A 72,089-nucleotide genomic window follows, 5' to 3' on the forward strand; every position below is an offset into this window, starting at 1 on the left:
GTCATAAATATCAATGTAAACTCATATATGTTTTGAGTCAGTGCAAAGTGTAAATGAATACATGTACATGACTGACATTGCCAACATCTTGTCAGACAGGTTCATACATATTTACCCCCCTCTCACTGACAAAAGGGCCTATTACCACACCTGGAGATAGTGAAAACTCAGAAATCACATATACAATGGTTAAACAGCTCTATCCAACCTAAAAACACGGTGTCTATGGGATGACATGGTGTCTCTGGCTGTGTCATATGTGAATTCCAAAACAAACAGACCCTGCACCTGAACAGTCTGTTGAGACACACCCTCTGTACAGGATATGAAACTGTTGAATGGGTTACAGGAATGTTTGGCACACTCCACAAGTGTTGGTGCACAACAGACTATGGGAACTTGTCTTATAAGCCTAATAAGCCTGATCTGCACGGCCATGGAGTCCATCATTATGGAACTCATAAACAGAGCTATTGGGAGCCTACAAACACCCAACCCTACTCATTTTGGTTTGGTCAGGGGCAGATCATGATCCCTAAATCTGCTACATAGTTTTCAAGGCAGTTACCCAGGACATACATCAATGAAATAAGCTCCACATGGCCTACATAGACCTTGAAAAGCCCTTTTCCAACATCCCACACACATGTCGTATCCACAAAATCAACAACCTGTGCATAAACACGTATGTCATCTGATGGATTGCCAACTGGGGCACAGATAGATCCCACAAGGTAAGAATTGCGGTCTCCCTGTTGGACTGTGAGCTGGTAACAACTGCTGTCCCCCATGGCTCAGTCCTGGGACCCCTCCTGTCTGGTGTATACTTTTCAGAAATACAGTCAAACACATGAGGGCTATGGTTAGCAATGTTTGTGGATGACTGCAAAAAGGTTGTCATAATCAATGTTTGGGACAACAGAGACATCCTTAAAAAGGGACTCAGTCAGACAGATGTGGTGTCAAAATTATGGCCTCGAGCTACAGTCATACAAATACCACACAGGGGCCAACACCCTAAATATGGAGGTAATAATAAGGGCTCTATGGACACATGTGGATAGTCATCTCTACTTTCAGAAACACATTCACAAAGTGGTTAGAAAATCATGCTATGTGTTCCCACAAATTGCCAAAGTCTTTGCATGTAGTTCAAAGGAGGTTCCTTCTACTCATCAGTCATCAGACCCATCAGAGAGTACTACGACACACTTGTGATGGTTCTGACTAGGCACCTTCAGCAGCTGGAAAGACCACTGAAGTACCTCAACAAGGGGATTACTGGCCTCAAACAGTTGCCCCATACAACAAGACTGAAGTAACTCAATCTGTACTCTGTTGCATACTGCCTACTCAGGCGATCTCTGCCCAACAGACAGGTCCATGTCCAATGCAGAACTGATGTACATGCTCTATCTGAAGTAAACCCAAGCTCACTGTGCCACATGCTCTAGGGATATAATAATCACAACAATAAATAGAACATGTTGGAGGCATACATTATTAACTCACAGACTTCCCTTGCTTTGGAACAGGCTCCCAACCTACATTAAGCTGAGTCCCTCACTGACACTCTTCCAGAGGAGCCTTGATGAGTGTATGTGATACTGAACTGCCACACCATGGATCACTTCACCAGCTCTACTACACAGAGGCATAGGGAACTAACCCCATGTGTGGTGATAGCTGCACACTCTGGCCATACTAATATATGCCTTCGGGCAGATAGCCTATTACCTACCTATGTACCTATATATGTAGGGGAAACACAGTATAATAAGCCAAAGATGTATGGGCAGAGATGTGTGTAAGAGGGTGACCATGACAGGGAGCCATCCAGGACTGTCCCACCCAGCACACATCCCAATGGCCCAAAAGACGTGAGGTGCACATCTCACCCACTGTACATAATAGCTAGCAGTATCTGTAAGCATTACAGTGTATGTGGTGCATGTGCCTGCTGTACAACATGACTGTACAATGAAGTAAACATCTTCTATCTGTAGACATGTACCTGTCACATAGGTTCATAGGTATGTAGTAGACTATCTTCACGAAGGCATATATTAGCCTAGGCAAGTTGTGCAGCTTTCACCACCCCATTGGTTAGTCTCTTAAGTCCTAGTTCTAATAGTTAGTACCCTAAGCCCCTTTCTAGTGGGGCTGCTGATGTGATGCCTGGCATGAATTGTCTGTTTCCCATCCACTCATCAATGTTTCTATTGAAGAGTGTCAGTGAGGGGCTCTGTCTGATGTACATTGGGACTCTGTTCCACAGTAAGGCAAGTCTCTGGGATGATACTCTATCCCACCAGCATGTTGTATTCATTGTTGTGATGAGGTTTATGTCCCTGAAGTGTGTAGTGTGACTCACTTTTGTTATCCTTTAATGGTGCATGTTTAACAGTTATGTGTTGGACATGGCTCTGTATGTTAGGCAGCGTGTGCCTTTGAGTAGGTGGTATGCAACGGAGAACAGATTTAGTTTTACCAGTTGTGTTGCATAACACAACTGCTTGAAGCCAGTAATCCTCTTGGTGAGGTACCTCTGTGGTCTCTCCAGCTGCTGGATATGCTTAGTTGAGTACATCCAAAATGGTGCATTGTACTCAATGATGGGTCTGATGACTTAAGAGTAGAGCGCCACCACTACCTCTTTTGATCCTGATGCAAACCCTTTGTTGATTAGGTGGGCCACATAGGATTTCCTAATCACTTTGGCAACATGGTTGTCAAAGGAAAGATGACTATCTACTTGTGTCCCCAGATCCCTTATTACCTTGTCAGTTTTTAGGGGGTAACATCTATGTGGTAGTTTGTGGGTACTGTGTTTTCCCCAAAGGGGATTACTATGTATTCTTTCACATTGAGCTTGAGGCTATGATTCTGACACCACACATCTGTCTCATAGAGTCCCTTCTGGAGAATATTTGTGTCATCCGGGGAATCTATTATGGCAAACACTTTACAGTTCCCAGCAAACTTAGTCAATCACAGCCCTCCTCTGTTGGCATGTACATCTGAGAAGTATATACCAAACAGGAGGGTCCCCAGGACTGAACCCTGGGGGACACCAGTTGATACCGGTTTAGAGTCTGGCATGTAGCCAGCAGCTCTTAATTTGTGGGATCTATCTGTGAGCCAGTTTGCAATTCATCTTGTGATGCATGGATTTATGCCCAGGTTGGCGAGTTCATCTATGATACTTGACTGGGGAATGATGTCAAAGGCCTTAGTGAGGTATAGGTAGTCTGTGTGGAGCTCCTTTCAATCATCTGTAGCCTGGGTAACTGTCTCAATCCACCCAGTTCAGGAAGCATGATCTGCAACTGACGAAGCCAAACTGGGTGTGTTCAACTGTGTGAAGGTTCCCAATGTCTTTATTGTTGACTTCCATTATGATTGGCTCCATTGCCTTGCAGATCAGACTCATCAGGCTCATAGAGCGGAAATGCCAAGGGTCTTTTGTGGCCCCACCCCTGTGGAGTGGGAAGAACGTTGCTGTGCAACATTCTATGGGTAAATATCCTGTAGAGAGGATGTAGAGAGAGGTGTAGGTATCCTTGATGAATATGGATACATCCCCACCCTATGTGCTATGATCCCGGTTCTGATGCTGGAAGGTATGGAATGAGTAGTATCCTGGTAGTGCTGGTGTGCTCTCTGGACCCTTGAACTAGGTTTCTGTTACTGCACAGATATCAATATGCTCCATACTGAGAAGTGCCACGAGTGTGTGCATTTGGAGGCTGAGAGTTCTGGCAATGAGTAGCATTTAGCTCACTTTGTGGTTATTTGTGTTGGTTATGGGGTTTGGTTTGTCCTGAGTGACCGGTGTTCCACACCTGAAGTCAATGCCTCATTGGTCCAATCCAACCATAAGCTAATTACCCTACATATCCACATTCTGCCCCCACCACCCATTAAGGAAACCATGTTAAAAAATTTCTCCAAAGCCAACTTCATGCTTCTTAAGACAGAAGTGGTGAACTTCATGACACCCAAGCGGAAGGACAATACAGTTACAACTATTGAATCCTACACAATTGCACTTTATGAGCACTTACATGAGTGCATGGATCATGCTATCCCAAACAGAACCAAGATGCTATCCTCCAAAAAAAAGGAAGCCAATCTTGTGATCCCCTGCCATAAACAAACTGTACAACAGAAGGAAGAAACTGTTGCAAAAGAGAGTAAAATCCCATGAGAAGAGGAGCTCCCTGGTCAGCCTCACATTAAGAAACTGCGATCCCTGATAAAATCCTCCAAAGGTAGTTACGAAAACAAAATCACCACTGATTCAAAAGACAATGACAAAGCAATCTATAGCTATCTCAAGAATCTCAATGGCAACACTCAGATCTGCTCTGAGTTACAGCACAGTGGCACTAAATATACAGACCCAATTGATATTGCCAACATCCTGGCAGATAGGTTCAGTACTAACTTTAACCCCTCTCACCCATTAAAGAGCCCATCTCTATACCAGAAGAATGCAAAGTTCCTGTAATCACGGCTGCACAGGTAAAAAACATACTCTCCAAAGCCAGGAACACAGCATCCATGGGACCAGACAACATCCCAGGCTATGTTCTACACGAACTACAGAATGAACTGGCACCACACCTAAGTACCATGTTCAATCATAGCCTCATCTTAGGCTTTGTGCCTGCTGAATGGTGCACAGTGATGGTTATCCCACTACACAAGGGGGGAACCACCATGGACCCCGGGAACTAGAGCCTCATTAGCCTGGTCTGCAAGGCCATGGAATGTATCATCATGGAACTTATAAATAAATTGGTATTCTCCAAACTCTAGGCCCCAACCAGTTCAGGTTTGTAAAAGGCAGACCATGTCTCCTAAACCTGATAGATTTCTTTGAAGCAGACACCAAAGCCATAGACAAGGGTAAGGTGGTTCACACAGCCTATCTAGATCTTGCCAAGGCTTTCGACACCATCTTCCACTCTGGAATTATAGATAAACTCACTAAACTAGGTATAAATCCCTATGTCACAAGATGGGTTGCCAACTGGCTCACTGACAGAACCCACACTGTGAAAGTAGCAGACTCCAAATCCGACTTCAGACCAGTGACAAGTGGAGTACCACAGGGTTCAGTTATGGATCCTGTCCTGTTTGGTATCTACTTCTTTGAACTACAGGCTAACACAGAAGGTCTTTGGCTAATGAGGTTTGCAGATGACTGCAAACTAGGAGCAATAATCAAAACTACTAACAATGTGGACATCCTACAAAAGGGCCTCACTGAGACAAATGCCTGGTGTCAAAGCCATGGCCTCAAGCTCAATGCCAAAAAGTGCATTGTCATCCCCTTTGGTGAAAACTCTGTACCCATGAATTACAACATAGGCGGTAGTATAATTAACACTGAAAGTGTGATAAGAGACCTTGGGACACAGGTGGACAGTAGTCTCTCCTTTGATAATCACATTGCCACAGTAGTCAGGAAATCCTTCTACATGGCACACCTCATTACAAAAGGTTTCTCATGCAGAAAAAAAAGGTCATTGTCCCCCTCTACTCATCACTCATTAGATCCATTATAGAGTACAACGCCCCTTTTGGTATGTCCTCACAAGACATCTACAACAACTGGAAAGGCCGCAGAAATACCCCACAAAGAGGATTACCAGCCTCAAACACATGCCCTACACAGACCGTCTCAAAAACCTCTAGCTTTACTCTGTCGCATATCGCCTACTCAGAGGTGATCTCTGCCTAACATACAAAGCTATGTCAAACCCAGAGCTGTTGGACATGCTCCACTTAAAGAAATCCCAATCCCTCCAAGCTACACACTCTAGGGACCTAAACCTTGTCACCACAATAAACAGAACATGCCGGAGGGATAGATTCCTGTCCCAGAGACTTCCCATACTCTGGAATAAACTACCTATCCATATCAAACAAAGCTCTTCATTAGCACTCTTCAAGAAAAATCTTGATTGGATGGGAAATAGGAAATTCACCCCGAGGATCACTTCTGTGGCTCTGCCCGACAATGGCACAAGAAAATAAATTTCTTGGGTGGCAAAAGCCAGGGTAGCTTTTTGGCTGGGCTTGTATAGGCCCCAGGGCTGATAGCCTAGTACCTACCTATGAACCTATGAACCTTTGAGCCTTGCCTAAAAAAGGTAATATGGGGACAGCAAGCGCCTTGGCCTGTATTCAGAAGCATAGGGGTGACAGGTGCAAACCATCTCTAGCGAAGCAATGAGGCTTGTCTATCATGTCATCATCATGTCATCACAGGCAGACAGAGACTGGATCCCCTTTGAATGACACCAGAAGCTCATCCAATTGTTGAAGTTTATCATCTTTCTGTTATATTGCAGTATTGTGTAGATGAAGGTAAGATGCTACTCAAGGTCAGGGTCATACCAGCCTGGGCTACATGATCAAAGAGCTACTATATATCTCTTATCATGTTGTCTTGGGAGGTATGTCTCAGATCATTCACACTGACATGTACAAAGAACACGTCATATACGTACCTGTTCTGGAGTGATGTAAGTGCTTGTGTTATGTGGCGGATCATAGCACCTGACAGACAACTGACAGTAACCTTCCCCTTGTCCAGCCGAGTGAGTGGAACATCTGTGTGCCTGACTATGGAGTCATCTATTACTAGTGTGTTGGGTATGTTGTTTTGCCTTAGGGCCTGTTGTGAGGCACACTACTTTGGTATATTATGTGTTTTCTGGCGTGTGCTTGGAGGTGCATGTTGTTTGCTTGTTTGCTTAGGAGAACACTCTTTCTTTTTCAGATTAATATTTGTATTCTCCGAGTATGGTAATGTGTATTTTTATGTGTGTTTTTTGCTGGTGCTTATATTGTAGGTCTATGTGAGACTGTTGGTGTTGTGGTTGTATGACCCTACTCCTCTTGACTGTATTGTCCAGTATTGGGTTGACAGAGCTTAGCCACTGGTTTGACCCTGTGTGTTTTTTTTTTTTTGACAAACCAAAAACCGAAAAAACACAGGAACAAATGACCAGCACTCGATACTGCAAGATACCATCAACCACCACAATGAATTTACCTAGGTTTCATCTTTATTCAGACTTCTTCAGAATTATTACACCCAATTCAATCATCCAAGTTTTATAAAAAAACAAATCATGACATCATTACTCAATTAACTAATTAACATTCGTTATGCTTAAAGTGAACTGAACACACACAATCCATCATTAAAAACATGAAATACAAAATGTAAAAAATATCATACAAAAATACTATTAACTAATAATAATACAGCAATAAATAAATAATTACATCACCCTAAAATATGTTTCAGTTTTAAAACAGGGGCTATACTAATGTGATCATTAATGCCAGGAAACACCATGGCATTTAATCTAAGCTGCCATTTCATTTCACTAATGTCAAGGTTTTGCCTTAGGGCCTGTTGTGAGGCACACTGCTTTGGTGTATTATGTGTTTTCTGGTGTGTGCTTGGAGGTGCATGTTGTTAGCTTGTCTACTTAGGAGAACACTCTCTCTTTTTCAGATTAATATTTGTATTCTCCGAGTATGGTAATCTGTATTTATGTGTGTGTTTTGCTGGTGCTTATATTGTAGGTCTATGTGAGACTTTTGGTGTTGTGGTTGTATGACCCTACTCCTCTTGACTGTATTGTCCAGTATTGGGTTGACAGAGCTTAGCCACTGGTTTAACCCTGTGTGTGCCAGCATGTGGTGCATCATCCCATATATGATATGGTCATGGCCTATGCATACAATACACTCACAATGCACCTAGTATGATAAGCCTGCTGAGGTTAGAAAATGTGAAAAAAAACCTTTGGGCAAACTGTCAGCAAGTAATGTCTGTATTGCACCCTGTAACTCCATATTGCTTGCTGAAGTGTAAAGACATACTTAGTTTGGATTAAGAACCCCTTGTGTGTGTGTGTGTGTGTGTGTGTGTGTGTGTGTGTGTGTGTGTGTGTGTGTGTGTGTGTGTGTCTGTCTCTCCCTGGGGAGAAAGCAACCTTTTTAGAGACTACTCACACCCCTTAAAAGTGGTATACTCATCTTTGTCAAGTCTGATGATGTCACCATCCTACAAATATACCTGTGGAAAGATGAAATCCCAGTAATGTGTATAGCACATCATGTAAATGTGTACTGCTGTAATATCATAATGTAATTAGGTAGGGGTTTAAATCCTCCACTTGCCAACTGTATGTGTGTGTGTCTCCCTGGGGAAGAGCAACCTTTTGGGAGACTACTCACACCCCTTAAAAGTGGTATACTCATCTTTGTCAAGTCTGATGATGTCACCATCCTACAAATATACCTGTGGAAAGGTGAAACCCCAGTAATGTGTATAGCGCATCATGTAAATGCATACTGCTGTAATATCATAATGTAGTTAGGTAGGGGTTTGAATCCTCCACTTGCCAGCTGTGTGAATGTGTGCCTCTTCCTGGGAAGGTGCAACCTTTTTGGAGACTACTCACACCCCTTAAAAGTGGTATACTCATTTTTGTCTAGTCTGATGACGTCACCATCCTATAAATATACCTGTGGAAAAGTGACATCCCAGTCATGTGTATAGTGCATTGTGTAAATGTGTACTGCTGTAGTATCATAATGTAGTTAGGTAGGGGTTTGAATGCTGCACTTGCCAACTGTGAGTGTGTGCGTCTCCCTGGCGAGGAGTAACCTTTTTGGAGACAGCTCACACCCCTTACAAGTGGTATACTCATCTTTGTCAAGTCTGATGATGTCACCATCCTACAAATATACCTGTGGGAAGATGAAATCCCAGTAATGTGTATAGCATGTCATGTAAATGCATACTGCTGTAGTATCATAATGTAGTTAAGATGGAGTTTGGATCTTGCACTTTTTGGCAGTGTGTGTTCCAGGTGTGTGACAGCATTGGTCAATATGGAGTGGGTTTTGATTTTTCTAGTGTATGACATATCACAATGACAACTGTATGTGCATTACATATGTACGGTAGCTGTGGGGCAAAGCCATATACATACATGTGACCTCAATTATTTCATAGGTGGGTACTCTACTTTCTCCATGAAAGCATCAGTTATCTTTGCCAGAGCGTGCTGGCACTTTCCAGACCTTAGGTCACTTCTGTATGCTTGTGACAAGCTTAGCCACTGCAGTGATCCCTGGGCTACATCTTCTGTTTCACATCCACTCATCACGGTTTCTATTGAAGAGTGTGAGTGAGGGTTTATGCTTGAGGTATATTTGAATCCTGTTCCAAAGCAAGCAAAGTCTGGCAAAGATGACTAATCATTATAGGTGTGCAACAACCTCTGTGGATCTGCATGCAAACCCTTTCTTTATTGCTTATGTGCTCCACAGAGGAATTTCCAAAACCCTTTGGTAATGTGATTATCAAAGGAGAGATGACTAAACACATGGCTCTATGTATACATTAGTACCTGTTGCACATTTTGGGGGGCTACTACCTATGTGGTACTCTGGGGATACTTTGTTTTCTAAAAGTGGATAACTATGCTTTCTTTGGCTTATAGCTTTACAGCATGAGTTTGACACCAGGTATCTGTCTTTATGATACCCTTTTGGAGGATGTGTGTGTCATCCGGAGAATAAAGTATAGCCCACAGTATGCATTTTCATCAAACGTGGGCAGACATATCCCTACTGTGTTTGCTTGTACCTAAGAAAGCTATATGCCAAACAGGAGTGGTCCCAGGACTGAGTGCAGGTGAATACCACTTGTTACTGGCATATAATTGTACATAGAGACTGCAAATGTTACTGTATTTCCTACATCTGTGTGTCAGTTGTCAATCCATCATCTAACAATCGTTTACGGTCGGTCTGTTCAGGTTATGTATAATACCAGAATGTGGGATGGGTATGAATTGCTGGTGAGCTATAGCTTGGCTGTGTGGACCTCCCCTCCCTCACCTATAGCCTTGTTAACTGGCTTGAAGTCTAATATGTGTAGGAGCCATCATCTGGCCTTTAGAGAACCTAAGTGGGTATGGTGCAGTGTTTGCAGGTTCATAATGTCTCTGTTAATGAGTTCCATAATGCTGTGCTCCATAGCCTTCCAGATAACATTTGTCTGGCTTATAGGGTGAGGCTTTCCAGGATCTGTTGTAGTTCTACCCTTAATCAATTTATGTTAACATTTGCACTGGGTGTGATGACGGTGGACAGGATTAGGAATAAGTATATTAGAGGATCAGCCAAGGTTTGAAGGTTAGAAGACCAAGCCAGATAGCCAGGATTAAGTTGGTTTGTACATGTGCTGAGGAGGGATGCAGAGTATATTGTGAAATAGATGCTAAAGATGAAGCCGCCAGGTAACAGGAAAAGAGGAATGCCTAAGATGAGGTTTATGGCTGTGGTGAGAGAGGACATGCAGGTGGATGGTGGGACAGTGCAAGATGCAGAGGGCAGGAAGAAATGGAAACAGATAATCTACTGTGGCGACCCCTAATGGGAGCATCCAAAAGGAGAAGAAGAAGAAGAAGACATTGTAGCTCAACCCTTGTGGACTGTGAACACCATTACCATGCATCATTCCACCAGTATGTAACCTGTATAGAGGCTGCATCTGGACAGAGTGTTTAGGTGCGTAGGGACTTCATATGTCAGCTTGTGTATGACACAGCCAGAGGCACTGTTCAGTACCATTGCCACTGTGGTTTGGACTTTAGTAAAGAGATGTTTTAACTAGAGTGTCTGTGAATAGTCAGGTTTTACATTCTTCAGGTCTGGAAATGTGGCCCTTGTGTAATGACAGGGTGGTGAAATCCGCATTCAAACTGGCTGACAAGAAATTGGTAATGTCAGTTAGATAAGTGTACTTTGTGACCATTTACATTAACTGTGACCTGATCTGAGATTTCCTCTGTAGATTATAAACAACACTAAAGAAAGCTTTAGTGCTGTCTTTGGAATCCTTGCCATTTTGTATTTTGAAGCTTGCCTTGTATGTTTAATGAGGGCTTGTATTTTCCCAATGATACTGATCAGAGAGGTTATCCCTTCTTGGTATGTAACTCTTTTTTGATACAACTTCACACCTTCTATTATATACTTAGTTTATGTCAGGGGTCCATGAGACTAATGCACTTTTACTGTATAAGTGAGAATTTCTTGTGTTTGTGATAGCACGGTTCATGCAACCCTATAGGTGAACAGTGTGCATTACTAAAGGATTATGCAGCTGGGACAGTGTTAACCTTAGTAATACAAACCAATGACAGATAGCAACAACAGCATCTCATAAACCACAGTGTTAACCCGTGTCATACACACACACATGCGTACTCAAGTTCCAAAATGTGTGTAGTACAATGCATACTGGCCACCAATAGAAACTATGGAGTGTTAACACTGGCCAATACAGGGCATGTCACCCTGCCCATGTGTCCAATATGCATGTACATGCAGACAGTGCACCTCCACCATGTTCACAAATGGACACATGCAAACGTGTGTTGCACACACCCCACACTTTGTGTCCACTGTATAACACATGCTGACACAATTACACACATCAGCCAAGTGGCACATGGGCAAACAAAACACAATTGGAATAAACACTGGTGAAAACAATACAACATTGCTAATTACAGCTTTAATGCATCATGCCTGCTCAACTACACCTTCAAGGATGTCATTACACTTTACTGCTGACAACATGCTACACATCCAACCATTGCTATACTTAATTAAAGTCATCCTGTGTATCAGCATCATGTTAGCCTGTTCCTGCATCAATGTTACAGATGACAGGAGGCACAGGTTTCATCATATGCACAGGGTGTGTTGTTGGTTTGCCAGAGGCCTACACTGAGTCATACAATCAACATGTGCATGTGAGTGTGTGTGTGAGGGCCATGAGTACTGTTATGGGCCAATGTTGATGTCATGTGTGCGGGTATGTGTTTGCCCTAGGTTTCTGGTTTATGTGTGTGTGTCTGCATGCACACAGTTCCACCATGTGGCTGCCATATACGGGGATTTGTGAGATAGCTACAGACTATACCTGGCAGGCTTTACAGATCACCATCTCTGGCCATGTGCCTGGCAGGGGTGCTACAGACAGTATCAGGTACTAATCCAGATTGGGTACTATCTGAAAATGTTGACAAATGTCCACTGGATCCAGGTCCCAGCTGAGACTGGCCAGAGCCATGTGCACATGGTCTGCTAGGATGGTCTATGGACAGCCACCCAACATTGCTGGGGCTGGTACTGGCACTACAGGAGCGGCTGTGACTTGCTGGACATCCACGGTGACCTCCAGCTGGTGATTTTGCTGGCATACGTCCAAGTCGACGTCTCAACCATCCCGCACTGTCCTGACACATGGACATGACATTGTGGAGGACATCCAATGTCTCACCCCAATGTCTATCAATGACCTCAGTGTAGTTACATATGGCACCTGCTAGGTCACGGATACTGTCATTTACAGAGGTGTAATGAGCACTCTGTGCCCTTAGCCCCTGTCTAGTGTACCATTCCATTCATGTCTGTGTCTCCATGATAGCCTGGAACATATATGTGGTAGAAAGAGGTGTGGCATGTCTGCCAGGGGCATGATGACCAGCAGTGCTCTGACAAAAACTCCTGTGCATCTGCCTATGTGGTACCATTCCAGACATCTGGCTATGGCTACTCTGTCCTGATACATGTGCCATAGATACCACACTGTCCTGGCCAGTGCCAACCGTACGCTGTCCCTCAGCTAAGGGCAATGGTGATGATGGATGTTCAGGCATTATGACTTTGTGCATGGATGGGGTGGAGACTTCTGTACTGTCAATTGGTGGCCCAACAACAGACCCTGACAAACCTGCCTGTGCCTCAACACACCTATCCTCATGATTACTGTCTGTCTTAGTGACATCAGGTTCCCTGCTGTACTGAACCAGCCCCACCATGCCACCTGTGAGAGGAAAACAGGAAACACACTTTAAGACCTGAACATGACTTCAGACCACATGCAGACATGCACATATGTGCACATGCACACATGCGCGCATGCGCACATGCACACATTCACACATGCACACATGCACACATGCACACACACAAAACTACACGCCTCCCAAAAGCAGACACACACAACACCAGCAATCACAGAAAATATACAATAGCAGGTGATGGTAGGGTACAGTATCACAAGCAAAACAGTCATACCACACATGTCAGCATGCAGAACATGTGTTGCTCAACAGCATGCAATGCAAGTGTAGTCAGTCCTTGTTACTAACTTTATACATGGCTTTGATGCATGTGTTTAGTTATTAGGTGATGGCCCTCCCCCTGGAACACAATGCATACATGGACACAACATTGCTGTACAGGTATTCATAACCCTGTGATGTACTGTGCACCATAACTCACAGGTGTACATACCATTGCTGGATGTGTATCTGTGTGTCAGATAGGTATCCAATGCTGATTACAGCCTCTGTGTCTTTAGCAAATAATTGTGGACACATTTTTAGCACATGCATGATGAGTATTCACACAACATCATCAGTGGTGCATGGATAATTGATGAAATACCATTCGGCCACATACCCAATGTACGGCACTTATGGTGAGTGTAGATCATATTGTGGACATGCCAGTCTCATCCATGACATGGCATGCTAAAACACAACTGCATATTTAAACACTACACATACCTAATATGTGTCATATGACCTAGCCACTCAATAGCATCACAAGACATATATGTGTCAGTTGTGCAAATGGTGATTGGTATGCATACTGTTTAGAGGTGCATATGTGTGTACACACGCATCATTATGGAGTGTAGCAATGACAGCTATGTGTAGTACTGTGGTTACAATAACTGGATGGGGTATAGTACCATAGGCCATCAGGTGGACACTCAAGGCTACAAATGTTTCACAAACCAGCACTAATCATGCTGTGCTGGAACTGTATTACCTTGGCTAAATTCACCATTTCACAACCAGTTGTTACATGAGTTTGTAAGGAGGCCAATAAGGAGCATTCCCTGACATGAATGTGTAGTGTGTTGCAGAGTGTTTAAATGCCCCAGGATAGGCTGCTACCCCTCAGGTATATTATGTGTAATGTGTGGATGAGATTTTGGATACTGGAGTGTGTCTTTACAGAGGGTTTGGGAATCCATTATGTGTAGCATGTTAAAATGCTCTGTGTATGACATAGATGTGTATGTTATGTGCATGTTGAGTATCAACTGTGCATATCCAATGGTCGCTATAGTCTAGCCACATTTGTTTGAGATGGTCCGGGTATTGCATGTGTTTGAGGCAGCTAATCACATTAGTGAGATGTGCATGCTCCTACACCAAACACACACAGCATGCATTATGGGTAGGTGTGTTACATGTGTACATGGCCTACACCTTAACTATGACATGCACTTTTTATTTACAATAATAAATGTAGAACACACTCACCAGCATCTGTCCACTGCCTTGATGTCACCCCAGAGGTACCTATATAGAGATGAGACAGTTTGTCAGTGGCCACAACTGTGACATTGCTACTGTGTGTTTGCAATCTTACAGTACAACAACAGTTTACATTCACAGGGCTACAGATTATGTTCCAAATGATCAGTATTGCACAACAGCATCAGAACATATGAATTAATACACCATTTCTGAAGTAAAAGAAGTGCCTAACTCTTAATTATTGTCATTATTCATTAAGTGTAATTTCACCACCTTTCTGCCCAAAGTCAGTAGTTTTAAAAGTGATTCAGAGGGACAGAGCTAATATTTGTGTCAAAATCAGAGACATCCCTGAAAATTAGGGACAGTTGAGAGGTAAGGCCTCTTCCCTAAACAGATATGCTAGTGTTTGTCCTGCTGTGATACTGTGTGGGGTTGTAAAGTAATGGTGTAACATTATTTCCTGCTAGAATGGCTGCTTCTCTTGTCACAGTCATGTAATGTAATCCCACAACAACTGTTGGTCAACATCCACAGAATAAGTTGTGTGGTATGGTATTCCTAATTTCCTTTACATTCACTCATTCTGATGCATGATATAATTATTTAAGCACCAACTTAATGTATATGTACTGTGGCTTAGTGGTACTTCATGTTGTGTAGTGTGTGCAAGGTCTGGGGTTCGAGATTTACAGAGGTGTTTTATTTTGTTCCTGAGCAGAACAAGGGCCCTCACATACAGAGTGACTAAGGCACTTTTAAGCAGTTGTAAGCAGGTTTGCGCAGGTTTGCGCAATGCTGTGCATTGCTTAGCTAAGCGCAAACCAGTGCAAACCTGCTAACTACTGCTTAATAGTGCTTACTCCCACTCACCCCCGCGCTAATTTCTTTGAAGGAAAACAAAAATGGGGAGATAGTAAAGTGGTGAAAAAGGGGCACAAAGAGGGAAAGACAGTATGGAAAATAGCTCGGGATGTGCAAGACGAGTGTAGGGAAGGTCCATAGCTGCCCATTTCTTCAACAGCAACAGCTGTGCATATGCAATAAATTTGGGGGTAGATATGAACCCTTCAACCCCTGAGAGAGGGGTGAGGACAACAAAGTATGTTGTAATGCCAATTAAATAACATTTCATGTGTCTAGTAGACATGTGTGCAAAATAGGCAGCTATGTATGGGGTGTAATTTTTATTTTGGGAGCAGATTGCCCTTTGTTTTTCAGGTGAGAGTGTAATGTGGGGTAGGGGAAGTAGGTATATTTGAAGAGGTAGGTTGGGGAGGTAAACAGACAAGACAAACAAAATGCATACAGGGGCGGTATATGACACATGTGGTGGGTGAACACATTTGACGGGGAGGGATGTTTGGAAATCGCAAGCCCATGAGCCCCCAGATGGAAACAGTGGGACTGAGGTCCCCACCCATGGGCAGTCACCACCTCACCTTCATGGCCCAGAGGGTGGCTGTGCTGGGGGCTGTGTAGGAGAGGCAGGCTGACCCAGAAGTTGTGCCAATTGGGCCTCAAGCTGGCATAGAGGTTCTGCAACAGAATGTTCAATCTCTCTATGCACCACAGCCTGAACTGTTCAAATGGTGATAGGTGCCCCTCTGCCCATGCTTGCACGGGGGGGCGAGCCCCATCCCCTGCAGTGCTTCCACCCAAAGGTGGCACAAGGCCAACAGAGGAGGAAGTTCCAGGCTGGGCACCAGATCTGCTGGTGCCAGGTGCCATGGCCAGCTGAGGTGGGACAGGTGAGTCCGCTGGGACCGGCCTTCTCATACGAACTATGTTTTGGATAGTTTAATAAAGATATGGGTTAGTAACAGTCAACAGCATTCCCAATTAGTTATAACAACATGCAGAAGTATTACCATTAAACCAACTCACCAGATTTTCAACAGTTGAAAAGCAAGCTTAACACATGCATATATAGAACAATAGTGGACATTACAACAGCATGCAGGTTGAATTGATGGCAACAGGCCACCAATATTGCAGTATTTTAACAGGGCACATGCATAGAAATAAATGCAAATATTTATAAACCAATAGGGCATATGTCCCAACAAAAGTTTTGAGATTAGACATATCGATTGAGGTGTGAATTGCATTTTTTATGCACATACAGTAGGGTGGGAAAAGATAGCTCAATTAACTATTTATATATCCTAGTGTTCACTACATTCCTATTAACTGCAGTTATATGTCCCTTACATGTATTATTACACTACCCAATGTCCTTATATTGTGCAATTGGATTTTGCTAGATCATTATATACATGAGCTGTATCTTACATGCAAACTGTCCAAGATGCAGATGTTACTGCAACATATTTTGAGAGTTGGTCACACACACTACTGCTAAGATGGTACACTGACAGATCTACTTTCATATAATTATCTAGATATGTTCAGGTGAAAGTATCGGTTATATGTTAACAGTTCCCTACATTTCTGGCAGCACACTGACATTTCTGGGGAACACAATACCAAGCTACTCATGTGCCAGATTAACCTGTACATGCTGGCCATGAACCAACAGTTGAGGGCTGTACATATGCATACAAGCTACTGGCACTCCCTTCATCCACGTTATATGGGACTACCCAAGTGTGGATTGGCTCTGCTTAATACATCAATACTATTTGTAGAATGCAACAGTACAACAACATATCAAAGAAAATAACACAGACACACTCCATGAATCATGCATTTATTAAAGGATTATTACACCTTTATTTATTGGGTTAAAAGACTTTTTGAAGGTTCTCTCATTTATTTTATATAACAGTACATGCAGAATAATTACTAACCTGCCTCATGGCGTAGCCTTTGAACCTATCTTCATGGGCTTGCAGGTTCATAGCCCAGTCACCTGCAGCTGTGAAGTAAATGCAGTGACATTGAGACATACCTATTCATAATATAGACAAGCATAGCAATTCTTAACTACTTAATACAATGGCTACTTACTCAGTACTGGGGCATTAGGCATTGTACAGGATTCCTGGATCCACTGGTCCAGTTGATCCTCCCTACATTGCTTCAGGTCAGAATAATGGTGCCTGACCTGCTCACCAGTCTGAGGAACACCAGTGGCACTGGTGAGATCATGGGCAAGACTGTTCCAGGCCTTCATTTTATATTGGGTACGCTGATACTGGCGCCACAGGAGTCTTTCCTCATGATTGTGGATGAGGAGCCAAACCATAATTTTGGACTCCTGGATGCCCCAGTGTTGCGCTCTAAATCAATTGCCTTCACCAACACCAGCCATGCTGACTGCAGAAGGAAGCTACAACCAGATATAGCAAGTATTCCCACCTGTGGAGTTTAAATATGCCTCATTTCCTGCACTTATTTGTGATTGGCCAGTTTTGGAAAAACTCATCTGTAGGCATGCCTGCTTTGCTGATGTTGGGAATGTTTAAAATTCCTTTGATAGATATGTGTCTGTTGAAAGTGCATGTTTGTGAAATGCTGTCATGGCTTAGTGGTTAAGTACTGTGAATATAGTGCACAGTATCCTGAGTTCGAGCCCTGGCACTGCTTTTTATTTTCCTGCTGGGCAGACCTGACTGGTTAAGGAACAGTAAAGCAGGTGTGAGCGTGTTTACCTGACTTTGCTCAACTTTGCCCGACTTTGCCCAACGTTGCCTGATGTTGTGCTGGTTAGCACGGTGGGCAGCTATGCACAAATATGTTGAGGTTGCGCTGGTTAGCACGGTGCACAGCTACGTGCAAATACATTGCGGTTGCGCTGGTTAGCACGGTGCACAGCTACGCACAAATACATTGCGGTTGCACTGGTTAGTGCAGTGCGCAGCTACGCGCAATTGTATTTAAATATGCTCAGTAATGGTAAAATGTGCTTAGCAGTGCTTTATATTGCTTAAAATAGGGTACTCATGCCTCAGAATGCATAACCATTTCACCTTCATATATATATATATATATATATATATATATATATATATATATATATATATATAATTAGTTCACTAATACATTTAACATTTCGATGCTTTTCACAAAACTTATACATAAAAAATGTCAGGAAATACTTTTGTCTACAGATTTCCCACAAAAAATGGAACATGCAGTAGTGGGACTCGAACCTGGAATGTTTCCTCTTTGTACGAAAGCTCTAACTACTATGCTATCGCTATGTTGCTTAATTTGCATATATTTTTCTTATTATCCTCTTCTGGTGTCTAAGCTGCTAACTGTAGCTAAGCAATGGGCAAACCCGAGAAACTACGGGCAGCTATATCGGAAGAAAAAAAATTATTTTTATTTTTAATTTTGTAAGTTGTTTAATATATGGAGAAGTGTAGTGTTACATTGTACACATGTGAGCGGACTCACTCATGTAACTGGAAATTGCGGCATTTCTTCATTGCAAGGGCGTGGATTTTTGGACTGCTCAGCAGTCTGACACATCCCCTACACTCGTCCACACTCCGTGTAAGCTTTAGAGTTGAGGCAGCGCGCCCTCATTAATATGCATGGCGCGCTACCATCATACTCTTACACTGGCGCTTCCGTGTAAGACTAATCTAGTCTTACACGGAAGATTAGTAAATTCAGGGGAATGTTTAATTTCCTAATTACTTCATGGTCAAATGCCATCCCACCCTCTCCCATGCAACAGTATTAAATCTACCCTTTATGTCTGTTTTAGCTTAAAATGTGACAAATCAAACAAATAGCCACGATTCTAGCATAGCTTTTCCAAATTCCTTGCATTAGAGAACTGCAACTAAAAGCTTCAAAGCCATTTACAAAATGCATGGAATGGGCAGAAACTGAGGAAGAACATGAGTGTTTAAGCATGTGCAAACACACGCATGCACATACACATGCACACACACAAACACGTACACACACAATGGAGCGAAACAGTGATTTGTGAAAGTAACAACTGAAAAAAAAGTTTCATTGTCTGTGTCAGATCCATAATCCACTGCTTTTAGTTCTTATACCCACCCTGGTGGATTCTCCATGTTTTGTTTGCCTTTTCCCGGGATTTTTGTCGAGATAGTAGCAGTAGTTTTAAGGCCAATGCCTGATGTAAAATATGTAAAATGAATTTCATGACTGCTGCATTCAGTCCAATGTAAATTGCTAAGCCATTCTATAAAATATTTAGAGTCTTTAAAATCTATCTTAAGAAGTTCCTTTTTCTTTAAACTTTCATTTTTTTCCATCATTTCCTGCCTCAAAGTCATAACACTCTTTCTGGAAATCAAAACAATTTATGCAGCAGTAATATTGCAGCTAATCCTCCCAGCAGGGCAAGAAAAGCCTAAAGCAAAGATGCAAATGAAGGACCATCTGTTACTTCTGATATCCAGATTATATTTTTTGTTTATTATCTTCTTTTCTGTTTTCCTGAACTTAAGACTTTCTGCTTCAGAGTATTTGTTTGACATACTGCTGAATAGCCACCAGAAGTGTAACATACACTTTCCACTTCTGACCTCAGCAACAGCAGTGCCACACCTGAAGAAGAAAAGACCACTACCTGTTGCCCCAGCTGCCATATTTCCTGTCACCGACTGATTTCTAGACACCGATATTAACTGCAACAGAAATAAAATCAACAGTCTCCATTTTAAAGCATTACATATCATATCACAGCTGACTATATACATCATAAAAACTTCAGACGAACAAAGGGGAAAAAACACACTAAACAATAGTGCCAAGCTGCCCTTACAGATAAATGTAATAAAATTCCTTACATGTTCTTACCTATTTACTCTTACAAAGGACCAGGAGAGGCCATTTCAACAGAGATAAAGCTTGTCTGTGGCTGGCTCATGCAAACTCAGGACAAGCAGAAACAAAAAGAGACTGCCTGTCTTTACAAGCTGACTACATAGATATAGTACACATAAAACCTGCAGGGGAACATTATTTCAAGACTATGAAATTTCATGTTGCCATATGCAAGCTGGCTATGTTATAACGATAACGCTATTATATGTGTAACAGGATAAGTCACATGATAACTCTGTAGCTCTGTATGAATACACAGTTGTTATTACTGCTAACAAAAAGAATGTGAGTAGCTTATTATCTGGCAAATGACAGTGGTCATCTATATGGGCATCTGTAGGGTTTATCTATTGACCTGAGGTTAGGAAGGTGGGAGGGTGTTTAGGTAAAGAGTCCCGTGTACCTTTGGGACAGCTGTAGGTAAAACAAAACAAAACGGATATCTCACAGGCACATTATTCATAAATGTGTGTGTGTGTGTGTGTGTGTGTGTGTGTGTGTGTGTGTGTGTGTGTGTGTGTGTATGTCTGTGTGCAATGTCCATTTCCATTTGTTTTGATGAAGCGGAGGTATGTACCACATAGTCCCTTTACTGATACAACAAACAAAGTTATGACAAATAAGATAAAAGTTACCTAATTTACAGCAAGCTGTGCTTGTTAGTAAGTTCTGAAGCAGTCAAAGGCAACATTACGACACAATTCAGATTGTACTACCCAGTAATACTTGTATTTCTTGTTTGCCGCGCTTAGTTATGTATATGTATTATACCTTCAAATAAATGACTATCTGTTGTTGAAGATGGCATATATTCTAACTGTTTCTCCAATCCTGGATACATAGAATAATGTGGATCGCATCATGATTGCACCCTTGTTCAAAAGTAATGGTCCTACTGCATGAGGTTATGACTTGAAGCAAGAACAGGTCAATGGCCAGATGAGTGGCCTACAGAAATACATAGATTTTAGTCAGTTCTGTGGCAGAGACGGATGAAGCTATGGCTGCATTCCACATGCCCATGTCTGACTGGCAGGCATTCCACATGACCTATGTCTGATTGGCAGCCTACACACTTGATGATCCAATAACAGCAGAAGGAGGACTGACAAGGCATTGCTTGTCTTCCTTCATCACTGTGAAAGGTGTGGGGCGGTGGTGGGGGTTTCCCAACACACTGGAGAAGATGTAGAGCTCATATTAAAAAAAAGCTTTACCCTGCATGCATCCTCCACTCCATGGCCATGAAGCAGTTGCAGAGCCACAAGGTTTTCTGTACTGAAAGGAGTGGACCCACCTAGTGAATAGTTATGTCAAGGTACCCTCTAATTGTAAAGCAGCAGTGGTGAACAGAGCCATAGGGTTTGCAGGAGCCTGAGGATAGTAACTTTATGAAAGAAAAAAAAAAACAGAAAAGAAAATACAATGCTTACATGACAGAATCTCAGGATTTACTGAGCATCAATCCTTGAATTAGATGTTTATAATAAGAAGGTAGGCACAATCCAGTAAGTAAAAGGCAGCAGGGTTCCATAATAAAAGAAAAATAGCACTGCCTCTTTTTGAGTCTCGATCAGTGTCCTGCGTGATTACTTGCCATAATTCAACTATAACTATGTGAGTTCCCAAAGTAATAAACACCAGATGTGATATCTGTCGAAGATGCAGGGATTATCAAGTTTCTGTTGTGCTGTGTGCATGTGTACCTATATCTAGCTAGCCAGCTGTTTTTTTTTTTCAACTTTTATGAAAAAGTAATTCCCTTTTGAAGTTTCCCAGGTTTGAAAAGCCACTAGTGAAAGAGTAGTAAGGTGTGTCTTGCAATGGGAGAAATGAATAGTCCCCCAAGTGGCATACCATCTAGTTAAATGGGTTTCTGATAGATGTAATGGAATATGACAGAAGGGAAGAATATGACCATATGTGTCATTGCCTAAAACCAGATTTATTCCTAAGCAAAATAGTTCCCAAGTTGAAACTCGCAGAAAAAAACAGCCTTTAAAATCACTATGTGTTTGGTACCCGATGTAGATGATTGTCATTTAGCATCAAAAGTGACATGACTGCTTACCCTGGTCTAGAAACAGACATGCTTCAACCATTTGTATGTAAGGACCCATCCCACAGTGATATATTGGAGAGGAGTTATTTATTGCTGGAATGTGGGTGTCATTTACCCTTACCAGGGGGGAGACTGTTACAATGTACTCATAATCATTAGCTGAATATGTGATGTCCCCAGTTTCATTTCTAGATCACTTAAATCCTACAGTGGACTGATTCTAGTTTCAGCCTGTGAGCGGAGAGTAATCTCATTCAGCAGTGTAGTAAGGGTCCTTGCTGGTAAGATCACTATATGCAAATACCACTATCCCTGACTTTATCAACCAACCATCATACAATACATTTAAATCACAGATATTTCATAGTCATCTTTTTTTACCAACATTTTATCAGTGATGCTCAAATAAGTCATCCTGACATAGTTAATTTAGAGAGGCATTCTGAAAAAAAAGATGGTTTTAGCACATGCTAAGAAATGTATTGTGTAATGAAACTTATCTTTAGTAAAGGAAACAACTTTGTTGCACCCTGTATCCCAGGAAGAAGGAGCATATTCCCATAATACTAAGTCAAATGTTTTGTCATACCAGATATATAAATAGGCAATGCCTACTGGACTGTGCTTGAATTTTGTGCCTTAAGATATCCATTACTCTGTTTCATTCATTTTAATGTTAACATCGGTGTCTTTTTACTTTCTAAATTCAGATAAATATAATAAATAAACTATCTCGTACAGTAGCAGTAGGAATTGTATAGTTTGTGAGAAAATCAGAACTCTAGATGGGGCCTATATTAATGGCAAGGTGCATAAAGCCATTGAAACATACACCTGTGAATCTAGGGGAATTGTTTACATCATAGTCTGTGGGTGCTCGCAGATAAAATGGTACATCAGACAGACAAAAAGAGCAGTCAAGGAAAGAATCATGGAACATCTGGGTGATATAAGAAGGAATAGGGTGGAGAACCCAGTAGCAACACATTTTATTCAGGTACATGGTGGTTCAGTAGAAACTTTCTTTTTTAGTGTGTTGGCTAAACCCAAATCCTGTAATAGGGAGGCGGATAAAAGCAAGTTATTAATATTGGAGTCAAAATGTATTATAAATTTCAGGACACTATATCCCAAAGGTTTTAAACATGGAATTAGATACAAATGTTCACAATAAGTAAACTGATATTTTTCATTGTATAGTTGAAAACATTCACATTTTATTAATGGTAATGGAATGATGTTGTTTCACTTTTATGTTAGAGATTAGTTGGGATCCATCTTTGAAATTTTGTATAAAATTTGTTATGAATAGTCAAATATGGGCAATGTGTGATGAGCACTTTAAATTACTGATTTGTTACTGAAGGTTAGTTAATTGAATGTATTAAGTAAGATGTATATAAAGAAAGATGCTTGATGTAATAATTTATTCTCTGAAGGCATAAGCCGAGGTACCAGATACATCAGTAAAATCTTTTATCCTGATGGTTTGTGTGTTTTACAGTAGCAGTAGAGAAAACACTGTTAAAAATTCCTTGGGATGCCCATTTTTTTCATCCTGCCTGTGACGGTTAAACACTCTACTTATGTTTTTGCTGCTTTTTGTTTTTGAGTCCTCTACATCATTCTCATGGCACTGGTAACAATTGCTAGTTCTATCAGCAACTTAGTACCTCCTAGATTTACTCCACTTACTGCTGCAGCTGTTCGGGAAAACCTAAGGGTATCCTAGGGTTCTTGGCTATCTACACTCCTTTGGGGGTTCATTAATGCCGTACTCACTATTCCCCCCCTACTTTGTAGTTCTGTGGAGATGCTTGAGAGGCAAGTTTTCAATGGGGGATGCCTTTGTAGCATCCCAGCTATGCTCACCACCCCACCCCTCCTGAGCTATGCCCTTGCACAACATCCCTAGCTTCCACCAGATATTGTAGATGAGAATTCCCATGCACATGGGATGGGCTGGCTCATCCATCCCCTGCTAGTCTCCTAAGCCACTAATCAAACCCAGCTTCACTGGGCTGTAGTCAGGGCTTTATCCTTGTATGCCACCAGCAAGGCTTCATATTTTTGATACTTGTTAGAGTAACATCTGAAAGCAATTGAAGTGCAAGTTAGTAATGACAACATCTTTAGGAGGGCATACTTACAGACAAGCTTTATTATGCCAGAATTCATACTGAAGTTCATTTTCTCTACTTTGACTGTTATACTGCTATATTATCTTTGGATAAGCTACAAATATCTTCAAGTCTTAGGTGACAATAGCTAAACAGTTGGTTTCTTGAGAAAATTATTGTTGACATGCTCTGCTGCTAATAGGCAGTATTTCTAAATACTACATTTCTCCAGCTAATATGCCTTATCTAATGGTAAGCACTATCTAATTCATGCCTCTGTTTATTATTCTATGTACCTAGATGTTCCTCCAAGGCCTTCTGGTACATAAATGTACCATCTGCTTCCTCTGCTTTAACAACAACAATCAACCGTATTTGTCTCATGTAGACTTCCTTTGCATATTTTATTATCTGTGCATGCTACTTATCTGTCTTTCATTTGTGTTCATACAGCCCCGTTTATTTAAAATATTTATTTTAAAGGGAAATTTTGACTGGGCAAAGCCCCTTTACAACAGAGGCCAGGGGAGAAAATTTCCATGTTGTCTGCATTTGCACAGGCAATTACCATGAGATAACAAATACAAATATGCTACATAACACTGAGGTATGTATAACTTAACAGGTGATCACCATGTTAAGTATACTGTATGGCATAGCTATAAAACATTCAGCATTATTTTATGTGTAGAGTCACACTGAAATTTTACTGCCCAGACACCAGACATTTACCTGTTTGTTTGCTAACCAGGTAAACCCACTTGACACAAGTATCTTCTCTTCAGGGGTGACCCAAGTACTAGCTGGTAAAGTGCATCATACATAGTCACAAAGTAAGCACATAGAGACTGAATGAAGTCCAGAATACAGGATGAAACATGGTCATTCTGCACTTGTATATAACTCTTACTTAGCTGGGTATTAACATAAACCATCACTAATGTGTATAAACTCTAACAAGTGTACATGTCCTCTGAACTGGAGTGCTACATTCTCAGTAGGTCTTCAAACAGTGGACATAGGATCATAGGATCATTAGAAGGTTACTAGGCTAATGGCCCTGGGGCTCTTACAAGCCTAGCCAAGAGTTTATCCACAAAAAGAAACCTCAGTCAGCACCTGTTGGCCCTGTCATTGAGGGACACAGGTGGAACCTCTGGGACAAATTTGTGGTTTCATATCTACTCATCAAGGTTGCACTTGAAGAGGGTCAGTGAGGTACTCTGTTTAACTTGTATGGGAAGTCTCTTCCAGAGGTGGGGCAACCTCTGAAAGACAAACCTGTCTCTCCAGCAGGTTTTGTTGACTTCATGTATTAGATTCAGGCCTTTTGAGTGGGTAATTTGCAGGGTGTTAGACTTACAGACATGGAGCATCTCTAGTATGGTAGGCTCTGCGATTGCCTTGTAGGAGAGACACAGATCACCTCTGAGTAACCTGTATGATACTGAGTTGAGTGAGAGTGATTTGAGCCTGTCTGCATAGAACAGATGTTGGAGGCCATGGATTCTCTTTGTGAGGTATTTTTGTGGCCTTTCCTGTTGGCGCAGATGTTTGGAGAGGTACATACCGAATGGGATGTTATACTCAGTTATTGGTCTAATGAGGGAGTATAGAGAGGTAATAACCTCCTTTTTTCTGGATGGAATCCCTTTACTTATGAGATGAAACAAGTAAAAGGCTTTTCTGATCACTGCCCATAGCTCTCAACTGTACAGATTTTCACAGACTGTCCAGATTTTTGGCTCATATTTTTGGTCTGTTCCTCATAACATTTGTGGTTTTCTGGCAAATCATTTGGATGATCTGAGGATTGAAGTCACTAAATATTGGCATACATTTGGGTTTCAAACTTCAAATCCTTCAGAAAATGCATGTTAAAACAAACCCTGTTACTCTAGCAACTTTCTAAGCTAGTAAGAACAATATTTAAAAATGTCCCTATTTTTGGGCCTTTGTCCCCCCACTTTGTTGGGCTTTGTCTGGATTTCTTGCATTACGAGGTTGAGAAATATGTACTGCCGCTACATGATGGTTGAATGTGAGATTGTTATCAACCTGGATGCCCAGATCTCTCAGCACAGGTTGTATGTTTAGGGGTTTGCCATTGATGTGGTAATCAGTAGAGGCCATGTTTTTGCCGAATGATATGATGATACTTTTTTTGCATTTAGCTTGAGGCCATGACTTTGGCACAAGTTATTAATTGCTGTGAGACCCTCTTGCAGTATGTTAATATCATTTGGGGAGTCAATGACAACACCCATCTTACAGTCGTCCACAAACTTGGTCAGACACAGGCCTTTTGTCTTTGCCTGTACCTCCAAGAAGTAGATACCAAACAGTAGGGGTCCCTGGACAGATCCCTGGGCAACTCTCACATGCCAGTCTTCCCATCACTACAATATACTGCAAGGAATATGAGTAACTGGAGGATGAACATTAAGCAATAATCCCCCAAGAAATGCAGTTATGGTACCAAAGGATTCTGGCTACCATAACAAAGGAAATGAACAACTGCGTTTTTAAAATGTTGACAATATTGTATAATGGATGGAAAAGCATACACAGCAAGATTAGATTCCATTGCATCAAGCATTTCATTATATTCTGTCAACCTTTTACAGAGTCTTGAGGCATTATTGAAATCCACAATATAAAATATTTGATACTTAGGATAGCTGCTAAGTGATTTATATACTATATAGTCTCTAAAGCAATAATAACATCCAGCACCTTTAGCAAAATTAGAAAAAGCATCATCATATGCATTTCCATCAGTTTTCATTGGTTTGAGAATACAGAATATGGCATCTGCTTTACACTGCCTTTTTTCTGTATGTATGGCACCCAGTAATATTCATTCTGTTTGCAACTGCTTTCATGCATCTTTGTTAGCCAAAGAGTTGTTAACAAAAAGACAAATGTTTCCGAAACCTATCCGTAGATTACCTCATGTTACAGCATAACACAGATGCCTGCAGTTTGTATTAATTAATTGACATTTGTTTACTGGGAAAGTCCAATTGGGTAATTTTATCCAGTTTCAGCAAAGGCATGGGAGAAAAGCTCCGCAAGTAAAACAAGAGAAAATAAATATATGTAGAAAAAAATTGACATGATATTACAATATACTGTAAATACACAGATAAATATACAGATGGCACATATTAAAAAAAATATATATATATATATATCTATCTATATGGGTCTACTTCATATGATCGACAGACCATTTGATCGAAATTCATTTGGTTGACAGTTCATTTGGTCGACAACCAGTAGTCAAGGCACTTAGGGATTTGCCCCTCCTCAATTTTGTGTGACCCTGGAGTTGTTATATATAGTTAGGGGGGTGGGGGGCACAGACCCCCACATTGGGGGATGTGGGGGGGGGGCAAAGCCCTCCACCTATTTTGTTTAAAAGCATGAAAATACAAGAGAAACTACACATTCTAAACAAATAGGTGGGAGGCTTTGCCCCCCCACACCTCCCAATGTGGAGGGCTGTTCCCCCCACACACCCCTAACTATATATAACAACTCTAGGGTCACACAACATTAAGGAGGGATTTAAATCCTTAAGTGCCTTGAATACTGGTTGTCGACCAAATGAGCTGTTGACCAAATGAATTAAATATATATATATATATATATATATATATATATATATATATATGGGTCTAGGACTATTCACTGAAACACATTTCACTGTGCACAATTCACTGAAAGCTCAATTCACTGAAAACACAATTCACTGAAAGTTATATATGGCCTTTTCCCCACTGTAGTGTGACCCTGGAGTTAGTATATATAGTAAGGGGGGTGTGGGGAGGCACTGCCTTCCACATTGGGGGGTGTGGGGGGAGTAGCTCCCCACCTATTTTAGATATTTTGAACTATATACATGGATACTTGCAATTCCAATAAATAATATATATCCAAACTATGCAGGGGGCTACGTCCCCCATACCCCCCAATGTGGGGGGTGGTGCCCCCAAACCCCCCCTTACTACATATACTAACTCCAGGGTCACACTACAGTGGGGAAAAGGCCATATATAACTTTCAGTGAAATGTCTTTCAGTGAATTGTGTTTTCAAGGGTTTAGGACTATTCCCTGAAAGCACATTTCACTGAAACTCAAATGACTGTGCACAAATCACTGAAAGCTCAATTCACTGAAAACACAATTCACTGAAACACATTTCACTGAAAGTTGTATATGGCCTTTTCCCCACTGTAGTGCGATCCTGGAGTTAGCATATATAGTAAGGGGGGTTGGGGGGCGCCACCCCCTACATTGTGGGGTGTGGGGGACATAGCCCCCTACATAGTTTGGATATATATAATGTTTAGAAAAGAGTAATTTATTGGAATTGCAAGTATCCATGTATATAGTTCAAAATATTTAAAATAGGTGGGGGCTACGCCCCCCCACACCCCCCAATGTGGGGGAGGTGCCCCCACACCCCCCTTACTGTATATACTAACTCCAGGGTCGCACTACAGTGGGGAAAAGGCCATATATAACTTTCAGTGAAATGTGTTTCAGTGAATTGTGTTTTCAGTGAATTGAGCTTTCAGTGAATTGTGCACAGTGAAATGTGTTTCAGTGAAATGTGCTTTCAGTGAATAGTCCTAGACCCATTCTTATTTGTGTGAGTTACTCAGTTCTGTCCTGGACCGCTACTGTTTGGAATTTATTTCCCAGAAGTCCAGATGAAAAAAGATGGTCTGTGGCTTACCAAGTTTGCCAATAACTGCAAACTGGGTGCAATCATTGAGTCCCACAATGATGCTGGCATACTACAAAAAGGTCTGAAGAAGAACTATTGTAAAAGTGCTTACCTGTTATTAAAGATTTTATATGCTACAAATTGTTGAACGTATTCGCCTTTTTTGAGGAACAGCCTGGCTCCATCTTTGGTCCTGCTACATATTTGGTGTGTGTGTGATATATTCCTCATATTTGACTGTGGGACCTTTTTGTTCAGCTTTCTATTGTTGTGTGTTTTTCATACTACAAAAACGTCTTGCACAGGCAAATGGTTGGTGCCAAAGCCACGGACTTAAACTAAACGTAAAAAAAATGTGTTATCATCCCTTTCAGCAAAGGGGAAATCTCTGCAAATTACAATATTAACAGTACCCCCATTAGCTCAAACTCTGTGGTTAGAGATTTGGGAACACAGGTTGATAGCAACCTTAACTTTGATCACCATGTGTCCACACTGGTAAGGAAGGCCTTCTATGTTGCGCATCTCATGGGTAAGGGCATCGCATCTAGAACTAAGGATATTAAAGTCCCCTGTACTCATCCCTCATCAGACCACTAATACAGTACAATGCTCCTTTCTGTATGTACCTCACCAAACACCTGCAGCAGCTGGAGAGATCTCAGAGGTTTCTTACCAAGAAAATTCAGGACATTCAGTATATGACTGACATGAACAGACTGAAGGCCCTGTCACTGTACTCTGCATCTTATAGACTGCTGAGAGGTGACTTATACCTGGCCTACAGAGCAGTCTCAGACCCTGCCCTAATGGAAATGCTGCACATCAGCAAGCCAAATGGGGCAAGATTCACTCGCTCTAGGGATCTTAACCTAGCCTGCAACATTAACAGGACATGCTGTAGAGACAGATATGTCCCTCAGAGATTGCCACTCCTCTGGAACAAACTCCCCATTCATATAAAATAGAGCTCCTTGATGACCCTACTTAAGTGTAACTTAGACAACTGGATGGGAGACTGTAAATTTACCTCGATGGTGTCACCTATGACACTCTTGGGTAAGGGCAGTCAGTGCTGATTATAGACTCGCACTGCAAATATAGAGCATAAAACTTAGTCAATAAGGGTATAAGGGTATAACATGGCTAGGCTTATAAAGGCCCTAGGGTCAATAGCCTAGTAACCTCCTGTGAAGCTATGAACCCATGTCTCTTCATACCAGTACTTCTTTCATGCCTAAGTTAATGATTTGTCCTTAAATCAGTACATTCATCTTCCTTCCTTTTTCCTTTCTCCATAGAATCTAAGTGAGAGATTTCTTCACTTCTTTGATTTACATAGACAGATCAGATATTACCTAGACAAGACAAAAATATAAGGAAGTCTGAGCAGCTTTTTGTTTCTTTTTATACCAGGAAACAGGGTTGGTAGTGTCTAAGCAAACCATCTCCACTTCGATTTCTAAGGCCATTTCTTTTTGCTATTTTTTTCATGGCAAGCAGCTTTTTATTTCTGTTCATGCTTATTCTACTAGGGAAGTGGCCTCTTCTGTTGCTTTTCCAAGGATCTGGATACTAGATCCATCTTGAAAGCAACTACTTGGTCTACTGTTCTCACTTTTACCAGACATTACAAGTTGGATGTTATTTTCAGGTCCAGGGCAGGTTTAGCCATGGCTGTCCTTCATTTGTTTTTGGAGGGGTCATCTGTACTTTCCTCCTCCTATACTGTACACTAGCTATTGTACTCTTCCAAGAGTAAGGAATACTGCAACAGTGATAAGGAAGTACATAATATAGTTGTGTAAGATCTTACCATAACAATAAATGTCTTACTTCTCACTGTTGCAGTATTCTCTCCCTCCCTCCTTCCCTCTCTCCTGCCCGCTGTTACTTTTAGTTGCCTTCCTTCTGGATGGGGGGTCCTTCTTACATTCTTTTCTCTTTCTTCTTCCCTTCCTGTATGTGCAAGTAATTGCTTTTCTCTGGGATTGATCTTGTTCTTCTGGGGCACTTCAGTTCTGAGGATAAGGCATATACATCACGTATGTACCTTACACCTTGCATGTAGGACATATGCCTGATATATGATGCCTGGAAGATGCAAAGGCTTTGGTATGCTGGCCAGACATTTGGCTGGCCTCAGCAGGATATCCCAAGTGAAAGGAACACTGCAACAGGGTCTACCATTATAGTCCTACACAACTGTGCTTTATATTGAGCTTTTCAGGAAAGAATATTAAGACACATTAAAAGGAAAGGAAAACATTTGTTGTTGTTGTTGTGTCTTTCGGCTTTTCCCAGTTAGGGGTTGCCACAGCGGAACTCTGGTCCGCTAATGATTGGCAGTAGATTTTTAAGTGCCGAGTTGCCAACCCTGACGCACAACCTTCAACGAAGGTACGCCCATTCACGCATGTCTCCACACAGAAGACGCTTTAGCTGAGAATCGAACAGGACAACGTCTTACTGTGAGGCGACAACGCTACCGCAGCACCACCATGGTAAACTCTCAGTTAACTGGAACTCAAGCAACCAGAACTCTCAAGCAACCAGAAAAAAATTGAAGAAATACACTACAGTATGAACAGTTCAGTTTTTCATGTGTTGCACTTTCTGACCCCCCCCCCCCCCAGCAGAATCATACCTTATGTTTTTAGAGTTTTAAAAAGAAAGATACAAATAAATTCCCTCTCTCCCCAATCTGAGAATAAATCACACCAAACAAGTCAAATTGCTAAAATGTCAACACAGTTTGCATCAGATTGCACATTCTCTCTCTCATCTCTCACACACAAAGTCTCTACAGCTTCTATACATGCGTTCCCTCTCTCACACACAATCGCTTCTGCTTTCATACACGCAGTCACTCACTTTTTCTCTCTCCAATCTCTCACACACACTGTCTTCAGCTTTCATACATCTCTCTGATCTCTCACACACAGTCACTTCTGCTTTCATACATGAATTCACTCTCTCTCTCTCTATTCAATTCATTCAATTCCAATCCACACGGCATGCCACTGAAAACCATTTAGAGTGCCATGCTTTCTAGTGGAAATATAAGTTTAAAATATTATTATTCCAGATAGGCTTTTAATTACTGTATTTGATTATTAAAATCAAATCAATACAGTGTTTATGTTATGGTATGGTATAGTATATAGTACAGTATTTGTCAGGTCTGTTTTTAATAGTAACTTTCAAGCAACCAGAAACTACACTTATACAACATCTACCAATCCCCATGGGTGCCAGTTACTGAGAGTTTACTGTATTATGAAATAAAAGCAAAACAGGTGACAATTGAAACAGCTCTATACAGCTATTAACAATATTTACAAATCGTGAATAGATACGTGTTAGGCAAACAAGATTAGTTCAAATGGTCCAGTCAGAGATATCATAAGTATACTTACTGTAGGTTCATAGATTAGTACGAGGCTAACTGCCCTTCTGGGCCATTTTAAGTCTAGCTAATTGTCCCCCATAAGAATCAAACCTTGCATCTTGTGTCTGCAAGATAAGCACCTTAGCCATTATGTCAAACTCCCAACCCTCTGGGAATTTCAAAGCTGTGTTTCAAAAGATGTGCTAATAGTATAGTCTTTTGTGGGCCAGACCAGTAAAAGTTGATAAAGAGAAGAGGGCGCTTAGAAATAACAACACACATTTGACTGAACCATCATGAAGCTATTATATCCTGGAGGTTCACTATCATATGCATTTCATCAAAGAAACTCAGTTCCAAAGACATAAGAACACTGATAATTGATTTTATGCTTGCAAATTTCTGCATCACCAAAAGCTGCCTTTATATTCAATTGCTAAAATGAGAACATTTTTAAGGATATGGCTATATATAGACAGGGAATATGGTGGCACCTAGTGTGGCAGTGGCCTCTCCAGCTCCCGAGGTGCATTTTTTGTTTTTATGTTGAAATTCTGCACAATTGTCAATCTGTAGTGCTTTGAATGGTGCATTCTTGACCCCTGCAGCCATGATGTCCGTGGTTTCTTTGTTGAGTATTTTTAATTTATTTAAGAATCGCTAACTGATCATGGAAGTATGGGCCTTCAATGGTGAGTCTAAACTGAACATGGAGGGTGAAAACCAGATTTTTTGTCTGCCAGGTTCAATTAAAAAGACTGGTTGAATTTGTTATGTCAGAGAGAACCGGACTGGATTTGGGATGCTGCTGATGATATCAGAGATTGAACTGGTGATGATGTGGATGGTGAAGATTGTGGGAAGATCAGTGAACTAGCTGTAGTTGTTCTGATCTTTAGGTAGTAGTGGTTGCACCATATGCCTGTAGCAAAAGCCTGATTTTGTCTGTCAGTTGTTGTTTTGAATCAGATTTGAATCAGATTTAGGTCTGTGGTGTCAGAAGGGACTGGACTGTGACTTGGAATGTTGCTGGTGTTGGACAGGGAGATGGCGGTTGTGTGGCTGGAGTGGATTGCTGTAGTCCATGAAATCATGTATGGCTGATGAAGCTTCTGTGCATTCTGAGCCTTCAGTTGACTCGATCACTACTGTTGTCACTGTTGTTGTATATGTGCATTTTGCTTCTGTATTTCTGTGTTTCTGTTATACATGAGCTTGGAGAAACTTAATTTTGCTTAGCTGTGCATTTTTTGTGTATGGTCTTAATGACTAATAAAGTTACTTTTGACTGTTTTTTTACAAACTACATTAAAATATGCAAAATAGTCCCATATTCTCATAAACAGAAATCCGCTTCGTTAGCGTGCTGAGCAAATGTTTTAGGTGTGATGTTTTTTGGTGGGAGAGGTACATATTAGTAGGGAGAAATATGGGTCCACAGTCATGTCCATGATGTGATTCTGATGGGCAGTCTGAGGTACAGAAGCTCTGTAACCACATCTGGTCAGTTAATATTCATCTGGTTTGTTATGTAAAACTGATTTTTGTTTCACACTCACGCATAAGTCCATTCCATGATGCCTGAGTAACACAGCAAAGCAAAGTGGCAACACTTTGTGTGACCTTACCAGAAGTAGACAGCATGTTTTTCAAGCATGTGAGACAGCATTTGGTACTTGCCTGCTCTGGTGTCAATTCAGGACTTTAGTGATAGACATGTAGAAATGATTAGGTTCAGGAAAGTGATGAGTTTTCTGTTCCCTCATAGTCTGTGCATGTCCAAAAGAAGTCTTGATGCTCCAGATGTTTGTTTTTTTTTTTCTATTTTTTTTTTTTTGGCTAAGGGGTTTCCTCTGCCTTGTGAAAAGCTGACTGCTACAGCCTCACCATTGTCACCAAAGTTGGGACACACACTAACATAACTTTTTATCAGATGAGTATCCCCTTTCCTTAAAGAACGCCTCTCAGCTACTGGGCTTTACATCACTTTGTTGCTGGAAGAATAGCAGATATACAAGGGCAGTACAGTGCAGCATGCTGGTATGTTGTTATGGCTGCCTTATTCTTCCCATAATGTTGAGTGAAGAGGCGGCCTAGTGGGTGAGCAGTTGTATTGAAGTTGTCACTGCCTCTGTGGTAGTGTTCCTCAAATTTCCTAAACATGCATTATTCGCTAGCTCGTCTTTGGTTCTTGGACTACAATAGAAGCAGTGGATGTGCCTGGAGCCCATCCTACTTCCCATCTTTCCTTCCATTTTTCCCTTAAGGTGGTGAGAATGCATTGCTGCAACATTCCTTTTTCTTAACACTTCAACTCCTCTGGTGCCTGGTGTGAAGACTGGTAGAGAAGGGGGAGGCTGCCAGCCTAGCCGGATAGAATTGTGCAGATAATTCTATCATTTGTAAATATGAATGTTGAAATACAAGCTTGTCTTTTTAAAGGAAAGAATGTGCTGTGAAATGTTGAACTTAAAACAATGTGGCAACATTGCCCTCAGCTGTAAAGAAAGCTAAGTCAAGCATTTCTTGTTGGTCCTTTGAAATTAGAAATATTTCATGACTGCCTTCGATGTTTACAATTTGGCTCCAGCCGGGCTAGATGAAGGCTGCCTGCCTATTGTTTTAAAGCTAAAGTTAATGACCAGAATTTACATATGGAATGTCCTATAGTGCTATGGTTTCTGCCTAAATGTAAAAGAATGTAAATGCAGTTTCTGTCAGCCTGGGAACACCAGGAAAGTGTGAAATGATGTAATGTTTTATCAGAACTGCAATAGCAATTTAATCAGAGAGAACCAGAAGGCATTAAGCATTTTTATCTGAACATCCAACTCACAGCACTGCCTGTTGTGTTACGTAAGTTATCTTAGACTTGTGTTTTTTTTTAGAGACAGCTAACATTAGAAAGTTTAGACTAAATGTTTTTCTGTGATGTCAGAACTGTACTACTGAATTATGTTAAGTATTTCTGTGTGATTTCTGTACTCTTGACTAGCACTGACTGTGTAGTAGAAAGTATTGTCTTGTGGTTTTAATTATTTATTATTAAATATTTTAAACTGTGGCTGGTTTGTGCAGAGATAAGTTAAGATCTAAGAGTACATTGCATGTATATAAGGATCCTGTACAAAGCCACTCTAATAAGCTTTGACTGTTTAATCACATCTACCAATTGGATAATAGTATTGCACAATAATAATTGGACACCCTTTTAAGGGCCTTTGGGTAGCTGATAAATATTAGCTGGGTGGTGGCAAGTGATACTACCGTATAGTCTGGGTAAAAGGGGCACAGCTCGAGAACCTGTGCTAGCCTTCCCCAGAAGTGTCTGTGTGGTTGTATAAACTCTTATGTCAAAGTGTGTGTGTGTCAGCTACTTGGGCAGGGACATGAAGCACTGGTTGGACAGAGAGGGTGCTGGAGATTTTAGCTTGCCCAGCTAGGCTGAGATCTGGACCCTATAGCTGTGCCAGCGGGGAGTCTTATTGGGGATCTGGGGAGCAAGGGAGAAACCAGCCCTGGACTGACTGTGATCTCTGTGTGCTCTTAAGGGAAATTGCACTTTACTGTGTGTATTTATTATCCTTTCCTCATATAGGAGGTGTTTTGGCAGGCCTTCCGTACCTAGCCATCTACTTCCTGGGTGACCCCCACCAGCAGATGATCTAGTTAAACTAATTGTGCAGCATGCCTGGAAGGCCCCGGACAATGTAGAACCTATCCCGCAGAGGCCAGACAAAATTTTATCTACACCTGAAGACCAGCCCTACTGGTCCAAGCAGCTGACTGTTGACTCTATGGTCATGGCGGTGGCCACCAAGAGGGAATTAGCAGAAGATAGTGCCACTATTCATCCTCCAAATAGGGAATCCTGGATCATGATCAGACTGGGGAAATGGACTTATGCTTCAGCGACCTTCGGCATTCGGTCGTTGAATTATCTGGTGCACTTTATTCGCCTCCAAAGAGACTTAATTTCTGAAATGGCTTCTTCTTTGGTGGGGGTACTGCCTGATGAGGTGTGTGACACTGTCATCTCACAGCTAGCTACCCTTGAATCCATCTCAAACTCCTCGATGCATTTGATATCTCACACCACCGAGGAGGCAGCCCGAGCAGCCGCATCTGGTGTTGTCATGAGATGTAATGCTTGGATGTGGTTGTGTGATTTCACAGACCCTTTTAAATCTTCCCTCGTTAATGCATCTGTCAACGAGTATGCGCTTTTTGGTCCCAAGGTACTTGACACACTTGCGCGTAGTGAGAAAGATGGAAAGACCTAGTCTGCTGTGGGCATACGTTTTTCCAACCCCCAGAGACCCAACTCCAGGAACCAGAAGGGGGGAAAATATGGTTCAAGAAATTCCAAGGATACTTTTGTGACACTCATGATGAGCAATCCCCCCGGGGTAGAGGGGGCTATTCATATGAAAGATATCCTTTTCAGGGTAGAAGGGGTCTGTGTAACCAGGGAGCCAGAGATTCTTTCTCAGGCAGACCCTACCAGTGCTCCTGAGCAGCTACCCGATTGCTTTCCTCTGGAAGCAGTTGGGGGTAATTTCTCTCTGCATCTACTAGCCTGGCATCTTATTACTTCTGATGTTTGGGTGCAGAGAATAATATCCAGAGGCTACCAAATACCCTTCAACCTAACTCCCAGACCCGTCAAACGAATCCCCAATGTACCATCCAATCAGAGAGGATTAGCAGCCTTAGAAATAGAAAAACTGCAAGAAAAAAAGGTCATCCAACCAGTCCCACCAAAACAGACAGGATCCAGGTTTTACTCGAGGTTCTTTTAGTGCCAAAAAAGACAGGGGACTGGAGACCAATCCTGGATCTCATCCTACTCAACAAATTTATCAAACCTCAAAAATTCCAGATGGTCACAGTACAGTCCATTCTTCCCTTCCTAGGGAGAGACAATTGGATGTGTTCTATAGACCTACAGGATGCGTACTCCCATATAAAGATGGATCACCGCTCCCGGAGGTTTCTCCGCTTCTGGCTGGGTGCCAATCATTATCAGTTAAGGGCACTGCCATTCGGTCTCTCAACAGCCCCCAAGTGTTCACCAAATGTATGGCAGTTGTGGCAGCTCATCTTCGACTACAAGGATTCCAGGTGTTTCCCTATCTAGACGACTGGCTCCTTACTGCTCCGACCAGGAATCTCCTAGTTCGCAGCCTTTCTTACACTCAAGATCTTGCTTTCCACTTAGGGATTACAATCAACAAAGACAAATCTCGGATGTCTCCAGCAAAGACACTGGAGTTTATTGGAGCTGTCTTCAAAACAACATCCTGCCAAGCTTCTCTCCCCCCTTACAGGCTTTTGAAAATAAGACACCAAATTCAAGTCCTTCTGCCTCACACGTTTGTACCAGCACATCTTGTACTGCAACTCTTGGGCTTCATGGCAGCTGCCATTACTTTGATACCACTGGCAAGACTGCACATGAAAATCCTGCAGTGGCTCCTCTCCGCACAATGGTCATTGTTAACCCACCAACTCAACCACATGATATGCCTTATGAGCCATTGCAAGGAGGAAATGCTATGGTGGATGGAGCCACAAAAGAATCTTTGGTGTCAACCATTCTGTCTTCCCCAACCCACGGCCATGGTGACCACGGATGCTTCTCTTTTGGGGTGGGGGGACATTTCCAGGTAAAGACTGTCCAAGGCACCTGGACCCCCCTCGAGGCCAACTTGCACATAAAATGTCCTGGAACTGAGGGCATTGCAAGCGTTCCATGCATCCTTGTCTTCAGGGACCATTGCAATTCAGTCAGACATGTCAGTTGTCTGGTATATCAATGAGCAAGGCGGAACCAGATCTTACCCCCCTGTGTTGGGAAGCCATGAGGATTTGGCACTGGGTGATAGCTTCCAATTGCTTTCTTGTAGCAACGCACATTCCCAGGAGCTCCAACTTTATTGCGGACAATCTGAGCAGGAACATCCTGATGCCTCACAAATGGTCCCTCAATCCTGTAATAACAGCTCAGATCTTCCAGCATCGGGGCAATCCTTGTTGTGACCTGGTTGCTTCCCCCATGAATTACAAATGCAGGAGCAATTTTGCCTTGATTCCCCCTCAGGGGGAATCACTGAGGGATGCTCTAACACATGATTGACCCCCAGGTCTTCTGTATGCCTTTCCCCCATTTCTCCTCATCCCAAAATTCTCCAGAAAGCTCAGAGGTTGAAAAGCGAAGTGATCCTCATTGCTCCCTAGTGGCCACGTCATGTATGGTTCCCTTTTCTATGGCCTCATCTGATTCACAGCCTGTGGATCCTGGATCATTGCCAGGACCTGTTATCCCATCCTCAGGGATTGATCCACCCTAACCTGCACAGTCTCAAGCTCACAGCCTGGTTCCTCCACTTCCAATGATTGCCAGACTACCTGACATCTCATCTCCTGTTCATGAAATTCTTCTGGCCTCACACAAACCTTCCCCTAGAAAGGTTTATTCTAGTAAATGGACTAGGTTTTCTATTTGGGCCAAAGATCAGAACTTAGACCCTTTCTCTATGCCTATTCAAAAGATTCTGCAATACCTGACTACTCTCCTGCATTCAGGAGGCTTAGCTTCAACAATCACTGTACATTTAGCAGCTATCTCTAATTTTCATAATGGTCTGGAAAATTCTTTGATTATGTCACACCGCCTATGCAAGACTTTTTTGAAGGGAGTATTACATGTTAAACCTCCAGTCAAGCCTCCATTAGATCCCTGGGACTTGACTATGGTGCTTCAATCTCTTACAGGCTCTCCCTTTGAGCCTTTTCATTCATGTGACTTAAACTTTTTGTCTTGGAAAACCATACTTCTAGTAGCACTCACCTCAGCAAGAAGAGTATCTGAGCTGCAGGCCTTGAGTGTCCAGAGTCCTTACTTGATCTTCCACATGGACAGTGTGTCCCTTCATACTGACCCTTCCTTTTTGCCCAAGGTCATTTCTAGTTTTTCCATTAATCAATCTATTGACCTGCTGGTTTTCTTCCCTCAGCATTCTAATAGAGGGGAGTACCTTTTGCACACCCTTGATGTGCACTGGCAGCTTCATTGTTATTTGCACAGGACTAAATCTTTCAGGAAAACAGACCAATTGTTTGTGGTCTTTGCAGGACACAGATTGGGTAAACCTGTTTCCAAAGTGACCTTATCCTCTTGGCTTAGAAATGCCATTACCTTTATCTACCAACAGAATAAGCTACCCTTACCTTCCAGAATAAAACCTCATTCTACCAGATCTATGGCTACCTCTGCAGCTTTTCATTCCAGAGCCTCTATGGATGATATATGCGCAGCAACCACGTGGGCAAGACCTCATACCTTCATATCTCATTACAAATTGGATTTGGCCTCAAGGGGACGAGCATCTTTTGGTTCTATGGTGCTCAGGAATATCCTTCCTTAGGGCCATCCAGGACTCAAGTAGCTGGGGACTCAGTCCTATCTCTAAAGTATGAAGTTAGTGGTGAGGATTGAGGCTCCTTGATTGCTGGGCCAGTGCACAGGCAGTGGTTGGGATATCCTCACATGTTAATTGTTTGGCAGAGGTGGAATATCCTTAGGTTCATAGGTAGGTACTAAGCTATCGGCCAAGGGCCTATGTAAGCCTAGTCAATAAGGTTCCCTGACTTACGCCACCCAAGAAAGTTATTTTCCTGTGCCACTGTCGAGCAGAGACACAGAAGTGATCCCTGGGGTGTATTTCCTATTTCCCATCCACTCATCAAGATTTTTCTTGAAGAGTGCTAATGAAGAACTTTGCTTGACACAGATGTAGCCTGTACCAGAGTATGGGAAGTCTCTGGGACAGGAATCTATCCCTCCAGCATGTCCTGTTTATTGTGGTGACAAGGTTTAGGTCCCTAGAGCGTGTAGCTTGGAGGGATTGGGATTTCTTTAGGTATAGCATGTCCAACAGCTCTGGGTTTGACATAGCTTTATATGTTAGGCAGAGATCACCTCGGAGTAGGCGATATGCTATGGAGTAAAGCTGGAGTTTTTTGAGGCAGGCAGTGTAGGGCATTTGTTTGAGGCCAGTAATCCTCTTTGTGAGGTACTTCTGTGGCCTTTCCAGCTGCTGCAGATGTCTTGTGAGGTACATTCCAAAAGGGGCATTGTACTCTATAATGGGTCTAATGAGTGTCGAGTAGAGGGGAAAAATGACCTCTTTTTTCCTGGATGAGAACCCTTTTATGATGAGGTGTGCCATGTAGAAGGACTTCCTGACTACTGTGGCGATGTGACTATCAAAGGAGAGACTATTGTCGACCTGAGTCCCAAGGTCTCTTATCATGCATTTAGTGTTAAGTAGGTTGCTGCCTATGTGGTAGTTCATGGGTACAGAGTTTTTACCAAAGGGGATGACACTGCACTTTTTGGCATTGAGCTTGAGGCCATGACTCTGACACCAGGCATCTATCTCAGTCAGTGAGGCCCTTCTGTAGGATGTCCACATCATTTGGGGACTTGACTATGGCTCCTAGTTTGCAGTCATCTGCGAACTTCATTAGCCAGAGGCCTTCTGTGTTAGCCTGTACTTCAGAGAAGTAGATACCAAACAGGAGAGGTCCCAGGACGGAACCCTGTGGTACTTCACTTGTCACTGCTTTGAGGTCAGATTTGGAGTCTGCAACTTTTACAGTGTGGATTCTGTCAGTGAGCCAGTTGGCAACCCATCATGTGATGTAGGGATTTATACCTAGTTTAGTGAGTTTAGCTATAATTCCAGAATGGGGGATGGTGTCGAAAGCCTTGGCGAGGTCAAGATAAGCTGTGTGAACCACCTTACCCTCATCTACGGCTTTGGTGACTGCCTCAAAGAAGTTGATCAGGTTCAGGAGGCATGATTTTCCTTTCACCAACCCGAACTGGGTGGGATCCATAGTTTGGAGATTACCAATGTCGTTGTTTATGAGTTTCATGATGATACGTTCCATGGCCTTGCAGACCAGGCTCATCAGGCTAATAGGTCGATAGTTCCCGGGATCAGTGGTGGCTCCCCCCTTTGTGGAGTGGGATAACTGTTGCTGTGCGCCATTCAGTGGGCACAAAGCCTGATGCAAGGCTATTATTGAACATGGTGCTTAAGTGGGGAGCCAGTTCATTCTGAAGTACATGTAAAACGCAGTCTGGGATGTTGTCCAGTCCCATGGATGCTGTGTTTTTGGCTATAGAGAGTGCAGCTTTTACCTGCGTAGTTGTGATTACAGGGACTCTGCATTCTTCCTGTATAGATACGGGCCCTTTAGGGGGTGAGAGAGGGGTAAAGTTAGCACTGAACCTATCTGCCAGGATGTTGGCAATATCAGTTGGCTCTGTAATTTTCATGCCTTTGTGCTGTAACTCAGAGCAGATCTGGGTGTTGTCATCGAGATTCTTGACATAGCTATAGAATGCTTTGTGATTGTTCTTGGAATTATTGGTGATTTTGTTTTCATAGCTAGCTTTGGAGGATCTTATAAGTGATCTCAGCTTCTTAATGAGGATGACCAGGGAGCTCCTCCACTCATGAGATTTTACTCTCTTTTGCAACAATTTCTTCCTTCTGTTGTACAGTTTGTTTAGGGCAGGGGACCACCAGATTGGCTTCCTGTTTTTGGAGGATAGCATCTTGGTTCTGTTTGGGATAGCACGATCCATGCAGTCATGTAAGTGCTTATAGAGTGCATTTGTGTAGGATTCAGCAGTTGTAACTGTATTGTCCATCTGCATGGTTGTCATGAAGTTCACCACTTCTGTCTTAAGAAGCATGAAGTTGGCTTTGGAGAATTTTTTTACTGTGGTTTCCTTAATGGGGGGTGGGGGCGGGATGTGGATATCAAGGGTGATTAGCTTATGGTCGGATCAGACCAACGAGGAGTTGACTTCAGGTATGGAACACCGATCACTCATGTTGGTAATGACTAGGTCTAGGATATTGTTACCTCTGGTGGGGGTGCAGATAAGTTGATCTAGGGCATTGGAGTTTATGAATTTCAGAAAGTGTTGAGCTAAGGAGTTGGTACATGAGTAGTTTTCCCAGTTAATAGTGGGGTAGTTGAAGTCACCCATTATTAGGGTGTTTGGTTGAACCCTAATATTTTCCAGTACATCAAAAAAAGAGGAGTGGGAATCTTGGGTCATGGCGGGGGAGCTGTAGCAAGCTACAATTTGGATTGCAGTTTTGCCCAGAGTTAGTTGCACTTGGATAACCTTGGATGCATTATGCTGAGCAACTAGCCTGGAGGTGTAGATATTTATTTATTTATTTATTTATTTTACATTTGTTAACCGGGGGTGTCTGACTGAGCCGAAAAGGCCCTTTTTCAGCAGAGGCCCGGGGAGAAAAGCTCCACAAAGAAAAATTACAGACACATTTAGTTATTTAGACATAATCAGTATACACACAAATTACAAGAGACATGTTTATACAGTGGTATGCGGCACAAACAAACAGTTACAGTGGAGAGAACAATCAAAAAAGATATTAATTTTAAAAATAAAGGTAAGTAATAGATTTGTGGTGTACAGCTGAACTTTGGAATGTAGGTAGAATACATACATAGTACACAGGTACAGTACATACATTGTAGATTAGCCAGTGTTTGTGAGTAAGACTGAAAAACTGTTATAAATTGCTCTAGATTTAGTATGCATATGTTATCCGCTTTCACTAGCCTGGGGAGCAATCATGGCACTGCCAACTTTGCTTGAGATGTTGCCTGATGAGGTCTTTAAAGGAGGCTGTGGCTGATGTCTTTTGAATGCTAGTAGGGACAGAGTTCCATTTTTTAGCCACCGAACTACTATATAGTGCATCTCCAAAGCTATTGTAGCTGTTGGTGACTTCTAGTAGTAGTTTGCTTGATGATCTAAGAGGCCTTTTGGCTGACTGATGTTGTACTAGGTTTTTGAGGGCAGGACACTTATTGGGGAGGTAATAGATAGAATGACAGAGGCAGAGCTGATTGTAGGTTAGGAGGTTGGGCAGTTCAACCCAGTGGAGCTGTCTCAAAGCAGTACAGTGATGAGTTCTATATGAGCAATTTGCATCAAAACAGGCAATTCTGTTATAGCAAGCTTCCATTTTGCTTAGTTCAGTTTTGTTGAGATTAGTCAGAATGGGAGATGCATAGAGTAGGGTGGATAGAAGTTGGGAGCGAGCAATGGCTGATCTTGTGTTGTTGGTAAGAAATGGTTTGATACGGTAGAGTAACCCCAGTTTGGCATGTACTTTTTTAATAGTTAAGTTCAGATGACTATCAAATTTTAGGTGGGAGTCTATGGTTATTCCCAATAGCTTAGCCTGTGCCACTGGAGCAATTGGAGTAGCATTTGTGGAGTAGATAGTGAATTGACTGTTAGTGTTTTTGTTAGAACTGGTTACAATCATAAACTGAGTTTTCTTTGGATTGAGGATAAGTTGGGCTTTGGTAAGGTAGTTTTCAACGTCAGAGAATGCTAGTTGAGTTGTTTGCAGGAGGGTGGGAATGTTTTGTGCAGCACAGATTAAGGTAGTGTCATCTGCATACTGAATTATAGATGCATGCTGTGTGGAGGTGTGGAGGTAATTTGTGAAGACTGTGAATAGTAGTGGTCCTAAGATATAACCCTGTGAGACTCCTATAGTTATGGGCAGCTGAGGAGAGAGAGAATTTTCCCATTTCACAGCTTGGTACCTGTCAGTTAAGTAGCTTTGGAACCAGGTAAGAGTGGAATTAGATAGATGATATTGGTTTAGTTTGTTTAGCAGGATTTGGTGTGAGACTGTGTCAAATGCTTTGGACATATCCAAAAAGAGTTGACACTTGCAGGCCTTCATTTTGAGACGGTTTACTGTGTCTGTGAAGCAGAGGAGAGCTGTAGTGGTACTATGGGCAGGTCTGAAACCATGCTGAGTAGGTGACAGGATGTTGCAGTCTAGGAGATAGTTTAGCATCTGGGTATGGATGCATTTTTCTAGGATTTTGGCCAGGGGAGAGTAAAGCAATGGGTCTGTAGTTATTAAGTTCAGTGGAGGTCCCGCCTTTATGTATGGGTGTAACATAGGATATTTTCCAGAGTTTGGGCACATAGTTTTCAACAATTGATCTGTTTATGAGAGTGGAGACTGGGATAGCAATAGCATCTGCTGTAAGTTTCAAGAAATAGCTGGGGAGTAGGTCGGCTGCTGCTGATGAGGTTTTAGTTTGGAGAGCATGCTTTTGATTGAAGTGGTGGAAACTGTTTTGAGGGTAAAGCTTGTATTAGTGTTATTTGTGTTGGGGGATAGTGAGGAAGGAACTGTCCTGTGATACTAAGGATAGAATTGAGTTCACAAAGTGGGAGTTGAATTGTGTTTCGATGGGAACTTTAGTGTCAGGGTGGTTGGTTTGGGGTAGCCTTTTGGGTGGATTTTAGTAGCTGGTTTACATTTTGCCAAAATTTTTGGGTTGTGTTGGTATTTAGTTTGTAATGTTGTATAGTAGGATTTTTGTCCAGCCTAATGCATTTTTGCACGGTTGCGCAGTTCTTGGTATTTAGTTAGGCTTTGTGTTTCTTTGTTTTTGATAGTAACACCAGGCAGTGTCTCTGGACTTGCGGATTTGTTTGGTTTCTTTACTGAGCCAGGGGTTTGTAGAGGTTCTAACCTTGATTTTGCAATGGAGCGACAGTGTCTAGGTGTTGTAGAAATGTTTTGTTGAAATATGCTACAGCCTGGTCAAGTGGGAGGGTTTTAGGGGGTCCAGTCACAGTTACACAGTAAAGTGTTGAGGACCTCAGGAGAGAATTTTTGTGTTTCTAGTGGATATATAGTTAGTGGCTTTGCATATGCTTGTTCTACTACGTATAAAGTATATTATGTTGTGGTCACTTAAGGTGTCTGGGAGACTGCCTGTGTGAGGGTACAATGTGGGGTTGCTAGTTAGGACCCAGTCAAGGATGGATTCCTTTTAGATTTTTATCACACCTAGTTGGAATTTGGACTAGCTGCTGGTAGCCATGGAGATTTATTAGATTACTTGGTGGTTCTGATATACAGGTGAACCAATCTAGGTTGAAGTCCCCCAGAATAAGGGTTTCTTGTGAGTATGTGGAAGAACACCAGGATAAGAAGTCTTCAAGGCTAGCAGGTGTATTACCAGGTGGAATATAGATCACAATTGTGGTGATGACCTTTTTAGGGTGAAGTTGAAGTTGTGAGATAAGTATGTCCCAATTATTGGGGGAGAGGTAGGAGTTTGGTAATTGACGGACAGTTAAGTTGGACTTGTAGAGTAAGGCAGTTCCACCACCTTTATGAAGTGGTCTGTCTTGTCTAATGATATTGTAGCCATTAGGGAGAACTTCTGAGTTAGCTATGTTTTTATTTAGCCAGGTTTCTGTTAAAGCAACTATGTCTGGGGAGTAGTGTGCTATTGTGGCCTGGAGTTCAGGTATTTTATTTTTGATACTTCTAATATTAATATTTAGCATTAAAAGATGGTTGGTTTTGCTGCTGTTGTTGATTTGCCCAGGGATGAAGAAAGTGGGGGTGTTATGTTCTGACATTTGTGTTTGAGCAGTTTGTGTTGGACAGGATGGATTTGGGCCTGGGTTGGGGTGGATATCCCCACTTATGGTGAGCCTGGAGTTAAAATGGTTATACAGATGTTGGAGTTTGGTGAGGAGTGTGAGAAAGTATTGTGTTTTTGGAGTAGGAATGAGAGCATATGTGTTTAGTTCTGAATTGGTCCGTTATGTAGTTCTTGAATAAGTGTGGGCAGATATTATTATAATGTGTGGTGTCTGTGTATGAGAGTGCATAATGCAGTGTTGTGCTACTAAGTTTAGGGATATTGCTAGAGTGATAACTTGTGGTGTTGTAAAGAATTATGAGAAGACAGACTAGATTTAGTTGTGTGATAGTCATGGTTATAAAGTTTATGTTGTTTCTAGGTGGGGGTCTGAATAGGAATTATAGGGTTGCACTATATGTGGATGGGGAAGTAGTGTGGGTGATGCAAAAAATGCCTAGTGGGAATGAGAGTGATTGGGAGTATTTTGTGTGGAGCAAGTTGGTGTGGTTTAATGTGATATGACTTGAGGAGCTGTGATTGGTGGAGGTGATGTGAGGGTGAGCTGTGGGTGTGGCTATGATTACTATAAATGTAGAGGTAGTGGGGGCGGGAGGGAATAGGGGGCAGGGCAGGGGAGTGGAGAGAGCCCGAGCATTAGCGAGGGCAAACGGAGCGGGGCAGAGCCAGAGCCAACAAAGGCAAGAGAAAAAAGTAAGTATTACTTTACAAAGCTGAACACTTTTAAAACAAATTCCTGAGGTCTAATGGCTTACCTTAATGAATATGGACACACCTCCGCCTTTGGTGTTTTGGTCCAGGTTACATGGCTGAAAAGTATGGTATGAGTTATAGCCTGGTAGTGCAGGGGTGCTCTCTGGAGCCGTGAACCAGGTCTCAGTCACTGCACAGATATTGATGTTCTCCATTTTAATGAGTGTCTCAAGTGAGTGCATTTTGAGATTTAGACTTCTAGCATTGAGTAGCATTACCCTCAGTTTTTGCTTGCCTGTTCCTGTTATGGTGGTAAATTTGTTATTTGAACCCTGCCTAAAAAAAGGCACTATAGGAGCAGCAAGAGCCTTAGCCAGTATCCGGAATCCCAGGGGTGACAGGTGCAGGCCATCTGTGGCAAAGCATCATGGTCTGTGGACCATGTCATTCCAAGCAGACAGACACTGGCTCCCCTTAGAATGACACCAGAAGCGTAGCCAATTGTTGAATTCAATCATTTTGTCCTTGTACTGCGGTATCATTCTGGGTGATGGCAGAATGCTACTCAGGGCTAGGGTCATACCTGCCTGGGCTACAAGATCAGAGAGCTCTTCCATGTCTCTTTTCATGTTGTCCAAGGAGGTACGTCTCAGGTCACCACATCATATATTAATTAATTGACAAATACTAATTGGCTTGTAGTGCTGTGGGTAGAATGAATCCTGTAGCTTGTGTACAGTGAGCTTTGAAGGTGTTTTGTACTATAAAAACAGCCATGCAGTGAATACTCAGAGTTCAGATCACAATTGTTTTATCTCTTTTGCTAGCTTAGTTAGTCAGGGTGAGCAGGCAGCATGTCAGCAGAGGAGTACGGAAAGCTGACAAGGAGCCAGCTGGTGGAGAAGTGCCAGGCTAGGGGTCTGGTGAATGCAAACCTGACTAAGGCACTCCTGATTTCAGCCTTGGTTCCAGTTACATCAGAAAACAGCAACCAGGATGACAATCAGACTGGCAGTGGCGATGTAATTCCCTCAGAGAATGGACAGCTCAACCTTTCTGCAGTGGACTTAAAAATCCAGCTGGAGCTAAAGAGACTTGAGTTGGCGTGTGGAACTAGAAGCAAATGAGAGACTGCGATGTTTGCAGGCTGAAAAGAATGAGAAACTGTTACGTCTGCAAGCTGAGGAACAAGACAGGCAGAGGCAGCATGAGAAGGAGATTCTGACTCTTCACCAGAGTCATGGAGGTAATGGGAAAGGTAGTAACTGGACCCCAGAAGCACAAAAGGTCAGTACATTTCTTCTGCAGTTTAAAGAGGGGGATAATTTTGATAGTTTCATTCGTATGTTTGAGAGGGTATGTAAACAGTATGAAGTTGACCAGCAGCTCTGGGTATGGTTCCTGACCCCCTTACTCCATGGTAAAGCTGTAACTGTTCTGTCCAAAATGTCTGATGTTGCATGTTTTGATTACACTGCTGTAAAGAAACGTATTTTAGAACTGTTTAAGCTAACACCTGAAACATAGGAAAAAGTTTCGTGAGCATAGACGTAAGGTAGATGAAAGTGTGGGTGAATATGTTGCTGAACTGAGCACTTATTTCCATAGGTGGGTGAGTGAATGTCAGGTCACCAGTTCTGAAAGGCTGGCAGACCTTTTGGTGAGGGAACAAGCCCTTAGCACTTTGCCTGAGGACATGATGATCTGGTTAGCTGATAGACAATGTGCTACTTCAGATGAGTTGGCGAAGAAGGGAGACCTATATTTAGCAAGCAGGGCATCACTGCACAGGAAGGGGACCCAAAGTACTGCTCATGAGACTATAGAAACCCATGGTGGGCAGCACAGACTGCCACAACAGAATCTGCCAGTAGCAGGGGAAGCCACTAGTCCAGGTACATGTCCAGGAGCTAGGGTTAAATGTTTTGAATGCAACCAGTGGGGCCATGTGGCATACAGGTATAAACAGAGGCAAGGTGGGGAACCAAAGGTGAGGGAGCCAGTAAGTGGGAAAGACAAAATGCCAATAGTAGGTTGTCTTGAGACAACAGGGGTACTAAACTACCATCCTGCAGATGTCATGAGAGGGAAGGACTTGGATGAGGCAGTACCATGTGCTTATGCAGTTGCATGGTCAGGTTAGGAGACAAGCATGTGGGTCTGGTAGCCTGGGGGAGACCCAGACAGACTGCATACTTGCAGCCAAGACTGCTGAGGTGGTTACTTCAGGGAGGGAGCTTCTGTGTAGCCATGAGACTGAATGGGAGCCACAGCTTCTTGTGGGTACTGATGTTCCCCTGGACAGAGTGACTGCAAAGGTAGAGGTGAGTAGTAGTACCCAGGCTGACAGTGAGGCACCACTATCAGAGGATGCCAGACTTCCTGTGGAAGGGGAGCTGGGAAGGGTTACAAGGAGAGAGTTGAGACAGGCTCAGCTCTCAAACCCTACATTGCAAGGCCTGAGGCAGGTAACTAGGGAGGCACCTAATTCTCAAGGAAAGGGGGAATCTGTATAGTGGGATAAAGGGTTACTATACAAAGAGTGGACCCCTGAGGGAGGGCTAGGAGGTGAGAGAGTACAGCAGTTGGTAGTGCCTAGAGCCTACCATCTGGCGCTTCTAGCCATATCCCATGATATTCCCTTTGCAGGTCATATGGCCATAAAACATACAAAGAGGCATATTGTGCAGAACTTCTATTGGCCTGGAATTTCCAGAGATGTATTAGGGTACTGCAGGACCTGTGAGCAGTGCCAAAAGGTAGACAAGGCAGGAGACAAGGTGAAAGCTCCTTTTATGCCTTTGCCTGTGATTGAAGAGCCATTTCAGAGGGTAGCTATGGATATTGCGGGTTCTCTGAGTACCCCAAGTTACACAGGGAAAAAGTATATCCTAGTGGTAGTGGATTATGCTACACGATACAGTGAGGCAGTGGCTTTGTCCTCCATTGAAGCAGAGAAACTGGCAAATGCTTTGTTAGAAATTTTCAGCAGAGTAGGTTCCCAAAAGAAATCTGACTGACAGAGGTGCCAATTTCATGCCAGACCTGCTGGCTTGTCTGTGGAAGTCCTTTGGGGTGAAGCACATGAAGACCACCCCCTACCATTCCCAGACTAATGGTCTTGTTGAGAGGTTAAACTCTACGATCAAGTCCATGATACGTGTATTTGCAGATCAGTTTAAGAGGGAGTGGGACAAATATTTGCCCTATCTGTTGTTTGCTTACAGAGAGGTTCCCCAGGAATCCACAGGTTTTTCACCCTTTGAGTTGCTGTATGGGCATAGGGTGCGGGGACCTCTAGATTTAATCTGAGATGAGTGGGAAGGTGAGTGCGAGTCTCACAAGGAGTCTGTTGTGGCATACTTCCTAAACCTTAGGACAAGGCTCAGGGAATTCATGGGCTTGGCCCAGGAGAACCTGGCAGACGCCCAACAACAGAAAAATGTGTGGTATGACAGGAATGCTCAAGCTAGAGAGTATGCTGTGGGGCAGCAGGTAATGGTTCTCATTCCTGTCAGACACAACAAGCTGCAAGCAGCTTGGGTGGGTCCCTACAAGGTGGTAAGAAAGGGAAGTGATGTTAACTACATGGTGGATCTGCTAGGCAGATGGCAGGGGCACAAATTGTACCATGTTAACATGATGAAACCTTACCATGATAGGGAGGCCCTTGTGCTGAGCATTTGCAGTGGATTGCAGGAGGTGTCTGAGGGAGATCTGGGGACTGATCTCCTCAATGAGGCTCAGGCTGACACCTTAGTGGCAGGGGTAGCAATGTCACAGCAGCTATCTCATACCCAGGTTCCAGAAATCCAAGCTGTGTTGCAGGAATTTGGGGACATTTTCACTGGGAAACCAGGGTGCACCCACCTGGTGCAGCACCAGGTCGATACAGGACCCCAAAGACCTATTAGGCAGGCCCCTTATAGAGTGCCTGAGAGAGTGAAACAGACTCTGAGGGAGGAGGTACAGGAGATGTTGGAACTAGGGGTGATTCAGGAGTCCAGCAGTCCCTGGGCCTCCCCAGTGGTGCTGGTGCCAAAGAAGGATGGCAACACCAGGTTCTGTGTGGACTACAGGAAATTTATCACACAGAGGCGGATGCTTACCCCATGCCTAGGACAGATGAGACCCTAGAGCAGCTGGGTGGGGCTAAGTATCTTACAACCATTGATCTTACCAAGGGTTACTGGCAGGTGCCCTTGACTCCCAGTGCTAAAGAAAAGTCAGCCTCTGTGACTCCTTTTGGCTTGTATGAGTTCACTGTTCTTTGGGATGAAGAATGACCCAATGACTTTCCAGAGGCTGGTAGATCATATCCTAGGATGAGCAAGCAGGTTTGCCCTTGCTTACCTAGATGATATTGCCATCTACAGTCATTCCTGGCCAGAGCACCTTCAGCATGTCAGGGACGTGCTGGGAAGACTACAGAGGGCAGGGTTGACCATTACACCAAGCAAATGTCACGTGGGTATGGCAAAGGTCTCCTACCTAGGACATAGAGTGCAGAGTGGTAAGATAAGGCCAGAACCTGCCAAAGAGGAAGCCATTCAGGCATGGCCTGCACCTGTTACTATAAAGCAGGTGAGGGCATTCTTAGGCACAGCAGGATACTACAGAAAGTTTGTCCACAATTATAGTACCATAGCTTCTCTCCTCACAGACCTGACAAGGAAGAACAGGCCAGATAAGGTGGTGTGGACCCCAACACATGAGCAGGCATTCCAGAAGCTTAAAGAAGCTTTGGGATGACCCCCTGTGTTAGCCAGTCCAGACTACAGAAAATAATTTGCTGTACAGGTGGATGCTTCAAACTATGGGATGGGGGTTGTACTTAGCCAGATTTCTTCAGAGGGAGAAGAGCCCCAGTGGTTTATCTCAGTCATATGCTCCAACCTAGGGATGAATGCTATGCAGCTGTAGAAAAGGAATGCCTAGCCATAGTGTGGGCATTGCAGAAACTTCAGCCTTATCTGTATGTAAGGAAATTCACTGTTATGACAGATCACAACCCCCTAACATGGTTAAACAGAGCCAGCCAGCAAAATGCCAAGTTGCTAAGATGGAGCCTAGGGTTGCAAGCATATGTCAGTGCAGCACCGCAGTGGGAGTAGTAATGCCAATGCAGATGGGCTCTCAAGACAGGGAATGGGGTGAGGTACCCTCAGATAGACCTGACCCTCTCAAGCGGCATTTTTCAATGATCAGATGAAAAACTAGCTTGAGTTCTCTGGGGGGGGGGGGTGAAGACTGGTAGAGAAGGGTGAAGCTGCCAGCCTAGCCAGATAGAATTGTGCAGATAATTCTATCATTTGTAAATATGAATGTTGAAATACAAGCTTATCTTTTTTAAAGGAAAGAATGTGCTGTGAAATGTTGAACTTAAAACAATGTGGCAACATTGCCCTCTGCTATAAAGAAAGCTAAGTCAAGCATTTCTTGTTGGTCCTTTGAAATTAGAATTATTTCATGGCTGCCTTTGATGTTTACAGATTCGGCTCCAGCTGGGCTAGATGAAGGCTTCCTGCCTATTGTTTTAAGGCTAAAGTTAATGACCAGAATTTACACTTGGAATATCCTTTATTGCTCTGGTTTCTGCCTAAGTGTAAAAGAATGTAAATGCCATTTCTGTCAGCCTGGGAACACCAAGAAAGTGTGAAATGATGTAATGTTTTATCAGAACTGAAATAGCAATTTAAACAGATAGAACCAGAAGGCATTAAGCATTTTTGTCTGAACATCCAACTCACAGCACTGCTTGTTGTCTTATGTAAGTTATCTTAGACTTGTGTTTTCTTTTAGAGATAGCTAGAGTTAGAAATTTTAGACTAAGTGTTTTTCTGTGATGTCAGAACTGTACTACTGAATTATTTTAAGTATTTCTGTGTGATCACTGAACTCTTGACTAGCACTGACTGTGTAGTAAAAAGTATTGTCTTGTGGTTTTAATTATTTATTATTAAATATTTTAAAACCTTTTAACTGTGGCTGGTTTGTGTAGAGATAAGTTAAGCTCTAAGAGTACATCGCATGTATATAAGGATCCTGTACAAAGCCACTCTAATAAGCTTTGACTGTTTAGTCACATCTAACAATTGGATAATAATATTGCAGAATAATAATTGGACACCCTTTTAAGGGTCTTTGGGTAGCTGATAAATATTAGATGGGCGGTGGCAAGTTGTACTACCATATAGTCTGGGTAAAAGGGGCACAGCTGGAGAACATGTGCCAGTCTTCCCCAGAAGTGTCTGTGTGGATGTATAAACTTTTTTCTCAAAGTGTGTGTGTGTCAGCTACTTGGGCAGGGACACGAAGCACTGGTTGGACAGAGAGGGTGCTGGATATTTTAGCTTGCCCAGCTAGGCTGAGATCTTGACCCTATAGCTGTGCCAGTGGAGAGTCTTATTGGGGACCTGGGGAGCAAGGGAGCAACCAGCCCCGGACTGACTGTGATCTCTGTTTGCTCTTAAGGGAAATTGCACTTTACTGTGTGTATTTGTTATCCTTTCCTCATATATGAGACGCCCTCTCTGGTGTTAGTGGTGAGGATTGAGGCTCTTTGATTGGTGGGCCAGGGCACGGGCATCACACCTGGTCTTTTAATAATTCTTGGGTTGTCTGGGGTCATAATAAGTGTTTAATCCCACTATGGCCAAGAGCTGCCAGTGACCATATGGGAGAATACAATCCTAACTACATAACACAGACTGTTCTTTGTACTGCAGTTTGCTATTGTTTGTTAGTCCTCTAGGAGCTTGCGTGAAATTACTAAATGATGTGTATCCACTTAACATACACAGTTTTAAGTTCACAAGCTTCTGTTTTAGAATGTTTGATCAAAATGTGAGTTGTATACCTATAGCCAAATAGTAGCTGTCATAGATTTCCATACACTTTCCTTCAAATCTCTTTGAACACCCACTTTTTGGGCCTACTTGCCCTCTCCTCCAATATTATCTGTGTTCACCTTACCATTATTCTCTTCTCACATTTTATATTTGTTCTGAGGGGAATGTAGCCTCACTGGCTTTATCTGATGGTGCTGTGACATGACTGAGGCTAACTCACTGGACTTTGCATATTCTCACCATGTCTACATGACAGGCTATTCTATATAGTCCCTACATGTATGTTACATTTACCCTTGCACTCATGGTTTTGGTCATGGCTGAGTAGGGTCCATGATTACCATTTCCCTTACCCAGTTAACAAATGAATATATTAAATTAAAAATGAAAAACTGCGAAACATACTGGGGCTCTGTTGTGCAGATTAGGCGGTAGCTGTCACTGTAGTTGATGAAAGCAGCTCCACCATTTTCCCTTTCCTACATTATCTTATTTGGTGCTCCATGACTATTTGCTTCCACAAGAGGACAGACTAGTTACTGATATGTTTCTTGGAGAATGATAAAAGGTTTTCTGGTTCCTCCCCAACCAATTATCTAACTCCTGGCATTAGTTCTCAACTAAAATGACCACCAATCAGAACAAAACTGCAGCCCTGTAAGGGCAGATGATTTTAGCCAGGCAGCTTGTGTTCCCCAGTACAGGAACTCACTTTCACCACACCGTTCTGCTTCCATTTTTGGTACCAGCTCTCTTCTTTTAATGCTCTCTCAGCTGCTAGTCAATTCAGAATCTTGGCTTACTAACACTATCTATACATCTATAAATGGAGTGTACATGTTTTCTGTACTTGCTACAAAAGCAATATTGTATTTAACTTATTTTATATATATATATATATATATATATATATATATATGGGTCTACGACTATTCACTGAAAACACATTTCACTGAAACACATTTCACTATGCACAATTCACTGAAAGCTCAATTCACTGAAAACACAATTCACAGAAACACATTTCACTGAAAATTATATATGGCCTTTTCCCTACTGTAGTGCGACCCTGGAGTTAGTATATACAGTAAGGGGGAGTGTGGGGGGTGTAGTCCCCCACTTTTTTAAAATATTTTGAACTATATACATGGATACTTGCAATGCCAATAAATTATTCTTTTCTGAACATATTTCCAAACTATGTAGGGGTCTACGTCCCCCACACCCCCCTTACTATATATACTAACTCCAGGGTCACACTACAGTGGGGAAAGGCCATATCTAACTTTCAGTGAAATGTGTTTCAGTGAACTGTGTTTTTAGTTAATTGAGCTTTCAGTGATTTGTGCACATTCATTTGAGTTTCAGTGAAATGTGCTTTCAGTGAATAGTCCTAGACCCATAGGAATACACACAGAAAAAGGATCCAGCTCATGTTTGAGACACCAACTAGAAAATTGTTTCCATTTAGACACATTGGATTTTCTAGTAGAGGGGTTTCTGCCCTCCTGAAAAACTTGAAGCATATCTTCAGAAAACTGGTGTCCAAAATCATCCAAAGTGTCAAGTGAAGACTGGGCAAGTAAGTGTGAATGAGAGCTACCTTGTCCTGTGTGAGAATATCCATCCTTTGGGGTAATGTGTGAGGACTCCCCTGGCAAGATGAAATAGAGGGGGGAAACCAGTGCTGTCTGGGCCAAAGGGGAGTCAACAGCAAGATTTTGGGTGTATCCCACATGATCTTTTGAAGGACCTTTGGAAACAGAGGAAGAGGGGGTTAACTATACAGAAACATCCCCTTCCAAGAAAAAGACATGATGTTCACTTTCTCAGACAGAGGACTTGGAACTCTTGAACAGAATTGGAGAAGATGTCTGTTCAGAGGGGAGGCAAAAAGATCTACTTGACGAGTACCCCACTGATACACAATGTCCAGAAACACCTATCTGTGAAGCATTCATTAGTAAGAATTTGTCCTGGTCTTGCTCAAAGAGTCTTTTACCAGATTGTGCTCTGAAGGATTTTATGCCACCCGAAAAACTAAGTGATGGCAGACTGGAAAATCCCAAACCTGAAGAGTCAGTCTGCAAAGGAGGTATGAATTTGTGCCCCCTACTTGTTGATCTACCATATAACTGTGGTATGTCTGTAAAACCCTTTAAAGGACCTGGAACCCAAATGGAGTGAAAAGCCTAGAGAGCTAAAAGTAGAGCCTTCATCTCCTTTACATTGATATTGTCTGTTAGTTGTTGATGGGGGGGGCAAATACCCTGCCTTCATACGTTGTTGGATGAAGCTCCCCAGTCTTGACTGAGTAGGAAGAGGAAGCTCCAAAGGCAGATCAGGATTCAGGGAAATCTGGTGAATCCACCAGTAGAACTCGGGCTTCAGACAAGGCAAGAGAAGAACCAGATACTCCAGAGAGTGGCAGTGCTGGAGCCAAACAGTCTTCAGATACCACTGAAATTTCCTCATGTGGAGTTTGACAAAGAAAACCAGCATGGGAATGGTGGAGGTATTGTATCCCAGAGCCTGGAGAAATTCCCCTGTAGGAAAGAATGAAAGAGGATGAAGAGACTGGCAATAAGTAATCAAAAGAGGACCTTAGGAGGCAGGGGAAGGCCAGCATTGGAATAGTTAGAATATTGTAACCCAGAAACACTCGGTCTTGAGAGGGAGTCAACCCCACACTGTGCAGAAGAAAGATGGTGAAGTGTAGATTCTGAAGCATGAGCTGCTGAGAGTAGGCTTGAATTAAAAGATCATTCAAATAAATAAAGGAATATTTGAATTCTCTGAAGTCTGCAGAAGGCAACCATAGGGGCTAAGCATTTGGCAAATACTCTCTGAGCTGTAGAAAGACCAAAAGACAATGCAGAGAACTGATAATGAGTGGGAGAGACAGTGAAATGTAAATACTTCCTGAAGAGAGGGCGAATAGCAATATAGAGGTAAGTGCTCTTCAAATCCAAAGATACCAGAAATTCTTGAGGAAGCAACAGAGAGAAAACTGTCTGAAGAAATAACTTCTTGAAAGAAGGGACCTTGAGAAAGGTGTTGCAAAAAGGCAGGTCTAGAATAGGTCTCCACAACCCCTCCTTCTTGGGAACCAGAAACATTCTGGAATTAAAAACCTGTTGCCTGTTGAGACAAGGAAACATGTTGGGTGATTCCATGCTCTGACAAATCCTGCAGAACTAAAGGAAAATGAGAGAGCTGGCAAGGAAGGGGATGAGGAATGACAGAGAATGGAGGAAGGTACTTCAGAGCCATAAAATATATATTTTGGATAATGGAAACTACCCAAACACCTGTCGTTATTTGTTGTCAAAGAGGAAAATAAAGAGCCAGCCTGAGGGACAGAGGAATCTGGCCTAGGGGAAGCGAAGGCTGGATGTCAGAGTGAATCTGCCTCTTAAACTGACATTTTCCCTTTCGTTGCTGACATGAAAAGAAAACTACAAGGATGAAATTAGGAAAGAAGGAACTCCAGTGGGGCATTTATCTTAAGAAGGCTCTGTAGATGAACCAGCTTGGTGAATGGCATACAGACCAAATTTAGATGTAGCATTCAGACTGTTGGCAGAGAAATTCTGAGAATTAGGCATCCGTGCATCACTTATGGACCTTACACCTTCCATGTAGGACATATGTCAGATGTATGATGCCTGGAAGGTATAAAGGCTTTGGTATGCAGGATGGACATTTAGCTATCCTAGGCAGGATATCCCAAAAGTAAAGAATACTGTAACAACGATAAGAAAAGACATAATCATTTGAGAAAAAATAATCTATCTGCAAAAAGATGATTTATACCATTACTTAGAGAACTAATCTGGTATGGCACAGCTCAGAATGATTCATTAAATGTTAAGGAAGGAAGCTTTTAAAAGTGGCCTTATCTCTAATTAACAGAAGAGAGCACTGGGATAGGTAAATGTTAGAAAAATCTATACATGCTGCTTAGAAAATATACTTACAATGTATGCTGCTTAGAAAATATATTTACAATATATGCTGCTTGGGAAAATGTGTATTCAAACACATATAAGTTGTGTGGTCAAATATATAGAGAAATGTGTGCTTTAGTTAGGAATAAATGTACTTAAATCCATAATAGAGAACAAAGTTTGAAAAGTAGTATATAATGCATTTAATTCTGTCTTACTAGAATAATAGTAGAAATAAACCTGCATATTATTGCTTGAAGCACAAGCTGCAGTGTAATCAGAAATTTGACCTTGGCAGCTTGCAAGCACAGCCTGGCTCATGTCTTTCAAGTAAAGATTATTTTGCAAAGTTAGAAAATAATAAATCTGTTCGGCATGTGCATCCTCTTCCTGCTTCCACCAGGAGAATATTGCGCATCTATCTCTGATAGTGCAGCTGGGGAACCAGAAAGACAAAGAGAGGCATTAAAGAAGACATACATCTATTGTATTCGAACTAATCTGAGAACCTTGAATTGGCTACATCCTCAGGAGGTCATCGTGACTGACCAGGTGCTTGCAAGGCTGTAATATTCTCATGGGAAAAAGACTTTTTTGAAAAACACAATCTCAGCACTTTTACTATGACGTAAAGACCCTGTCACTGACCACGCCAGTGAGGTGGGCAAAACTGATAATGACATGTATAAAAATGGTGCCCTTTGTGAATAAAACTAGACAAAATTCTGTACAAACTTGTGTATGGTTTTTTGCCTCCTAATGTACATTAGAGTATTAGAGTTATAGATATCTGAGTTCTCCTGCATTATTGTTTGTTATTGATTGACATTGTTTTTGAATAACTCAATGATTTTTACAGTCTGACTCTAACAAATTTATTTAACATTTTGGTCCTAATCGTGCCGGAATTCCCTTGGTAAGCTGCAGGTCAGAATATATAGGTGGCACCGAAATCTGCGCAGAAGAAGGAAAGACCTCCGACTGAATTGTCGTGCCCAAAGAGGCTGTCCACTTGTCTGATCTGTGGCCGAAAAGCGGAAAACTGGGTCCTAAAAAGCATATCAAGCATAAGCAGGAGGCTCGGTAAGCAGAATTCCTCTTTTGTTTTGTTTTAGATCGGGACCAGGTTACACTGTGCTATTGCTAAGGTTTGTGATAGCAGGGAGAGAGGTAGTCAAGTATTGTATCTTGAGTCATAGATCAGGAAATAAAACAAAGCAAAGTAAACAGTCATTCTAGACACTACTGTGAATACGGGAATAAGATACCACGTGGTACAAGAGAAAGGGTTACGTAAGAGTTCTTTTTTTTTCTTTCTTTCAGAGACATGGGAAATGCATGCACTCAGGGGTCACGTGACCCTAACAGAAGATGCAAAATATATGCAATTACAGAGAGCAGATAATGTGAGATATTTTCAAAATGGGTTAACAAGTATGATTTTGATGGTAAATTAGATAAAATGTCATTAGTAAAACTTTTGAAACAGTTAAAATCTGACGAGAAGGTCAGGCAAAAAACAACAACAGTTGGGTGTTCCTCAAGCACACAGGTGGATTGAGGAAGCGAACCAAGGGAACAGAAAAATAAAATGCAAAGGCATTATTTTTAGACAAAGAGGATAATAACATAATAGTAGCATCGGTCCCTCCCTACCACCTCCACCGATGCCTTACTCAGAATATGAAGGAGGGCGGCTGGACCCCCACGCTACCCAGAGACAACAGGGTATTAAGACAACCATTTGTAAGAGAACCTGTCGGGACTAGATCCCGAACACGCCAAACATTTATAGATGTTCAACCAAGCGGAAGTTTATTAGATGAGAGTGAGGAAATCTGTCCATTAATAGAAGTACCTAACCCACAGGCAGGACAGGAGGGCCAGGCCTCAACTCTCTTAGTGTATAGACCATGGACACCGGAAGACATCCAAAGCTACAGAAGGAATTCCCATCCAAAATTAACTTTGAGAAATTTCTACAGGATTTACAGGGCATGAGATTGAGTTACCACTTAAATGGGAAGAGGTAGAAAGAGTAGTTAGACAAATTTTAGGTCCGGACTGGCACATGATTTGTGGCCTGGAATGCCCGTGACGCAACACAGGCCACTCCCACATAGTGACGCAGAACTAGATGCTAGATTGAAGGGCCTTACGGACCGCATTACTGAAAAATGGAAACCTAGGGCAGACTGGACTTGCATTAACCAATGTACAACAAGATAATGAAACAGTAGATGCATACTATGGTAGATTATTAGAATGTTTTAATAACCATAGTGGCATGCCCGTTCCTGAAAATCAAAAGAATGATAGCTCATATGAACAGCAGTTAAAGAATGCATTTTGAAAGGTTGTATTGCTCCTATCAATAGCTTCATCACGAAGCACATGATAGATCACCGAACAAGTAGGCTTCAAGCCTTGTTAGAGTATGCTAGACATGCCGAAAACATTTTAACAGTAAAAAGAAAAGAAAACGCAGGTCTTCACAGCTGAAGACGGAGGAAGTTTTGTAGTACAAGCAGCCAAAAAGGGTAAGCAAAATACTCAGGGTAACAAACGCTCTGACAGAAACTCAGAAATTTATGAGAGCAGAAAGAAAAAAGGTGAGTGCTTCAATTGCGGTAAGAAGGGACATTTGGCAAGGGATTGCAGGAGCAAAGCACCTGTGGAAAAAAAGGATAAGGAAGATGAGGATTGACTATATGACAGTTATGCTGCTCAGCAGTCCCCAGGAGAGACTAATGAGCAGGGGAATAATGTAAATACCTTAGAAGAAACAAATGACATGCAACTGGATGTAGAAGTTGGGGAAAGTGAAGTTTTAGACTTAACATTATTGAGCTTAGAGCTCTATTTGGCAGACACTAAACCGGAAGTGACACTTCTGGTGGAAGGGAAAGAAGTCAAATTTTTGTGTGATTCAGGAGCATCACGAACTTTGATACATCCTTCAAAGTTACCGGAACATTCTGAGTCACCTGATTATATATTAGTGAAAGCAGCAAACGGACAGCTGTACAGGGAACCACTTTCCCATGATATAGCAATAACTGACCCCGTCTCGGGCATGACCCAGAGAAGTAAAATAGTACTTTCTGCCAAATGCCCCATGAACTTATTAGGAAGAGACCTTATGCAACTTTTTGGTATAGCAGTAGTCCCTACCATGAACGGTATGGAGGCACAGAGACAAGCTGATACTTTTGTAGTACGATCGGAGGGTGAGGCTTATTATTGGTACAGCCAGGATCTGGTTACAACCGTCCAGGGCAGTGACCAAGGAACTGATGAATGTAGCCGCCAGCAAGGTGCTTCCTCGATGTTGACCAGCAACATTTATTACATTGTACCCTATATTATTGTAGCACACCAGGACCTGATAAAGAATACGAACAAAATTGTTCAGGAATCCCAAATAGACTAATACTACGGACTCTATACTGGGACACTGAGGGCAATAGTGTAGCCAGTTGTTCATTGCCTCAGGAGTTTTTGGAATTGTATAAATCCAATAAACTACCGCATGTTAGCCTAACCAAAAACAAGAGTGTTAGGTGGGTAGACTTAGGTGACAAAGTGACAAAATGGGAGAAACTAACTGACTCAGAATTATCGGACTTAGGAGCACAGAAACAAAACTGAATTGGTTAGCAGCACGCCCAGCTGTACACTTACAACAGAGTGAAGACAGCTGACTGGCGTTCTTGATAGAAGAAGAAGAAAAGCTTTGAGTGAGATACCAAACGTTCTTTGGTCAACAGGAAATCAGATGTAGGACTTATTCGAACAGCAGGGCCAGTAGTTATTACACCAAAATCGGCCTTTAGACCAAGGAAAGACAATATCCTTTGAGTAAGGATGCGGAACAGGGAATCAAACCTATCATAATGGCATTACTTAAGAAAGGAATACTGGTAGAATCCCTAGATTCACCATGTAATACTCCTCTATTTCCTGTAAAGAAAGCAAACGGGAATGGCGGATGGTACAAGATTTACAGGCTGTAAATGATGCGGTAATACCAAGAGCACCTACGGTGCCAGACCCACATACCTTGTTAAATGATTTGAAGCCGCAACAAAAATATTTCACCGTGGTAGATATTAGCAATGCATTTTCTCAATACCTATCCACCCTGACAGCCAGCATTGGTTTGCATTTACATTTCAGGGCAAAAGGTATACGTGCACCCGACTACCACAGGGATATAGTGAAAGTCCAACAATATTCGCACAAGAAATGGCTAGCAACCTGGCGGGTTTTCTCCACCAGGGGCAGCCAAGTACTACTTTATGTAGATGACATCTTGCTTGCAGCCCCTACCCAGCAACAGTGTAGGGAAGACACAATAGCATTATTGAAATTCTTAGCTGAGCAAGGGCATAAAGTGAACAAGCACAAATTGCAGCTTTGGAAAGAACAGGTTAAATACCTGGGATATGTGATATCCAAAGAAGGTAGAACATTAGATGAAGATCGAAAACAGCTATCTTACAAGCACCTAGACCAACTACCAAAAGGAAATGATGTCCTTCTTGGGAGCGACTAATTTTTGTCAAGTTGGATACCGAATTATGCTTTAGAAATGGCTCCATTGGCTGATTTAATATTTAAAACACCAATGGCAGCACAAGAAACACTGCACTGGACTCCAGAAGCAGAAGCAGCCTTTGTAGACTAAAACAACTGATAGCTTCATCATTAGTTTTAGGGCTTCCTAATTACCATAAGAGATTTCTCCAAACTGTAGATTGTAGGCGGGATATATGACGTCAGTACTGACGCAACAACATGTGACAAGCAACGCCCCATAGCTTACTATTCATCACAGTTAGATCCGTGGCACGATCATTACCACCCTGCGTACAAGCAGTAGTCGCAGCTATGGCAGTGCAAGCTTCAGCCTCAGTGGTGTTGTTTCATCCTCTCACGTTGAGAGTACCTCATGCAGTTGCGATAATTTTACTGCAAGAAAAAATAGCATTTTTATCCCCTGCCAGACATCTTTCTTGCATGACCATACTATTGAGTCAACCCCATATGACAATTGAACGTTGTACAACATTAAATCCATCGACATTACTTCCGATTCCTGTGGATGGCACACCGCACAGCTGCCTACAGGAAATGGAACAAATAACTACACCCAGACAAGATCTTACTGATGTACCTTTAGCTGACGAGAGGTGACATTTTTTGTGGATGGGTCCTGTAGACGAGGTCCTACAGGAAAAACCTAGTGGGCTATGCAGTAGTGACTGATGACGAAATCATAGAAGCACAACCCTGCAACATAACCTGTCAGCTCAAGCAGCAGAATTGATAGCTTTGACACGTGCTTGCACTCTAGCGAAAGGCAAATGTGTAACATATATACTGACAGTCAGTATGCTTTCTCTACAGTGCATGTCTTTGCACAACAATGGAAAAACAGGGAATGATAACATCTACTGGCAAGCCGATTAATCATGCACAATTGATTCTGAACCTGTTAGATTCTATTCAGTTACCTACTAGAATAGCTATCTGTAAATGTGCAGCCCATACAAAACAACAAGATAGAATTTCAAAAGGAATGCTCGGGCTGATGCAGCTGCAAGCAAGCTGCCTCAGACCCAGAAACTGTGCTCTTAAATGAAGAACTACAACCTTCTGAGACTCTAGATTTAGAAATGTTAAGAACAATGCAAACATTAGCTACAAAAGCAGAAAAGCAAAAGTGGATAAAACGAGGAGCAATCCTTAAAGAGGGACTGTACATCTCCAAAGAGAAAAGCCCATATTGCCATCTAATTTATTTAGATATGCAGCTTTGTTGAGTCATGGGCAGAGCCATGTCTCAACAGGGGGGATGGTACAGTTAGTTAACAAAACATTCCAAACATATGGATTTACAATTACACACAAAAATTTTGTGCAACATGTCATATTTGTAGCAAACATCATGCAGGGAGCATTTAAACCGGAAGCAGGAGCTTTCCAACACCACCCTATCCGTTCCATACTATTTGTATGGATTTCATAGAACTGAATAAATGTGAAGGGAAAAATACTGCTTAGTAATCATAGATATGTTTTCAAAATGGGTAGAAGCTTTTCCAACCAGGAATCCGGATGCAGCGACAGTAGCAAAAGCCCTAGTGAAAGAAATCATTCCTAGATTTGGCATACCGGAAAGAATTTATAGTGACAATGGGACACATTTTGTGAATCAGACAATTCAGCAGCTTGGGAGATTTTTGGGATTTCTTTGAAAACCATTGTGCTTATCACCCTCAGTCAGCAGGGCTGGTGGAAAGGTACAATGGAATCTTGAAAAACAAGTTGAGAAAATTAATGAGTGAGACTCAAAAGACTTGGATTTGCTGTCTGCCTTTAGCACTGCTGAGCATGAGAACTGTTCCAAATGTAAAGGGCGTGGCCCCCTTTGAGATAGTGTTTGGAAGGGCATATTGTGTGCCACAATGGAAGGCCCTCATGCCTGCAGAGCTGGAGGCCGATGGCTCATTAGCTAGTTATATGAAAAAGTTATTAACAAATAAGACTGTTTTGCAGTTGAACTCTTTTTCAGATAAACAAGAAGCAAAACCAGAGGCCGTGCTGACCCCGGGGTCCTGGATTTGGCTGAAAATCATAAAGAGAAAGAACTGGGCGAGCCCAAAGTGGGAAGGTCCGTACCAGGTACTATTGGCAACACCTACTGCAGTAAAAATTGCTGAGAGATCATCTTGGGTTCATTTGACACACTGCAAACCTGTTAAGAAATTTAGTCTTGACATACCACAGGAACAGGATGGCCAGAGGCAGAATGAATAAAAATGTGAAACAACCCCAGAGACATTGGTTCACTGGCCTACTGATCATACACTTATTAACTATGTTTGTAGTAACCTTTTTGTTGTTATGGTTTTTCTTGCATATAACTACAGAAGTGAAATTAATAAAACGTGATGAAGGACTGGCTATAGACTGGCACCCAAACTTTAACACATACCTGGCTATGAAACGAGTCTATGTAGAGACTATGAACGTTTCCAATTGCTGGGTTTGCACTGCGATACCCACAGCATATGGAGGACTTTTGATGTCTGCTGTCCCCTTGGGGATAAACGAAACTTGGGAAAACCTGTTATTTGATACAGGCACTGTGAGATCACAAGACAAAGTGGCATTATATTTGCCTGTTACTCAGAAAGGAATTGTTTGTTTTGTTAAAAATGATACACTCCAGGTTGGTTGGAGTAACTGTAACATAACTGTGTCTTACAAATGTTATATAAAACCTGTAGCTCAAGGTACTAGTTGTAGCACGAATTATGGTTCATATTTAAGCTTGATGAAAACAACATTGAGAGATGTGCAAAAAACTCCTGAAATATATAGACAATTATCTGTTATAGATAAGAAAATGTTTCATTCAGGATTAACTCGCATCAGTACAAAAGTAGAAAACTGTTATTTTGTTTGTGGGAAAAAGGCCTATAAATGGTTACCTGAGAATTGGTCCGGCAGTTGTTTTTTGGGTTATCTGGTTCCAGCCATAAGACATACTGCAGAATTGCCCCTGGGTAAAATACGTAATGTGAGAGATGTAGCTCAGCAAGCCGAAAATACAGTCAGAAAACCTACTAATCCAGTGGGTAAGATTGAAGCAAGCTGGAAGGATCATTCGGCTGTGAAGGACAAAGAAAAGTTGACCCATATGGACTTGAGTGACAGTGTTATATCCTGGGCTGGGATATTCCCAGCCTACGGAGCAGTCAAATCAATTTGGGAACTGAGGAAATTGTCAAAACTCCTCAAGTAATGAGCAATGCGACTTTTTCCGCTCTTGAACTTGTGACTGATGAAATGAATGCAATGAGAACAGTTGTATTACAGAACCGAATGGCTCGACTTCACCCTAGCGAGAGGTGAGTAATGCGCTTATCAAAGAAGAATGCTGTGCGTACATTCCAGACAACCAGCATGAAATCAATGATCACCTGGAGGTAATACAGCAGGTGTCAGCAATGGCAGAACCAGGCCCAAACCCACTGACAAACTTTTTCCAGAATCTGTTTGGGGGTGGGGTCGGTCCTTATGAACATTCTGATTGCAATTTGTGTAGTACTGCTCATAATTGGAGCATGTGTCTGCTCTGCGGATACCCTGTGTGAAAAATTAGTTAAAGACTTAGTTGATGTATCAGTGACTGAAACTATGTACCAAGACATGGAATTGAATTTGTTGATACCAAGTGAAAGCCTATCTGAAATATAAAACAAATGACTTACTTAGCTGAGAGTCCTTGAAAGGAAAAGGCTAAGAAATGAAATAATACTGTTTATGTTTCAAATAAGAATAAAATGCATTAACAGGAGGGAGAATGTTAGAAAAATCTATACATGCTGCTTAGAAAATATACTTACAATGTATGCTGCTTAGAAAATATATTTACAATATATGCTGCTTGGGAAAATGTGTATTCAAACACATATAAGTTGTGTGGTCAAATATATAGAGAAATGTGTGCTTTAGTTAGGAATAAATGTACTTAAATCCATAATAGAGAACAAAGTTTGAAAAGTAGTATATAATGCATTTAATTCTGTCTTACTAGAATAATAGTAGAAATAAACCTGCATATTATTGCTTGAAGCACAAGCTGCAGTGTAATCAGAAATTTGACCTTGGCAGCTTGCAAGCACAGCCTGGCTCATGTCTTTCAAGTAAAGATTATTTTGCAAAGTTAGAAAATAATAAATCTGTTCGCATGTGCATCCTCTTTCCTGCTTCCACCAGGAGAATAGCCTTGTGCGCACTATCTCTGATAGTGCGCAGCTGGGGAACCAGAAAGACAAAGAGAGGCATTAAAGAAGACATACATCTATTGTATTCGAACTAATCTGAGAACCTTGAATTGGCTACATCCTCAGGAGGTCATCGTGACTGACCAGGTGCTTGCAAGGCTGTAATATTCTCATGGGAAAAAGACTTTTTTGAAAAACACAATCTCAGCACTTTTACTATGATGTAAAGACCCTGTCACTGACCACGCCAGTGAGGTGGGCAAAACTGATAATGACATGTATAAAAATGGTGCCCTTTGTAAATAAAACTAGACAAAATTCTGTACAAACTTGTGTATGGTTTTTTGCCTCCTAATGTACATTAGAGTATTAGAGTTATAGATATCTGAGTTCTCCTGCATTATTGTTTGTTATTGATTGACATTGTTTTTGAATAACTCAATGATTTTTACAGTCTGACTCTAACAAATTTATTTAACAGTAAACCCTGGTATTAATCTGAAGGCATTAATTTTGGGGCTGCATAATTCAAAAACCCAAAGAACCCAGTGAGATGTAAGCAAGGATTGACAATATTGCCAGATTAATTTACCAGGTAGCAAACAGGCCATTTTAGGTAATTTAAGAGAAGTATCACAGAACTACGAAAATGAACATGTTCAAGTGGTCACTAGTGTTTTCAAAAGTATTAACACAGAAAATTTATCAAACAAAATATATTTGTACTTATTTAAATAAAAATATGTTTTTATAGAGGTGCTGTTAACTCATATTAATCTCTTTCATAAATGTCCCTTTTAAAGAGGGGGCTGAGGAATACCTTCACTTATTTTACTGATGTTTTTTCTTAGGGCCAGACTTCAGTAAGACTTGGTTTGACATTATTCTCCTAAATTAGTCTTTGTTATGCAGTGGCAAAATTCATAAATGCAATGGACAAATATAAGACAACATTTTACCAGATGGAATAGAAAAGAAGTTAATTTGTCAAAATTCAACCCAGAAAATTAAGATAAAGAATGCCATTTAATTATATCTTGATATATCATTATATTCTAAGCTATACAAATTTGTCAGAATCATTTTGTGTTTGTTTGATTATTTTAGTTTATTACTCACTCAATTTGAAAATTGTACATTTTCTGTGGTAATATTTATTTCTTTATTCATATCAATAAAGTTGTTTAAAAAACAAATCATTTTGCGTTTTATTTTTAAACCCCAAAATGTCACTGATGAAGACTGCTATACTGATATGATTTTGTTTTTCATTTTACTCATCTTTTTCTGCCAATCCATTTCCGGTAATATTATACAGCCTAGATGCAATACAAGATGTGGCTTGTGGATGTTATTACAGGTGCCAGTGTTTTTCGTCACTTGCTTCTTAAAGTCTCTTTGAAAAGAGTGTCATTATTTCTTCTTAACCAAATTATTCTGATTTATTCTAATTGCAAGCTGATATAAAGCATTTCTTGCCTTTGGAAGCAGTTTCTGTGTGTCTTCTTTACTGGATTATTTTGATTTATACTAAAGTAAGCTGCTAAAAGCATTTTATGGTACCTTTAAAGCTTTTTCCTTATATAGTATGCAAACTGCAAAGTTTTGTTAGGCATTCAAAGTGGCTTCTACCCAATTTCCAGAGATTTCACCCAGTTTCCAGACTCTCGCCCACACTCTTGCATAAGTGACATAGCTGACAAAAAGTCTAGCACTGAGACTGACACTTAGAGCTGGGTCATCATTAAATGGGGCCCTAGGCAAGGTAATGTACAACCCCCCCCCCCCGCAGCAATTGCAGTGTTCCATCATTTGGCTACCTCTCCCAAATTACATAAGCACTGTTAAAAATGGCCAGTGCACACACTATTTACTTTTTCACTTTTATAATGATTATAGAAATGTGTATATAATTTAAAAATTGTACTTTGAATTTTATAGCACAAACACTGATGGCCACTGGCTAACAAAATAAAGCAGCTGCACATTGAAAAGAGACAGTAAACCTTCCCTTGAAGTTCACATATACTGAAAATGAAATGAAAATCACATTTACTGAAAATGCACTTTGTTAGTGGCAGATTAAGTGCATCTTTTCCCTGGGCTGTTTTCAAACCATGGTCCCCTTGCATTCATTTTAAGACCATGCAGTAATACATGTGGTCTTTTATTCACCTTCCTGAGTGTTTCAAGTTACATTTCTTGCTTAATACTTCAACATTGGTTAGAATGCACTTTAAGTTTACAGTCCTTAACATTTTTTTCCTAAGCAGTAAAATAAAATGTAATAATGACAAAATTATTCCAGAACATTTCAACCATAAAAGGACACACAAACTGTTGTCATTATAATCCAAAAATATCTGTACTCAGCAATTAAAGCCACTAAATCAACTGTGTGCACATTACATGTTTGACTGTAATACAAATGGCCACTATAATGTATTTCAATTTGCTATATACAAATGCACACTAGCCCTGAAAAGGCAGACTTTTTAACTTTATCAACAGGGCAGGGTCAGTCATTTTTATCTGCAGATACCTTCACACCTGGCGATTGTAACCACATTGTCGAATGTATCCTTCTCCAATCTCTGTGTCAAAAAACTGAATAATAATGATGATCAAAGTCAAAGGTCAAATTTGTCTCACACAAACACAGAGAAGCTAAAGCATTCCTATTTAATCCATATACACACGCATACACTTTCACACTATTACTGAAAAGCCAGATTAAAGACTGTTTAAAAATGACCAGATAAGAACATAAGCTACTTTCATATACAGACAACCCCCCCAGCATCAGTTATAGCCACGTTGTTGATGGTGTGCACCCTTTGCTATTATGAAAAAATAAATGACTTGTGCTTTATTAGTAGCCCTGGATGAGCTACATTAAACTGTTTAAAGATCAGTAGCATCATACTGTAAGATCCAGCCAGATGTAAGACAGATAAAATAGAAAAATATTCATGAGAGCATAAGTAAGCACTAATGCCCGACAGTGTGGCATCAGACTTCTACACCCCTGGAAGGGCATTAATTACACATTAACACACATCCTGGAGGGCATTATTGTGCTCAGAGAATGGGCTATCTGTAAAATTGCTGTGTTTTACACACACACACACACACACACACATATATATATATATATATATATATATATATATATATATATATATATATATATATATATGTATCATACCTCTCAACTGTCCAGATTTTCGCAGAATGTCCAGATTTTTGCCTCATATTTTTGGTGTGTTTCTCATAAAATTTGCGGTTTGCTGGCAAATCATTGGGATGATCTGAAAGTTGAAGTCACCAAATAAGGACATATATTCATACTTCAAATCCTTCAGAAAATGTATGCTAAAACAAAATCTGTTGCTCTAACAACTTTCTAAGTTTATAAGAGCAATATTTAAAGTCTGTCCCTATTTTTGGGCATTGTCCCCCCATTTTGTCAGGCTTTCTCCAGATTTCATGCACTAAGAGGTTGAGAGGTATGATATATATATATATATATATATATATATATATATATATATATATATATATATATATATATATAAAATATAGGTATGATGTATATATATAAATATATATATATATATATATATATATATATTTTTTTTTTTAATCACTATATATGTTTTTAGTATATTTTTGATGTAAAGTAGTTCCTCCGACCAATGTTTCAAACTTGCTGTAGTATATGCTAATGGTATTGGAGGAGGCATTTTACAGCCAAAATATAACACACAAAAAATAACCAGATTATTTGCCTTTTTTTGGTCCCTTACTCCTTAATCGTTTGGTTGGCAGTCACTGGAGATTGAAGTTACTATATAATGACATACATTTGAGCTTCAGATTTCCTTTAGTTTAACAGCTTTGTAATTTTTTAATAAAAATAATTTTCTATTTTACAGCCTTTGCCCCCCCCCCATTTATTTTAGGCTTTATCCAGATGTCTTCAACTGAAAGATGCAGCGGTTTGTAAACCTCTCTACTGGTGCTGCTACTGCCAGTAGTCATCTCACATGTATTCATACACACACGTCTGCTTCAGAAAAAAAATGCATGCTAACAAAAACCCTGTTACTCTAGCAACTTTCGAAGTTTATAAGAGCAATATTTAAAATCCATCCCTATTTTCAGCCCTTTGTTTCACCATTATTTGTGCCTGTCATCTGTCCAGATTTTTGCAGAATGTCCAGATTTTTGGCTCATATTTTTGATCTGTTCCTTATGAAAGTTGTGTTTTTCTGACAATTTACTGGGATGATCTCAGGACTAAAGTCATTAAAAAATAGCATACATTTGAGTTTCAGACTTCAAATCCTTCAGAAAATGTATGTTAAAACAATCTGTTGCTCTGGCAACTTAATAAGTTTATAACAATATTTAATAGCTGTCCCTATTTGTAGGCCTTTGTCCCCCCATTTTGTTGGTCTTTGTCCAGATTTCTTGGACCAAGTGGTTGAGAGGTATGCCGAGAGGTATGGTTGATTGCTCTCACTCTTCACTTGCTCTCTCTCTCTCTCCCCTCTCTCTCTCTCTCTCTCACTCTTTCACACACACACACACACACACACACACAAACACACACACACACACACACACACACACACATGCACACACACACTGTCTTCTGCTTTCATGCACACATTCACTAAACACAACCACCAGACAGCAACATAAACACACATATACACGATCATCTGTCTCTCTTACTTTCATACACGCATGCACTATCTCACACACACACACACACACACACACACACACACACATGCTCGCTTTCGATTTTATACTCACTAAACAGAAGCGCTACTTAGTGAGCATAAAATAGTAGCTCAACCAACCTCTCTCTCACACTAATACACGCATACACTTTTACACACAAACACATACACACACACTTTTTTTTTTACTTTTATTTTATTTTACACTCACTAAACAGCAAAAGTGCTACTTAGAGAGTGTAAAATAATGGCAGCTGTTCCATTTTTCTCAGACCGAGCTCCATGGTGGCTTGATAAGCTGCTATGAAGTGGCGAACTCGTTTGTCAGTGGACTTTGCTTGTACATTAATACCCTGCTGGAGAACGCTTGTTCTCCAGTCAGGGTATTGATGTACAGTAAGCCCATTCTCCAAGAAATATTAACCACCTGATAGCATATGCTCAGTAAGTATGTACAATATCTGCAGAAGTAAAAGTCATTTGAATTATTCTATATTAAAGAGACCTATTACTAATGCAAAGGATGCTGCTAGTAAACAACCTTGTATTTCAGTGCTTCACCTACAAATGCAGTGCCTGCTGTCATTGAAGAATAAACTACTTATGTTGCAGTAAAACTGGTGTGCTGGTGATATTGTCATAATATTTCCTAATCTAGATCAGCTATGCAATGAAGAATGGCTGTCAAGCAGCAACAACAACAACAACAGATTCATAGTTACTACACATGCAGTCCAAGAGACAGTTAAGGAGCCTATCCCAAGTCCCCAACCTCTCCAAAGCACTGTCTGTTGAAGTGACTTGCTTAATGTCACACAGTAGGTAAATGAAAGGGGACAGGTTCAAATCCTGCACCCTTGCCACTGAAAGCAGATCATTAATGATAGAATTTTAGCTCTCTGTACTAACTGCCAGAATAACAGTT

Source organism: Protopterus annectens, chromosome 13.part0, assembly GCF_019279795.1.
Source record: "Protopterus annectens isolate FY-2018-M chromosome 13.part0, PAN1.0, whole genome shotgun sequence".
Lineage (NCBI taxonomy): Eukaryota > Metazoa > Chordata > Ceratodontiformes > Protopteridae > Protopterus > Protopterus annectens.